Here is a 72,089-nt window from a genome sequence, read left to right as displayed (position 1 = left end):
TGGTTTGCTTTAGAATAATATTGAAGAAAGAGGTTTTCAACCTCAAAATTCTCAGTGGGGGATTTTAAACTCAAAACCATCTGAAGGAGTTTTAAACTTTAAAAAAAGGCGCTCTTCAGGAAGAGGGTTTAAACTCGAAACCACCCTTGGCTTGGCTACGCTCATATAATTTTTAGTATGTAATTTGCTTTTTTTATATTAAAGAGGTTTTTTTTTAGCTTCAAAACCCCTTCAGCTAAGCTCATAGAATTTGCTTTTTTTAATATTGAAAAGGTATTTTTTAGCTTCAAACCCCGCTGGATGGGGGTTTAAACACAAAACCTCTCTTGGCTATGCTCATAGAATCTGGTGACTGATGTATGGATAGTCTTATATTGAGAATGGGCTTTTGTCGTAAAATTTGGAGGTGGTTTTAAAAGCTATGCTCTTAGAATTTGATAAGTGTCGTTTACATAATCTGTTTGTATATAAGACGGGGATTTAACTGCAAAATCCCCTTGGCTGCGCTGGGGCAAGTGATGGTTTAGTATTAAAATCTCTCCTAAAATAAACTAAAACAAAGCCAAAAATCAGTCATGAAATTCCTACCCCCGGGGTTAGGGGGATTTTATTCCGAGCCGGGAGCAAACCTTCCCGGCTACGCCCATGTTATAAAATATTTCTTTTATTGTTGTTATTTTTAATTTAAAAAACTTATTCGCTTTAACCATTTTTTTTAAACTCTGAGTGTAAATTTTTTTTGTTTACATAACTTTTTTTAATACTTAATTAATGATTTTTTCAATATTCGCATTTCTAAATTCAATAGATCTGATAGATACATTAACTGTGCTGTCTTTAAATCTTGACAACTATTGATTTAAAAGCTATAAATCCTTAGCATAATTAATTCGCTACGATGGAACAAAGCCCCTCACACATAATGAATCGATTACCCAGCGCTTGATAACTAACAATTGAGTTTCAGACAGACAGCAGGGACGCGACCAAATTACAACTGGAGAATGTGCGGCTTTGGACAAAATCGAATGCGGCTTTCATTCAAGCCAGTCAGTGAAGCTGGTCAGTCTGTGAAGCTGGTCAGTCAATGAAGCTGGCCAGTCAGTGAAGCTGGTCAGTCTGTGCAGACCTACTGATGAAATATTCATGGATTTATTGTTTAAAAAAAATGATTGTGTAGAGCTCACAAAAATGTCTTTCATTATTTGACTTACATGATAAAGGTAAGCCTTTAGATATATGGACTATTTGTATATTGTCTGACTAACTAAGTGTGGTGACATTTAACAAATGGGAACCTCTTTGTAATGTGCTTTGATAGATGGACTACTTAAACTACTTAAAAGATTAACGCTTTCGCATAGACAAGTTTAGTATTTTTAAAATATTGATCGAATCTATATTCACGGAGGTCCAAGTATTATTAAGAACGTTGGTTTTTTTTTTGTTACGCATAACAATTTTATTTCCGATCACATTTACTTTACTATAGTGACACGTTATACATAGGCCTTAACATTTTTAAATGTCTTGAATGTATATGTATGTATGTATGTATGTATGTATGTATGTATGTATGTATGTATGTATGTATGTATGTATGTATGTATGTATGTATGTACGTACGTATGTATGTATGTATGTATGTACGTATGTATGTATGTATGTATGTATGTATGTATGTACGTATGTATGTATGTATGTATGTATGTATGTATGTATGTATGTATGTATGTATGTATGCAAGTATATATGTGTGTATGTATGTATGTACGTATGTATGTATGTATGTATGTATGTATGTATGCAAGTATATATGTGTGTATGTATGTATGTATGTATATTATGTATGTATGTATGTATGTATGTATGTATGTATGCAAGTATATATGTGTGTATGTATGTATGTATGTATGTATGTATGTATATATGTATGTATGTATGTATGTATGTATATATGTACGTATGTATGTATGTATATTATTTACGTATGTATGTATGTATTTATATATGTGTGTATATATGTGTGTATGTATGTATGTATGTATGTATGTATGTATGTATGTATGTATGTATGTATGTATGTATGTATGTATGTATGTATGTATGTATGTATGTATGTATGTATATTATGTATGAATGTATGTATGTATGTATGTATGTATGTATGTATGTATGTATTTATGTATGTATGTATGTATGTATATTATGTATGTATGTATGTATGTATGTATGTATGTATGTATGTATGTATGTATGTATGTATGTATGTATGTATGTATGTATGTATATTATTTAGGTATGTATGTATGTATTTATATATATGTGTGTATATATGTATGTAAGTATGTATGTATATTATGTATGTATGTACGTATGTATGTATAGTGTCTTTTCCCCTTTCGTGGGCCGCTAAAAACATTTCCGTAAAAAAAAAATCCTTTTGTTCATCTTTTGTTGTACTGCAGCACTGCAGTTCACGCGATAATATGAAAACCTACTTAGTAATTGTTGTTTTAAATGATGTCCAACTTATATGCATACTAAATAGATTTTTTTCTCTTAAAAAATGTAAACATTATTTTCGGGTAAATGTAGCAATACAAATGTAAAAAACAAATTAACAAAATATCTTAAACCATTTTCATAAATGTGTTTAAAATATGGTAAATAGTCACCTCCCCTACTAAAGAGCCTCCCGTGTTTGTCACTATTAACAGTGAATAGTTGTAAAAGTAGTGCTTTTTATGAAAAAAAAAAAACTGCTTGCATAAGTGATTTAAAAAATTAGATTGTTCACTTTCGGAAAAGTAAAAAAAAATTGCCGTTGCATCAGAACTTTGAATGATCTAAATTATTGTGATGTCGGATTTTCACTATCTTTTCTAGTTTACGAGATCTAAACGGGACGGACGGACAGACATTTTACACAAAACTAATAGCGTCTTTTCCCCTTTCGGGGGCCGCAAAAAACTACTCTTCATCTGACGGGAATAAAGTCACATTTACAGTTATATATATATATATATATATATAAATATATATATATATATATATCTTAATAATGTAGACTTTTTTCCTTATTTTCATATCAAACAAATAATTTATTAGCAATAATTAATTGATTAATTGGTTCATTTTGTAATTGATTTATTTATTTTTTTTATGTACAATAAATAATTGTGTAAATTCTCAACTTCGTCCGTGGATGGGTGTGGGAGAAATAACATGCTCAAATTTTTTTTCTCCGACAGTCAGACCAACATACTGAAAGAGTTGATATAAGATTTTTAATAAACTACTAGACCGAAACACACTTGCCTTATGTACTATATTTCTCCATATACATAGTTGGCCTACGAGTAGACATTGAATCGTATTTCTAATAATACCGGTGTTTCCTCCACAAGAAGAGCCCAATACAAGTTCAGTCAAAGCAGGTGGTAATAAAAGGAAAAACTAATAAATCAATATTTCCAGTGTTGAATAATTTACAACATGCGTTTACAAGTCATAGACAGTTAAGGTGAAAGTTGTACAAAATAAAGAATACTTTGCTGTGAAAAGCTCCACTAACTGAGGCAGTCACGTGTTAAAAATTGATCCGCAAGCAGAGGCGTAGTGAGTTCATGAAAAATGGGGGAGGGGGCGCCAATTATGTACCTTGTCCCATCGCACGTTTTTCTCACTACGCCTCTGTCCACAAGTCAATGCGATTAAATTAAAAAAGCATTTTCTACAACTAACAGTTAACCAAAGCAATTCCTTATAAATGTACGCTGCTTCTACTAATCGATGGTCCCGGGTTTAACCCCCGCCCACTCCCATCCCCCGTCGTCCTGCGGGAGGTTTGAACTAAGAAATAAATTATCTTTCATTCTAAAGGAACATCCGAAATATGTAAAATATTTTACAAACAGTGTACGTTGTTTTTCTTTAACCTACCTGCCATTAGTTGCATTGAGTAGGATTACTTAAATATAAAATGGTGTCGAATTGGACACAAAAATTGTTTTTGTTACAGAATTATTAAAGTCTTTTATATTTAAAAAAATCCAACATACTAACTACACAATGGATTTTGGTTGCAAGCAGTAACTTTAACAAATGGAAGAACAAGAATATCTACTCAAGTGCTTATCACTGCAATAATTCCAGAACTGTTGTTCCTTCAAAGTGTAATGCTTGAAAATAAATAATAATTCTAATACGATTTAACTCTTTATCCCCGAAGTTTTTTATTCACGTTCAGGCAGAATTGTTCAATTTTCAAATCTCTATGTTCTACCCTGTTATGATTATGTTTTTATAAAAAAAACACGTTATTTTTTTGTATAGAATTATAGGGAGATAAATGTCAATTAGGAGGCTGTACAATGTAACACACACCTACACGAATGACCTTTGACTACACAAAATGATTATACAAACCACGAGTATATTACTAATTTCTAACTTGTTAATGTGTTATGATCTTTCCTGACCACTCCACACGGAACTAACACTATTGTGTATGCACAAGGAATAAAACGTGTGTATGGTCCTCAACATCATCGCCTGTACACATTACACTATCTTATCTTATCTTATATCATACAGACGTTAATTCAAAAAAGAAGATGGTACGTCCTACGCTATATGCATTTAGTCATGCATATTAACCAATGACCTAAATTCTGCTAAGTCACTGGTTTTCCTGGCAACCCATATTCCATGCTCTAATAGCACTAGGGAAGTAGGAGCATTTGTACATACGGAACGAGGAGTGTGCCTTTATCTTTGTGTCTTTCTGAGTATTTTATTAATTTTTTTTTTGTATTTGAAGATTATGGTTCAGTGTTTTATGTATAATTGCTACTTTACTTTTGTGTCTTCTATCCTGAAGGCTTTCTAAATTTAGTATTTTACTAAAGGTGTTACTCTAGTCAAATGTGAATATTCTTTTGTTATGAATATTACTGCTCTATTTTGTGTCTGTTCCAGTTTCTTAATGAGAACGACCTGAATGAACTCTTTGCATATTTGACATTATATCTTGAGCTATATTTTTTCCAACTTGGGTGTTACCCCCACATGGGTGTCACCCGGTGCGGACCGCACACCCTAGCGACGCCACTGATATATTCCCATTGAAATCGCACGTAAACAAAAGAAATGAGACTTGACTAATACGACAGTGTAAACAATCAGCGGGGCGCAAAGTTGAGAAACACTGAACTGAGTAAAAAAAAACGAAAAAAAAAAAAAAAAGATTGTAACAAAACAGTTAGACAAAGCTTTGTTACTTAAACCTTTAAACCCAGGACTATCTGACACTGATCCAGATTTGTGACTCAGCTTAATACCCAACACTGTGTGTTTGTGACAAGTTAACCAGGTAGCCCTAAGCTGCTGTTTAGATTGTTGCACGAAAAAAAGTGTCTCAAGGTGGGTGTTGAATTGAGATACTGCACCGCGAGAATAGGCTACTATTCCCAATTTAAAGTCATGCCACCGGATCTCCCATTCAGGTCAATAAATATGGTATTGCTGTGTGTATTCTTCGTGTAGTCTCCCTTTTCTTATGTTCAGTGTGTACACAGATTTCTAAAGTTTGTTCTTTCTATGTGCTGTCAGTCATCAGTCATTCGTGGTAATAAAAATGGAGTCGTTTTTGAAACATCTGTATTTGTAATGGATTCATTAGTGATGAAATAACACAGTGTCAGCTTTTTGAAAGTTCTAAACTGGATTCTGTAAGTACGTAGAGCTAATTACTTTTAAACATGAGCACTCCACCTTCTTCAAATTTGAATGTGAGGAATAGATCTAGAACCTCTTCAAGCCAATGTGGCTGAATCATTGCGTTGTCGAGAGAATAAACACCAAAGGCGATGATTAAGAATAAGCCAGAGCACTATTTTTGCAATTAGCATACCATCTGTCAAAAGCATTTTCGGAGTACGGTACAACAGTATCACTTTGAAACAAAGCACAATACTAAAGACATGTGCTTTTGATGAGTATTACATTGGATTAAGTAATGAAATTTAAGACATAATTAACTAATACCCCGGCTACGCTACGGTTGAAATAGTTGGTGTATCTGTTTATTTTGCCAGGAACACTCTTAAAACCCATCAATTCCTTACGATTAAGCTCTTAATATGGCCTACTAGGTGACCGAGCCTCGCTTCGGTTCAACGATTTGCTAAGGAAAGGTATTTAGCCAAACTCCTTTTAGAAACATGTTTGTAATGACGATAATAATTGATCTGGTAAATGACCGCTACTGGTTCCGGCATCAATAGGGCTTAATACTGATAGTAGCTGTTAGTTAATAGTTGTAATCTGAAGCGTTGTCAATATTTATTGTTTTAGATTGATCCATTTGTGGCAATCGATTTTTTATTACCACCGGGAACAAGTACACCTATTTATAGCTTCAACCTTAGATGATGCCGAAGCATAGATTAATTTGTAGTCTGTACGCCTGTTATTGAGATTTATGTTTAGATCTACATTTATATAGATCTAAAAGCAATTAGGAAAACCAAATATAGAAGAAAATGCCTACCCAAAATAATAAATAGATTGTGTTAGACTGTTTTTAACAACCTGGTCAGATAGACGTAGTGGGCCTACACATGTAGTCCTGGTGTAGTGTGTATAGTTGAAGGTGTAGTGTGTATAGCTGATGGTGTAGTGTGTATAGCTGATGGTGTAGTGTGTATAGTTGATGGTGTAGAGTGTAGACCATCACTCGTTGGGCATACGCAAAAGTGTTGAGCGGTCGGGTAAAAAAAAATAACACTTAGCATGGTTAGTCAAGTATGTAGATCTATTGTATCAGTACACAAGGTACAGAGGTCAAGTGTTTTGTGACCTCTCCAGTAGGTTTGTTCCTTTGTTTTGCTAGATCTAATTGCGGCGTTTTAGATCAATTTTTTAATTGTGATTTTAAACTTGACTGTAAGGTTTTCCGTTTATTTTTAAAGTCAATAGAATGAAACAATGAAAGTAACTTTCTCTCGAAAGGGTTAATACAAGGCGGAAAAAATACACACACAGACACACACATGCATATCTTTGTTTTATTTTATTGTGCAAAAACGCATGTAGGCCCAAGAAACACCTCCCTTAATTATTACACTGATTTTATCGTGATTTCTGTAACTGTAACAAAAGGGCACAGGTGTGTCGCGTCCTGGCCTGATACACAGTGGCTAAGTAGGCATCTTAAGTTTTAAAAAATCGTAATAACGAGTAATTACTTGACACACCAAAATTATTCAGAATATCGTTATCAAATCAAGACACTTAACTGCAGGAGTAATATTCAAGTTAAAACGTTAGAAAAAAGTAATAGAGCTGTTATATTTATTTACAGAGTCAGTATGCTATCTTAGCATGTTGCGTTTATCCATTCTGGTTTAAAAATGGTGAATGTCTATCAATAAATTGAGTGTCAAGGACTCACTAAATAAAATAAGGAATAGCGGTGTCTACACTAAGCTGAGACTTTTACTTTTATCTACAAAATAATTAGTTACTGGCTTATTGGGCTATGAAATCTCGCCATTGTGGTTTTCTCAAAATAAGCAAATTCATTGACCCGTGTAGAGGTGTGGCTTGAAGTCCAGCGCCTTAATTAAGATTTACTACCAATTTAACAAACTCAGTTCCCCCGTAAAGTGTGACCTCTAGAGAGTGCCTACGTCCATCATATTTGACTTGTGGTCACCTGTCTATCAATAAACTCAATGTGATGGACTAAAGAAATATCTCTACCTCTGGAGATACACGTGGTTACCCGTGTAGAGGCGTGGCTTGAAGTCCAGCCCACTAATAAAGATGTACTACAACTTAAACAAACCCAGTTCCCTCGTAAGGTGTGAACTCCAGAGAGTGGCAATATGCTGACCTTAAACCTACGTCCATCATATTTTGACTTGTGTTCACCTGTCTATCAATAAACTCAATGTGATGGACTAAACAAATAAAAAGGGAATGGGAGTTGTTCATCTCTAGCTCTGGAGATCTATCCGCTCAGCTAGACAGACGCTGGTGAGCGCGAAGTGTCAGGTTCAATTTCTATGCTTTGGCTCGACATGGCTCGCTAGAGGGTTCTTTCATACTCCATTACAATTACTTAATACTTGCTTAGTTACTCAAATAGGAACTATTACTACTTGATACACTTTAGCTCCAACTATAGATGTCTATGGAAATATAAATAATACTTTAATATTCAATAAGCTCACGGTGACATCAACTTCAATAAATAGTAATACAAAACCATCAGTCCATCAACTTTAGGAAATATATAAATACATAAACACCAGACCAGGGAGCAACGTCCAACCTTCCTGGACAGTTAGCAAGACATCACTACCTTAACACACTCTCTCTTACATTCAACGAACCCTTCAGTTCCGAACACGTGCAAGACTGTTCACATTCACAATCTGGGAATACATATACAAGGGGATATAACTATCATACCAAAATATCAAACTAACATTCACTCTCGCCATACCTCCCCCTGACATCAAGGAATTTAACATCTTGACATGTTAACTTTTTAACTAACTCAGTCAAAGGTTAAGTCATGTGAAAAAAATGTGCTAATCATTGCTGCTCTGTATGTAAAGTGCATTTATGATATAAAGTTTCATTTCTATTTATATTAACACGCATTGTCTTTGTAATAAAAGTTGTTTAGTGCATATTCATATAGGCCCCTAGACCCTATTTTAAGCACATTATTATGTTTTAAAATTTAAATATAAAAGTGAATATATTCTATAACAGACATTAATGAAGCGAGGTCCACTATTCAATAGGTACAATGCTATAACAGACATTAATGAAGCGAGGTCCACTATTCAATAGGTACAATGTGTACTTTTTTACTATCCGGCCACCTATCCTAATATTCTTTCTGAAAATATTCAAACCTTCATATTTTCAACTGCCATAGCGGACTACTTCGGGCGACCGATTTTGAGTTTGTGTTTCCACATTAATTGTCTTTATAACCTTCTTTTTATTGATTCTAGTGTTTTGTTTTTTTTTAGGTAAAAGAAATAATTGTGCCAAATTTCAGATTAATCCAAGGTAGGGTGTGAGGCAAATAACGTGTACAAACTTTTTACCAGACAGACAGGCAGAAAGAGTTGATATAATCTTTGTAATTAGCCGTTGAAATATAATTAAATCCGATTTTCAATATCTTATTTAGTTTTGAGATCTAAATGGACTGACTGGGGGACAGAGAAACAGCACAAAACTATTTTTATGGAGAATCATAGTTTATGAACAAAATTAGTTGAGTCGCTCCACCCCTATTTTGTAATGTCAAATGCAATCTTTAGCAGAAATTATTAAACGAGCGAGGATTAATCGTTTTCAATCTACCGCCCCTCCCATTTCCAGATAGAGTTTATGTAATTACACATGAATCTATCATAATTATTTTAAGAAAGTTAGAACTCAAACGAAATTTTTCAGTATAAGAGTCATGATTGAGATGAGTTCTAAACCCAAATAATTCATTCATAGTCGCCTTTTCCCAACCTTTCCTCAATGTGATAGTTTTCTAGTTAAATAAATTTGGGACTATAACTCACAATTTATACTTTAATTTTATTGAATATTATTTATAGAATTTTTTTTTTTTGCAGCGTTGATCCTCTAAGCCAAAATCTAAATATGTGAGGTATCTTATCTTTTCAAGGAACAAATCGGTTTTATTTGCAATGTATTAAGGGCCTATAAATTCATATTAGAATATTTTTCAAGTACAACATTATTCGAAAGGTCCTTTTTTAATAGTATGAATAATGAGCTTTAGGTCAGGAGTTTCTGCAGTGAAGTATGCAAGAAAACATTTTTGGCGTCGGAACCCCACTGATGAATAATGAGCTGTAGTTGTCAGGAGAATGCGTTTCTGCATTGAAGAATGCAAGAAAACGCTTTTGGCGTCCGTTCTTTGCCCCGAACTCTATTGATAAATAATGAGCTGTAGATGTCAGGAGAATGAGTTTCTGTATTCAAGAATGCCAGAAAACGCTTCCTTTTATGAATAATGAGCTGTATATGTCAGGAGAAAACGTTTCTGCAGTGAAAAAAGCAAGAAAACGCTTTTGGCGTCGGGGCTTTGCCCCGAACCCCACTAGGGAACCTTATAGCGCTGCCGCAGTCGTTTTGTTTTTCGCCGAAGGTTGAGAAATGCTACTTTTTTTTCTCATATATATATATATATATATATATATATATATATATATATATATATATATATATATATATATATATGCTGTACGCACGTTTATGCATAGGGTTAGGGTTTACTGGGCGTTAGGGTTAGGGTTTGGAAAAAAAATCGCCCCCTCCCCACTTCAAGGTTCTGGATCAGCTAGTGCTTCCATCCGTCTAACTAAATAGAAAATTATTTGCCGATAAGAATGTGAAGTATTTTCATTTTATATGTCTCATTATTTTCTGTATGCATAATTACAATACAATTTCTTACATTGACCTTTGCTACATTACTGTTTATAAATTAAAGTGTTTATAATCAATGAAATCTATATTTATTTATAGGACAAACGAAAAGTAATTACCCCATGAAGCATGTATAGAAAAGATTAGAAATCCAGCAGATTGCAACGAAGAAAGGACGTCAAGATGGCTGACAAAGTGGGCTACTTTTGTAACTTTAAGACCGTGTAGATGTGTGGCCGTGCTGGTGTGGTCAGCCTTGATAAATATTCATTAGGGCTCAGTTCTTGCAGCGAGCAGAGGCAGATTCTCTCTTTCCGTAAAGGCCGTAAGAATGGTGCTAGGACAGAGAACCGGTGCCACAATGTACTTTGTGAGCTTAGTTATTGTATTGATTGTGGATTTAATGTGCTCATTGCCACAGTGTAAGAGATACTGTTACAAAAAATAATATTCAAAATTATCACAGGTGGTGTGCATTTTACAAACTAATTGTGTTGATGAATATTTACAAACAATGATCCAGGAACAATTGCGCTGTACGTCCCTTTGCATGAAAAGTACGTTTTTCATATTTTTCGTTCTGATGTCCGTGTTGTTCTTGGGATACAGTGGATTTTTGTATGAACAGAATGTCTCCCCGTTTAGCCTTTTAATGAAATGGGGACATAACGTCTCTATAGTTCATGAGAAATATTATAATGACACATTGTATAATGACACAAAGTATGCGATTCAAATCATGGCCAAGAGTGATTCGAGTAATGTAACTCAGTCTTTGGTCTGCCTAGGGCCATCTTCCTTGGACAAGACAAGGTTAAGGTCGGAGCTAAAGGACATGGGATTCGAACCTGCTGAAGATCATGAGTTTAAATCTCAATACATCATCACGCCCAAAGTGTGTCTGCCTCCAAGCTCTGTGCCGGACTACGTTACCAAGGGCAACACAAGGACTAAGGTGATATCCTGTTTCAACTGTCCTGCATGGTTCAATGACTCCAAACTGAACCACCATAATCGAGATTTCCGCTCTTGTGAGTACAGTAACTGTCATTTTGACGTCACCGGGAAGTTTCAATCTACGGCAGATGTCTTGGTCTTCTTTGTTGGATACTTAGGAAATACTCCAGTACCGAGTCGGCCTGTTGGACAAATTTGGGTCAAGGCATTCTGGGAGTCCCCTGTACATTACACATACCCAGGTAAATTTAAAAAAAAATCAACCACAGGACTTCCAGACAACTGGACATGATGTCCTTTTTGGGGTCGTGTCCTCCTAACTCTAACCCAAATACCTCAACCACAGGACTTCCAGACAACTGGGCATGATGTCCTTTTAGGGGTCGTGTCCTTCGTCCGACAGGCATAAAGAGTTAATTGTCCGACTATCATTGTGCTGCTTACTAGTAAAGTACCCGTTCATACAATGCGATCTATAGGTCAGATGTGGCCGACGGTTAACGCATAAAAACCATCAATCACATTCAATCATTTGAGAGCTCTTCTAGTTTAAACAATTGAATTCACTCACAAAAAGGCAGAAAGGGTGATAATTTATTTTTAGACAACCTCCTTTAAGAACATGTGTACGTATATTTCTCCTTGTTTATTAAAACAAATATATTCTCTGAGATTCACAGAATCTGTTGTTGTTTTTTCTGCTTTCACAGTAAAGGAAAAAATAGTTTTCGCTCTTTTGGTGGAAGAGAAAAAGAGAAAAAAACTCTCCAGTGATTGGCATTGTCATCCCAAAGTTGGTTTACAATCTTGAGAAAATGTCCAAGGATGTTAGGGCCAGTGATAAACTAATGCTAGAAGCCTGATGAATAAAAAGATAATTGTTTATTGATACATTTCATAAAATAAAATCTCTCTTGTGCCTTTCGCCCTAACCCCAAGCTGTTGCCTCCACACAAATATTCATAGTCCATGACAACATCTGAATTAATCAAAACATTAACCAAATAGTTTATCAATTCGTTGTTATTGATTAGTTTGGTTGTATATAGAAAAAGTTCAACCTTGCAGACTGTATTGAGATATAAATGTATGACAGTGATTTTGACGTTCTTACTCTTAGTAATGCCTTTAAAAAAAAGTATTTTCATAATATAGAAACAACAACCAAAAGAAGGAAAAATCGACAGCTGTTTATATCATAATGTAGACGGCTTTTTATTAAAATTGCATTTGTAGCTGAGTGTCGAAGAGGAATCGCTTCAAATTTTGACTAACTTAATATTAACTTATTGCGTCTGTCTTGATGGAATCTTGAGTTTTACTTTATAAAGAAAATTTACTAATCTAAGGGGAGATAAGCCTTGTGTTGAAAATGAGTACTTTCGCTAAATTTTTACACTAACAATAGAAAATAAAAAACTTCTACTTTTAGAAGTACTTGAATAGCTCAGTGGCTAAACACGTTGACCTTCCATTAAGGGCAGCACCTTCTCTAGATATACACCCCCTCCCTTAACAGTGATTGGACCAAAACGCATTTGACATGCACATGCTATAAGCTCGAAAGTTGCCCTAAACAAAAAACAATTTTAAAAATAATCCAGTCGTAAAAATGTATTATCTAAGTTTTAAAAAAAATATTTTACTTTTTTATTTTCTCTGCAGTTCCCTACGATCGCTGGAAGAATGTCTTCAACTGGACATTTACCTACAGAACGGACTCTGATATATTCGCGCCTTCTACATTATTAGCCTGGCGTCACCACAGCCTTTTGTTGACAGATGCTCAATATTGTGAGTCTTTCTTTATCATATTTTATGACAGGGAATAATCATTTTGAATAGATCTAGGTCGCACGTGTAACAGCTGTCGCAATCTAATTAGGAGCAAAATTATTTTTATGAGGTCTGCTATTAAGTAGTGGATATATTATCTCCCTTTTGTTGATATATTGTATTCTTTTGATACAATGTCTTCCTCCTGTTACATATCCTAATCACCAATTCCCATCAGTGTAAATTCTTCTACTTTTCTTAAAGTCTATCTGCAGCAGTGGCGTAGCTAGGGTGGGAGGGAGTGGGGTCCAAATTACAAAATTTCCAGGACCCCAACTGGAGGGAGGACCCCAAATGAGTGTCCGAAATTTGATTTACTTTAAATATTACGCCATCATCTCATGTCATGATGTCTAATGTCAAAATGCAGGGGCCTCCAACACTAAAGAGGTCAAACCCCTGGCCCCCAAACCCTAACTACGCCACTGATCTGTAGATACAATTTTCTTTATATCGCAAAATTTCTCTCTCTCACGCTCTCTCTCTCTCCCCTTTACGATCTGCATAATGTGTTTTCTTGCACTTTGGCCACATCTGTCGCATGATCATCTTACTCTCCAGCCCCCCTTTTAAAGCTTTTTTTTGACGTAATGTTTTAATTTCATCTATTGACCTTCTCCATAACCTTTTAAGCTACATATGAGTCTTGTCACCTTTCATCCATCACCCGCCTCAACCCCTTCCCCACGTATGCATATTTTCTTTCCCATGCACCTAATATGAAATATGTGTTGCGTTGGGCTAGATAGCAACGCGTTGAACATTTGATTTTTTTAAATTTTGTTTGCATCACTGAAGTAATCTAAAGAAAATTGTATCCCTTGTAGAGTGATGGATTCTGGAATATTTTTGTGACGAGCTCTTTCTCTAGCTCACCAAACCCGTTTATAAAGGGTTTGAAGTTTTCACAGTCCTGTTTAAATCGAGCCAATGAAAGGCTGAAAGACACGTGTAAAACTTTTTCTGTCGAAACGTAATTTTTTTTCGTCCGACACCATGACATTGCAGGATGAAATGGGTTAAAAAAAAAGTGCGCGACGTTACTTCTTTGAAGATGGGGCTCCGTTAGTGCCATGGCTCCGGATATCGTAAGGGAGTTTTTCAAGATGAACTAAATAATGTCAAGGACGCTTCACTGTTGCCAACTATTTAAAAAAAAAAGAATTCTTATCATAAAAAAAGAAGAGAATAACGCCCTGTGCATTTCATGTATCCATCTAGTCATGCATGTTAGTCACTGACTTAAGCTCTGCTTAGTCGTTGGTTTTCTTGTGTGAGTCAGGCAACCCATTCCACTTGCACGAATTTGTTCTAGCGTATGGAATAGAGAAATGTGCCTCTATCTTTGTGTCTTTCTGAGTATTTTTATTAGGTTTTGTTTTTCTATTTGTAAGTAATGGCTTAGTCTAAGGAGTATCCATAAGGTGCGTTGGTCTGACCACATAGAAATCTTAAAGCTGTTCAACGTGAATGCGACAGAAGACTTAACTTCGATGGGCGGGACATGTAGTCCGCATACCAGACAATCGCCTTCTCAAACGTCTTCTGTACGGGCAGTTGTGAGCAGGAAAGCGCTCCCAGGGAGATCAATACAAGCGCTACAAAGACACTCTCAAGAGCTTCTTCAAGGAGTGCGATTTCGACATTCTCTCTACTAGCTGTGCTAGCACTGTTACAGAGAGTGAGGCTTTTGTCTACTAGCTGTGCTAGCACTGTTACAGATTGAGGCTTTTGTCTACTAACTGTTACAGAGAGTGAGGCTTTTGTCTACTAGCTGTGCTAGCACTGTTACAGAGAGTGAAGCTTCTGTCTACTAGTTGTGCTAGCACTGTTACAGAGAGTGAGGCTTCTGTCTACTAGCTGTGCTAGCACTGTTACAGAGAGTGAGGCTTCTGTCTACTAGCTGTGCTAGCACTGTTACAGAGAGTGAGGCTTCTGATTTCTAGATCTTTTAGCTCTATTGCAATTGATCGTGCTTCTAGCTTTTAGCTCATCAAATACTGTTACAAGCAATGAAGGTTCGGTCTAATAGCTCTGCAACACAATATGAGGCTTTGTCTTTAAGCTCCAAAATTGTTACAAACAGTGCGGCTTCTGCTTTCATGTTCTTACATTACTAGTTTTGTTGGTGACAGTAAGGCTTCTGTTTGTAGGTCTATTAGAACTAGTTTTGTCACAGATCGTGAGGCTTCTGTTTTCTAGATCTTTTAGAACTAGTTTTGTCACAGATCGTGATGCTTCTGTTTTCTAGATCTTTTAGAACTAGTTGTGTCGCAGACAGCGAGGCCTCTATTTTCTGCATCAAATTGTTACAATCATTCGAGCTTCTGTCTTATGTTATTACAAACACCCAAAGCTTCTTTGTACTGCTAGCTCTGCCATAGTTATTAAATGATCCTTGCTTCTGACCTGACATAGACAAGTTCGCAGTTTCACTGTCAAGAGATCTACACTTTGTTTTCTTTTCACAAATTTCAAGCCTGCCAGTATCGAAGAACGAAGTGTACGTGTTTACAAAGACAATAGTAACGTGAGACTAGGCGAGCCCCTAGTGTACATAATCTCAGGAGCTTGCAAACATAATCCATCAACTTCACTCGATCCATGTTATCATAAAAATCAACGCATTTCTAATTAACATTATATGTCGCAAAAAGGTATTTAAGTCTATTGACACTACCCTCCAACTAGACATGTTGACAGACCAAGCAGTACAGGTAGGCCTGCTTATCTCCTTATTGTTAACTAGAACACCACAACAAATCTTGTAATGTTTCTTGTCACTCTGGTAATATCAGGGCCGGATTTAAGTATGTTAAGGCCCGGGCAGAATTTTTCGAATGTTCTAATTAAGATCCACTTATGAATGAAAATACTTTTTATAAAAGCATGCTCTAGTTTAGAAGACAGAAATCGAGTTCTTGTAAACGTAATCACAATCTCCTTTTAAAAAAATATTTAAAATGCATATTTGAGTTTCAAAAGGTTGTCGAGAGTAAGGCCCCTTGGTAGACACACTGTCGTAAATCCAAAGCTGTATTCACTTATTCCTAGCATGCAACAAACGGACACGTCTTAGTCACAACATTTTCACCAGACGTAAAAAATGCAAAACAAAAAAAGGTTAAAAAAAAACCAATGTGCAGTCGAGCGTGACACGCTATTTCACTAGTGTAACGTGTTTTGTTTTGATCATTTGTATGCCCCCTCTCCGAGATATGCCTCCCTTAGATACGCCTCCCTTCGATACGCCTCCCTTTGATACGCCTCCCTTCGATTTGCCTACCTTCGATACGCCTCCCTTCGCTATGCCTCTTGCCACGTTAATGACATTCACTTGCCTTTAATTGAAATGGTGATGTAAATTGTGCATTAATGCATGCCATTAACTATGATGGTCTCGTGTAGGCAGCACCTGTCTGTTTAAATTATTTTTTATAATGAATAAATGTATCACATGAACATTTTGTTGACTACCTTTCGTACACTATCTATGAACTATCTGAATAGAATGTCTATGTTCACCTCCTCAGTAGAGCTGGCGCGAAACAAAACCAAAATGGCGGCTTGGTTTGTAAGTAACTGTGACACTCCTAGTCAAAGGGAGCAGTACGTTCAAGTGCTGCAGGTAAGACTGGCCTTCACCTTCACCTATCCCTTGAACCCAGTGTTTCCCAAAGTTTAGACATATGCGTACCCCTTCAACAATGTTACTAAGTACCCATCGCCATCTGCATAAATTAATATAAAAAATAAAATTGTTTATTAAAATAATAATTATAGGTTATATTATAAATAACATTAATGTACATCAATGAGAAGGAGAATCATAGTTTATTAGTTGCAACGCGTACCCCATTCAAACTCAGCCCGTACCTTTGGGGGTACGCATACCCCACTTTGAGAAACACTGCTTAAGTCTATAGGACATTGATCTGTCAACAGCCTTTCTTCATTTCTCTGTCTTTTGGACTTGAATAGAATTTCAATGTAAGGCACGCCCGTTCTCTGACGTCTTCTCTTTGCGTTCCCAGTCTGCCTCTTCTTCTTTTACCTGGTACTGTCCCGTGCTGGAGATCTTTGCTTTATTTACATTTTCAATAAGGCAGATACAAAGTACCATTTTTTTATGATTATCTTCAAGTTTTATCAACAGTAATTAGGTGAGGTGGCTGAGTGGTAAAGCCGAAGGGTCTCTGGTTGGAATCTCGGTGAAGACTGGTATTTTAAACTTCAGGACGTCCCTGGTGGACCACTCAACCCTAATTAGTACCTGACATTAGTTGGAAAATGTTAAGGTGGTTAAGTATTGTGCTGGCCACATGACACCCTCGTTAACCATGGGCCAAAGGAAAAGATGGCCTTTAGATCATCTGCCCTTTAAATCGCAAGGTCTTAAAGGGCTACTTTGCTTTATTTTGTTCCCTCCAACACCAAACCCTAAAGGTTCTGCCTCCTTGATAATTGCAGATGTTTCCAAAAAAAATCCGTTTACATCTTTGTCAACAATTGAAATATAAAAGAGATAGCTTTCATTTCTATCTATGGGAAGCGTGGTCGTGAAGCTAAGTTCCTTGAACTTGGCTCGGCTTGGCTACCTATGAAGGGGGCTCGAGGTTTGACACCCGACTCGAGCAGAGTTGTGTTTACTGAGCGCCTATAGGCAGCAGATAACCAGATACCCCCCCCCCCCCAACTATTCCACAAATGAGATTGGACCATAGCGCTCTGAGCATGCTATAAAAGTAGCGCTGTTTAAAAGCTACAATTTTATTTATGTATTTTTTTTATAAAGTCATAAACTTCCATCGATATTCATCATCATTCTTAGTATTGATTTGCTTGCGTAATGTCTTGAAGATTTATCTATACTCTATACTATCTATATAAAGTAGAATGTAAGGCGTATGTATGTATGTGACTTATAGACATCAAAACCGCTTGACCAATCTTGATAAAACTTCGCAGGAATGTTCCTTGGGTACCAACTTAGACCGTAGTTTATGTATTGTTGCCCTGAAAAAAACTTATGACCCTAAAAAAAAAAATAAAGTTGACCGACTCTATTAAAGCTATAGTATTTTATGGATCTAGGCTTTGTTATCAATGTTGACATGAGAAAAGATCGAAAGGATTTAGATCTAGATCTAATTTTAAGAAATTCACTTTGCACAGATAGTTTTTTTACTTTGACACATGAAAATACAAAAGAAGGTCCATTGATTTCATTATATAATAAAATTAACCTTCAAATTTGTGTTTCAAAACCATTTTTTACATAAATTAGTTCCTTATATCTGTGACTACAGATTTCCTGACGAACATTCTTTCATTAGACAATACCGCAATGTTTCTTTCCATCCCTAGATCTAAAACTCTAATTCATCTCTAGGATGATAAAACTTCTCTTCGCACAGATACGTTTTATACTTTAACACATGAACATACTAAATATAGTCCATTCATTTCATATTTTGATCAAATTAACATTCAAATTTGGTTTTCTAAAGCATTTTTAATAGACTACATACGAAAGCTGCGAAGCCGAGTTGAGATAGGCCTAGATCTATATTCATTCATGAATCGCGTACTAAAAATTATTTCGTTTAATTGTTCACTTTATAATCCCATTCATTTAACAAAGCTATCGCTCTTTTCGTTTTTAATAGAAATGAATGTATCGGCTTCGGGTAAACCCATTTTCGCAAAACTAATTTTATTTTCGTAGCGAAAGAGAAATAACGTGAAAGGATCATTAGCTAAGTTTAACATACATCTAAATCCAATCCACTACATTAGTAAACACAAACTTAGACCCGCAGGCCACGGGTAATGCCAGGCTAGTATATATATAAAGATAAGTTGCTAATTTTTGACCAATTTAATTGTATCTTATCTTATCTTGGATCTTATGTTTAGGTCAAATTATTTTTTCTATGCTTTCAGAAGTACATTGAAGTGGATATCTATGGAAAGTGTGGCAATCTAAGTTGCCCTCGCTCAGCCGGAAGTGATTGTGAGTCTTTGCTTGGCAAGTCTTATAAGTTCTACCTCAGCTTCGAGAACTCCCTCTGCCTTGACTACGTCACGGAAAAAGTTTTCCAACGATTGGCCACCAGAAGTCACGTGATACCCGTCGTCCGAGGAGGATTTAATTATACCAAATATTTGCCTTCGGGCTGGTTTGTAAACGCAGCGGATTTTCCGAACGCAAGAGAATTGGCTGTTTATTTGAAAGGTCTAGGGAACGACCCCCAGAAATACGCCGCTATGCTTAAAGAAAAAGACAAACTGGTCACTTTGGGCTATAAGAACGACTACTGCGACTTTTGTGAAAAACTTCACACGGACCAACGGACTAAAATAATCTCAGACATAAAAGAGTGGTCCCACAAAGCCACGTGCTATAGCCCGATAGACGTCACGTGATGAATTTTTAAATGTTTCCCACTAACTATATGAAACTAGTGCACTGCTAATGTCCTAGTAACACTTGGTAAAATAAAAGTGGACGCCAGATATACGAGACTCTATGCCAGCTCTAATAATTAATACTAGAACCATGCTTCATCTTGCCCTTGGGAGACAACATTCATGTTATGACACAAACTCAGTGGCGGCCCCCAGTGGCGTGATTGGGACCGCACCATGAACTCTTTTAATTAAGGATATTAGGTAGGCTATCTGGAAGTCAAAATGGTCAAATTACTTTGCTTATGATAAAATTATTGCCGCCAGCCTTGATGTAGACTTGAGGAATGGATGAAAATGGATTTTAATTGTGTGTTATGTATCTTTATACGGTTTGATATGTGTACGCCGTCTCGCTCTAACGATAGAAAAGATATTTGGGTTTCCTTAAATAAAAAACGAATCAAAACATTGGGTTGTCGATAAGTGATTTACTCATGGATGTAGTACTATAGTCATTGTTAATTGTCTCTGCTCACCGCGCTTATGGTGCCACTGTTCAACACTTAGTGATAGTCAGATTGTTGAGATGAGTTCTGAAAGACGACATGCGCCCCAAGGTGCGTGTTAAAGACAGATCTATGTGTGTCCGATATTTCGATGTTGGTCTCTATTGGCCTTGTTCTTTATTTAATATTTCCACTCGAGTCATTGTTCAATGCTTTCGTTGAGTGTCTGCCTTAGATGGGCTACAACACACACACATAAGACTCATACAAGTGATTAGTATTTTAATGTTAGTATTGGTGTTCGCTAAACTATTGTTACAAAGCTTATATAAACTCTGTGTGTCTGATAAAAAGTTTGTACACGTTATTTCTCCTTCGGATCTATTTGAAATTCGGCACAATTATTTCTAGTACCTGACAAAACAAGAATCAATAAACAAAATTAACCAATTAGTTAATTAACTATTGGTAATAATTATTTTATTTGGTGTTGAACAAGGAAAAGAAATAGTACTTGACAGATGTGTTGGTATAAGTTGAATTAGTCCCCTTAAGGAGGTTTAAGCCCTGAGTTGGAACTCAAGTCGTACAACTTTTTAGTCATTAATAAAGTGATCACGGTCACATTCATAAAGTGATCACGGTAACATTAACACAGATACCCCCTTCTTTCCCAACTGTTCCAGGTAAGTGATAGGATCATAATGCATTGCAAAAACAACTGGTATAAATATTTATAATCGCACAGATTTATTGTTGTTGGTCTAGATCTTTTACAAACTAAATTACATGGCTGATCCCAACTAATTGATACTGTTACACTTAATATAATTTTTTTTTAAAATTATATATATTTTATGTTTTTCTTGTTTTCCATTGAATCAAGTTTGAAAATATAAGAATCTAAACGAATAATATTCAGCACTGTGTTTCTTCAGCATTGAGAGACAAATCTGATCGATAGTGTGAACAACACGACTGTGTACTAATACTTGACGGGCTTCCATTCCATTATTAAAGAGGAAAGAAGTATTTTCATGTTGCTTTTTTCTAGTAAGATGTTTTTGATTGATTAATCCACAAGCTTGAATTTATACATAGTCTACACTTCTCAAGGCTGAGCTGTAAAGCGCTTGGCTTCTGAACGGGGGTCCAGAGTTCGAATCCTGATGAAGACTGGGATTTTTTTAATTTCGGGATCTTCGAGCGCCTCTGAGTCCACTCACCTCTAATGGTTACCTGACATTAGATGGGGAAAAGTAAAGGCGATTGGTCGTTGTGCTGGCTACACGGCACCCTCGTTATCCGTTGGTCACAGAAACAAATGACCTTTACATCATCTGCCCTATAGACCATAAGGCCTGAAAGGGGAACTTTACAAATCTCAAACATTGAAATAAAGAGCTCAGAAAAGAGAAGAAGCTTGTAGGTCTACAATAAAATATCACCTAGACCAAGAGCAGTATTGAAATACCAGCTTATCAAACATGCTTATCAGGCGAGGTTATCAAACATGCTTATCAGGCGAGGTTATCAAACATGCTTATCAGGCGAGGTTATCAAATATGCTTATCAGGCGAGATTATCAAACATGCTTATCAGGCGAGGTTATCAAACATGCTTATCAGGCGAGATTATCAAACATGCTTATCAGGCGAGGTTATCAAACATGCTTATCAGGCGAGGTTATCAAACATGCTTATCAGGCGAGGTTATCAAACATGCTTATCAGGCGAGGTTATCAAACATGCTTATCAGGCGAGGTTATCAAACATGCTTATCAGGCGAGGTTATCAAACATGCTTATCAGGCGAGGTTATCAAACATGCTTATCAGGCGAGACTGTCAAATTTTCTCACAAGGCGTGACTGTCAAATGTTCTCACCAGGCGAGGCTGTCAAATGTTCTCACCAGGCGAGCATTTTTATGGAGGCCCACTAAGCTTTGTGAAACTTAATACAAACCCACTTATTGATAACACTACTTATATGTAAAAGCTTGCCATCTAATCTCTCCATCACTTTTTTTAAATATAGAGTTTACATATTATAGTTTTTAAAAAAATTCGGATTTTGATTTTGTAAAGGGTAAGGCCCTGGGTTGACAAACTGCCTTAACTCGGGATCTGCATTTGTATTTTACGAGCACACTACAAGCGGACACTTCTTAACCAGCACAGCGTAGCCAACTGTAAGATATAAAAATATTGTCGCTAAAAATCCACAAATAAAATAGAACAATACAGAAATAGTATTTGACCCGTCGAATTTGTGGAATGCATATACCTGTGCTGATCAGATCATTTTTATTTGTATATTTGATTCAACATTCACAAGTCTAACAAGTATGAGATGTTTAATATATTAACAACTAAACTAAGGCTTTTAAAATCTTAAAAACTCTGAAATTTTATAAAGGTTTTAGATCTAAAGCATGATCCCCCCTCCTCAAGATTGACAACAGTTGAATTAAGCAAAAATGGTTGAACCAATGACCAGGCAGTGGGGAGAAGAATTAATAATAAAACACAGGTAAATATAGAGAACGCGTCGTTTGGGAACATATTAATATATCTTCTTTAGTGTCAGTCTGCGTGACGTATGTAGGTCAGTGCAGACTTACAGCGGCATTAATCCTAAAGAGTCTTTATCTTAAGAAGTTCATTCTGTCTCAATGTTAACTCAAATACTGCAATTTTCCACTTTACAATAGAACTTTACTGCTATATGGACTTGGAAGTGAAATGCAGATAATCTGGTTTATGTTTGTAAACATTTCAACAAGCTGGGAACTTTATATTTCTGATGTGTACTTTTCAATTCCATTGATAGAATAGTGGACTTTCAGCCATTTTTAAACTACAGGTGAAGTCACCATTTTTGTATAGTACTCTCTCTCTATATATATTTATCTATCTCTTTATCTACTGATAACTAAATAAATAATCCTGACTGTAGAAGAATATAGAGTAGAACAATGAACACCTCACAGTCAACAAGACACCACGCCTGGCCGAGTAAATGCTACTTTTTATACAGGTAGAACAATGAACACCTCACAGTCAACAAGACACCACACCTGGCAGAGTAAATGCGTCTTTTTATACAGGTAGAACAATGAAACCTCACAGTCAACAAGACACCACACCTAGCCGAGTAAATGCTACTTTTTATACAGGTAGAACAATGAACACCTCACAGTCAACTAGACACCACACCTGGCCGAGTAAATGCTACTTTTTATACAGGTAGAACAATGAACACCTCACAGTCAACAAGACACCACACCTGGCCGAGTAAATGCTACTTTTTATACAGGTAGAACAATGAACACCTCACAGTCAACAAGACACCAAACCTAGCCCATTAAATGCTACTTTTTATACAGGTAGAACAATGAACACCTCACAGCAGGGGCGGACTGACTATAAGGGCAAACGGACAAATGCCCGGTGGGCCGGTACCAAATGGGCCGGTCTGGTCGCGACCAAAGAAAAAACATTTCAATGCAGACAACTTTAAAAAAAAAGTGACAGCAGCAAGACACAAAGGCCCGAACAAGTTTTCTTGTTGTTTTTTTTTTTAAATTCTTATTACAATTAATTTTGTTTGAAATTCAACAAGAATATAAAAAATAATACACTATACACTGTACATATTATCATTTGCAAAACACTAGACCGTACTTTCTGCTATGCACGAGCGGCATGGACTTCTTTGATGTCTTCCAGGTTGTGTTTGGCCTAATCATTTTGCTGGTCGGCATGGGCCTTTGATGGCAATCTCATTTTTTTGCTCCTTCCCTCCCCCGTCTTTTAATGGTTCCAATGAAATTTAACCAAAAAGAGGGATGAGAGAGGTTAAGTTAGAAAACATGGATATAACGCAGCAAAAAAAAAAGATAGGCGCGACAATTAGCTCTTTAACAATACGTAATAGAAATTTACTTAAACACATACACTGCCGCGAAATTGCAAACCACCCAACTTATTCGCAGCTCAATATGGATATAAAGCTCTACTTTCTGCGAATTGAAAAGAGAAAGTAAGTTTCTTTATTTTTTATTTTTAATAAAATAGATCTAAAAATACTACACTTAAGGCTTACAAAAAAAAATTAATCTAGATCTAAATCAATGTTTATACTATTATAATTAATGGCAAACTTATTCTCAGTATGAAGTCATTAATGATGAAAATTATTAGCCAAAAGAGGTTTTGTGGTTTCCCTTCCCTCTCCAATACTTCTTCTTCTTCTTAAACTGTCAGGTAGAGTTGAGCCTTTGGCTCTTGGAACTCTAGGCCAGCAAAAGTGAACAAGAGCTCCCTCTCACCGGCCTGTATGAAAACAGTGTACACTGTATTGTCTGGCGGGTGGGTCAGACTCGCGGCAAGAGGCCGCGTATAGATCTACTAAGACCCCACCCCCCATTTTTCTTTTCTATACCAGGCTAACCATACGGGACACGCCATCTATTATGTAACGGCCCCTTGAGGAACAGCGCCTGGATTGTGACATGATTGTGGGAGCTTTTTTACAACTTCACGCAGTGCAATGAGGATGCCCTCGCACCCCCTTAGGCACCCACACGGGAGTCTTGTTTTGCTACCCTTTAGCCTAATCGTTTCCTCCTACGAGCGTTTCCACCCGGGCGACTCTGTGAAGCAGGGTAGCATACCCGGGCCCTTTCAAATACAAAAACTAAAGCATTTTACCATTTTCTACCAGTCGCTGCGGACTCCATTGAATAGCAGATTTGGTTTTTGAATTTTTTTAGCGGAAGAGTAGCAAGCTAATTGCACTGTAGATACCTCAGAATATGCATTTTTAAAGCTTTACATAACAGAAATAATGCTTGGTTCCGGGGCTTTGCCCCGGACCCCACTGGTGAGATCTCTCAGCGCTCCCTCGGACTCCCTAACTTTCCTTTGGCGGTGTGTACTGTCTTTCCACTAATTATAGGAAGAGAGTATTCTAGGCTAGAAAAAACGTTCGAAAGAATGAAAGATCAGAATGCAACGAAGATTAATTACATATACACACACTAATATATATAAATATATAAATTGTGGAGTGGGGTAAAAATCCCCCCCACACCGAAAATATATGACATGCCATTTGTGGGCCGGTTTATATGGTAATGCCCGGGCCGATTTTGATACCCAGTCCTCCCCTGCCTCACAGTCAACAAGACACCACACCTAGCCGAGTAAATGCTACTTTTTATACAGGTAGAACAATGAACACGTCACAGTCAACAAGACACCACACCTGGCCGATTAAATGCTACTTTTTATACAGGTAGAACAATGAACACCTCACAGTCAACAAGACACCACACCTAGCCGAGTAAATGCTACTTTTTATACAGGTAGAACAATGAACACCTTACAGTCAACTAGACACCACACCTGGCCGAGTAAATGCTACTTTTTTTACAGGTAGAACATAGAACACCTCACAGTCAACAAGACACCACACCTGGCAGAGTAAATGCTACTTTTTTTACAGGTAGAACAATGAACACCACACCTGGCCGAGTAAATGCTACTTTTTATACAGGTAGAACAATGAACACCTCACAGTCAACAAGACACCACACCTAGCCGAGTAAATGCTACTTTTTATACAGGTAGAACAATGAACACCTCACAGTCAACAAGACACCACACCTAGCCGAGTATTTGCTACTTTTTATACAGGTAGAACAATGAACACCTCACAGTCAACAAGACACCACACCTAGCCGAGTAAATGCTACTTTTTATACAGGTAGAACAATGAACACCTCACAGTCAACAAGACACCACACCTAGCCGAGTAAATGCTACTTTTTATACAGGTAGAACAATGAACACCTCACAGTCAACAAGACACCACACCTAGCCGAGTAAATGCTACTTTTTATACAGGTAGAACAATGAACACCTCACAGTCAACAAGACACCACACCTAGCCGAGTATTTGCTACTTTTTATACAGGTAGAACAATGAACACCTCACAGTCAACAAGACACCACACCTGGCAGAGTAAATGCGTCTTTTTATACAGGTAGAACAATGAAACCTCACAGTCAACAAGACACCACACCTAGCCGAGTAAATGCTACTTTTTATACAGGTAGAACAATGAACACCTCACAGTCAACTAGACACCACACCTGGCCGAGTAAATGCTACTTTTTATACAGGTAGAACAATGAACACCTCACAGTCAACAAGACACCACACCTGGCCGAGTAAATGCTACTTTTTATACAGGTAGAACAATGAACACCTCACAGTCAACAAGACACCAAACCTAGCCCATTAAATGCTACTTTTTATACAGGTAGAACAATGAACACCTCACAGCAGGGGCGGACTGACTATAAGGGCAAACGGACAAATGCCCGGTGGGCCGGTACCAAATGGGCCGGTCTGGTCGCGACCAAAGAAAAAACATTTCAATGCAGACAACTTTAAAAAAAAAGTGACAGCAGCAAGACACAAAGGCCCGAACAAGTTTTCTTGTTGTTTTTTTTTTAAATTCTTATTACAATTAATTTTGTTTGAAATTCAACAAGAATATAAAAAATAATACACTATACACTGTACATATTATCATTTGCAAAACACTAGACCGTACTTTCTGCTATGCACGAGCGGCATGGACTTCTTTGATGTCTTCCAGGTTGTGTTTGGCCTAATCATTTTGCTGGTCGGCATGGGCCTTTGATGGCAATCTCATTTTTTTGCTCCTTCCCTCCCCCGTCTTTTAATGGTTCCAATGAAATTTAACCAAAAAGAGGGATGAGAGAGGTTAAGTTAGAAAACATGGATATAACGCAGCAAAAAAAAAAGATAGGCGCGACAATTAGCTCTTTAACAATACGTAATAGAAATTTACTTAAACACATACACTGCCGCGAAATTGCAAACCACCCAACTTATTCGCAGCTCAATATGGATATAAAGCTCTACTTTCTGCGAATTGAAAAGAGAAAGTAAGTTTCTTTATTTTTTATTTTTAATAAAATAGATCTAAAAATACTACACTTAAGGCTTACAAAAAAAAATTAATCTAGATCTAAATCAATGTTTATACTATTATAATTAATGGCAAACTTATTCTCAGTATGAAGTCATTAATGATGAAAATTATTAGCCAAAAGAGGTTTTGTGGTTTCCCTTCCCTCTCCAATACTTCTTCTTCTTCTTAAACTGTCAGGTAGAGTTGAGCCTTTGGCTCTTGGAACTCTAGGCCAGCAAAAGTGAACAAGAGCTCCCTCTCACCGGCCTGTATGAAAACAGTGTACACTGTATTGTCTGGCGGGTGGGTCAGACTCGCGGCAAGAGGCCGCGTATAGATCTACTAAGACCCCACCCCCCATTTTTCTTTTCTATACCAGGCTAACCATACGGGACACGCCATCTATTATGTAACGGCCCCTTGAGGAACAGCGCCTGGATTGTGACATGATTGTGGGAGCTTTTTTACAACTTCACGCAGTGCAATGAGGATGCCCTCGCACCCCCTTAGGCACCCACACGGGAGTCTTGTTTTGCTACCCTTTAGCCTAATCGTTTCCTCCTACGAGCGTTTCCACCCGGGCGACTCTGTGAAGCAGGGTAGCATACCCGGGCCCTTTCAAATACAAAAACTAAAGCATTTTACCATTTTCTACCAGTCGCTGCGGACTCCATTGAATAGCAGATTTGGTTTTTGAATTTTTTTAGCGGAAGAGTAGCAAGCTAATTGCACTGTAGATACCTCAGAATATGCATTTTTAAAGCTTTACATAACAGAAATAATGCTTGGTTCCGGGGCTTTGCCCCGGACCCCACTGGTGAGATCTCTCAGCGCTCCCTCGGACTCCCTAACTTTCCTTTGGCGGTGTGTACTGTCTTTCCACTAATTATAGGAAGAGAGTATTCTAGGCTAGAAAAAACGTTCGAAAGAATGAAAGATCAGAATGCAACGAAGATTAATTACATATACACACACTAATATATATAAATATATAAATTGTGGAGTGGGGTAAAAATCCCCCCCACACCGAAAATATATGACATGCCATTTGTGGGCCGGTTTATATGGTAATGCCCGGGCCGATTTTGATACCCAGTCCTCCCCTGCCTCACAGTCAACAAGACACCACACCTGGCCGAGTAAATGCTACTTTTTATACAGGTAGAACAATGAACACCTCACAGTCAACAAGACACCACACCTAGCCGAGTAAATGCTACTTTTTATACAGGTAGAACAATGAACACCTCACAGTCAACAAGACACCACACCTAGCCGAGTAAATGCTACTTTTTATACAGGTAGAACAATGAACACCTTACAGTCAACTAGACACCACACCTGGCCGAGTAAATGCTACTTTTTTTACAGGTAGAACATAGAACACCTCACAGTCAACAAGACACCACACCTGGCAGAGTAAATGCTACTTTTTTTACAGGTAGAACAATGAACACCACACCTGGCCGAGTAAATGCTACTTTTTATACAGGTAGAACAATGAACACCTCACAGTCAACAAGACACCACACCTAGCCGAGTAAATGCTACTTTTTATACAGGTAGAACAATGAACACCTCACAGTCAACAAGACACCACACCTAGCCGAGTATTTGCTACTTTTTATACAGGTAGAACAATGAACACCTCACAGTCAACAAGACACCACACCTAGCCGAGTAAATGCTACTTTTTATACAGGTAGAACAATGAACACCTCACAGTCAACAAGACACCACACCTAGCCGAGTAAATGCTACTTTTTATACAGGTAGAACAATGAACACCTCACAGTCAACAAGACACCACACCTAGCCGAGTAAATGCTACTTTTTATACAGGTAGAACAATGAACACCTCACAGTCAACAAGACACCACACCTAGCCGAGTAAATGCTACTTTTTATACAGGTAGAACAATGAACACCTCACAGTCAACAAGACACCACACCTGGCCGAGTAAATGCTACTTTTTATACAGGTAGAACAATGAACACCTCACAGTCAACAAGACACCAAACCTAGCCCATTAAATGCTACTTTTTATACAGGTAGAACAATGAACACCTCACAGTCAACAAGACACCACACCTAGCCGAGTATTTCCAGGGTTGCTTAAAAAAACAAAACTTTAAGGGATGATCCAGTATCGACGTCCACACAAAACTGATTTTTTTTAACCACTGTTTTCTACCACTTTCAAATGTACAGACATGCACGCCATGCCTTTATTCTTCGGGGACTTTATTCACTAGACATGTTATCTCGTGTTTAAGGCATATGTGCAGAGGCGTAGTAAGGAGGGCAAGGGAGACATCATGCCCCGGGCGTCACACGCAAGCAAAATACGTCAAAAGTCTCGAAACAAACACGACTTTCCGGAAATTTTAAATCTTTAACTAAATCAAGGACTGGAAAATATATTTGTAATTAATATTAATATCTTGTCTTATAGATTATACTTATGCTATTTTTAATAATTCTTCGAGAGACTTCCATATGTGGCGTTCTTTCTGGTGTAATCGCCGTGCTTGATACAAGGCGTTGTGTTGATGTTTTTTAACGCAAACCAGTAGGAGTCTATTTGAACAAGATTATGATCTTGTGAGAAGCCAATTACAAACGAACATTCCCAACTGCCCCGGATGTATCTCACAATACATTTTTGAAAACAATGTTTTAGGCCCGCGTTGTTCTTATTGTAAACAATGTGTGGACTGTAGACGTTCATCTTGTTGTTGAACGTGAGAAAAAGAAATGTCTGTTTTCAAACAAATACTTTGTTTAAATGTTACAACGACTGGCTATAGTAACTTCACTGAAACAGAACTCGTGCACTACTTACAAATACTTCTTTTAAATTATTACATTTTTGTTTTGTTATGTATCATGAAATCTGTAAACAAGTAGTCCTTCACACTGAAGTACTATGATAGTTGTCGAAAGGCAAATGTTTGATAAAAACGAGTCCCCCCCCCCTTTTCCAAAGACACACTCACAACTACAAACTTGTTTACCTTGAATTCTAGAGCTCGTTAAGGACTCCCATCTTGTTAGTTTCGTCTGAATCCTTTTTTTACAAAGCTTCTATCAACTCTGTCTGTCTGGAGTGTGTCCACGTTATTTCTTCCAAACCCAGACTCGGGTCAAGTTGAAACATCGCACAATAATTCATTGACATAGACAAGACATGAATCACTGGAACACAATTAGCCAATTAGACAATTCATTCATGGTAATTGCTTATTTTGTTTAATATCAACAAGGGAAACTAATACATTCACAGATATGGCTAAATTTGTTGGGTTTATTCTCTTAAATAATTGTTAACGCTATTTCTCCCTTCCGCACTCTCCGATCAAGTTGATACTGTAAGCAATCATTAATTGTACCTAACAAAACATGGATCATTCAACAAAATACTCAATTTGTCGTTTAATTATTGGTACCTGTAATTAAATATTTTAACATCGAATAAGGGAAGTAACTTGTACATTATTGGTATATATTGTTTTAAGGACGGAGTTCTCCCCCTTAAGATAAGCTTTTTTTTTTTTTGAAAAGGATCTTTTATATATATATATAATTCTCTTCATGGCTCAACCGTTCCCGACACCACCAAAAAGTCATGTAAATATCACTCGGACAAGTTGTACATGAAGAGAAAATGTATTAAAAAACGAGAAAAACATTTTAAAAAATTATTTTGTAGAAAAGTGACAATACCTCTTTCATACAACTAATAGAGCGATTATTTTTTCCTTGATAACTAATGAGTTTTAGGTTAAAAAATAAAACATTTTTGACTCCGCCCCATTCCACGTAATCCCTTAACCCCCGAGAAGGAATCTTGGTTAAGTGAATGTACAAATCTAAACAACTTTATATTATAGTATTTTAATAATACGCCATTAAATCTAGACCATACTAGGCTTAAAAGATGATGCGAAAAATGTTCCTAAATATTAATTTATTAGATTATTGAAAGAATCCGACAATACACGAAGACGTTTAGTCCATTCAAGAGAAATATTTTCTAGTTCTCTAGCCAAATTTACATTTAGTATAGTATACTTTTAAACATTAGAACGGTCAAACTAGAGTTTCCCAGTGTGTGTTCATTGAGTTAGTGCTACCAACGATATTCATTAACTGTCGAATTTCTAGGAAAATCGTTAGAGATGTTTTTAAGATCCGTGTCCAGCATAAGGTTTTTCCACGAAGGTACGAGTTGAATAGAGGTATTGTTAAACCTGGAGTGAAAGAAGGCTAAATAAAAAAAAAAGATTGTTTGTATAAACTGTCTACAAGACCACGTGATGACAAGTTGCGTGTTTGTATAAACTGTCTACAAGACCACGTGATGACAAGTTGCGTGTTTGTATAAACTGTCTACAAGACCACGTGATGACAAGTTGCGTGTTTGTATAAACTGTCTACAAGACCACGTGATGACAAGTTGCCTGTTTGTATAAACTGTCTACAAGACCACGTGATGACAAGTTGCCTGTTTGTATAAACTGTCTACAAGACCACGTGATGACAAGTTGCGTGTTTGTATAAACTGTCTACAAGACCACGTGATGACAAGTTGCGCGCTACAAGATGTTTTTGAAAGATACGCACCAAAAAGTTTTTCAAAGGAAGTGTACAATTGTAATATTAAAAATGTGGATGTTGGCTTTAAGGAAATGTGACGATTTTGTGAACAAAAAAACTTTCATGCAAAATTAAACACTGCCACTTGGGTCTATGCAAAAAAAAAAAAAAAAAAAAGGGCCAAGCTGTTTGAAGTACACGGTAAGAAATAATATGTAGAAGTTTAGTCATTTTTTGTCCACCAATGGTATTACATTGAAAATAGTTAAAAAAAACAAGCAAATAGGGATGTAGATCTAGCGCCAGAGGCATGGACAGCACATGTAAACATAAAATTAAAATAAAAAATACTATTTAACTTTAGTTAGGCCAATATTAGCATTCTTTGTTTGGGATCCCTCAACTCAAGAAAACATAAAGAAATCAGAACTAATACATAATAGAGCAGTGAGATTTATAACAAACGAATATTCAAATTTGATTAACATCATTAGTAATAATAATAATAATAATAATCGTTATTATGCATAAGGAACTTTGTCTTATAATTTGTGCATTACACCAAAAACAAAACAAAAAAAAAACAACCCATTATAACTATAGGAAACCAAAAAATACATTCACATCAGACTTCCACATAATTTACATGCGAAAAGCTTATATCAGATAATTTCTATTTAATGATTAGATTGCCAGGGGAACAAAAGATTTTTCTGTGTCTGTTTGTCTTTGCTATCGGTGTCTTGTATCTCATTTGTGAAGGTAAAATCACTAAACTTATAGACTCTTCAGGACAGAAGAATAAAAAGTAAAGTAGTTAAAACACTAAGCCATAACTTACTAATAGAAAAACAAAACCGAATGAAATTCTCAGACACAAAGATAGAGGCACATTTCTTACGCTAGGACAAATGTATACAAGTGCTCCTTCTTCCACAGTGCCATTAGAGAATGGAATGTGTTGCCTGAATCAGCCAGGAAAACCAACGATTTAGCAGAGTTTAAGTCATTGATTAACATGCATGACTAGATTGACACATGAAATGCGTAGGACGTAATTATATTCTTCTTTTTAAGTAACGTCTGTAATATATAAGATTAGAAGATAAGATCATTAGTGTAGAGTTCACGTCAATTTTGTTTAATGTTTATTCTTTAACTGAGGTTTCTTCGTGTACTTGAATGTGATGAGTACCTAAAGCCTAAAGTAAAATCAGTAATTAGTCATTATCATAATTTGGATACTAATACACATTATCTTTATATCACCTAATGAACTATGTCTCGTGGAGAAAAACGCCTTTCATTTCGACCAAAAAAGGGTCTCTGTATGGGATAGGGAACTGATTACAATGGGGTTTTTTTTTTGGCCATTATGTTTAAGACTTAATTAGACTTAGATCGTCCCATTAGACGGCTAGCTGTCTCCAAAAAAACAATTGTCACTAGCAACGAGTGGAGCCTCTTCCCAAGCGTTGCTTACTGCTCTAAGGTCATCAGTCATACAGGACGTCCTTGTTTGCGCTTTCATTGTATCGGCCACCATGTCGTTTTGTTTAAGACTTAAACAGAAACCAAATTTCAAAATTTATTTTCTGAAGAAGACGAAAACACTTTGCATGTGAAATATAATATTTTGACTGCATGTATAATTACTTTGCACTTATTATGTATCCCAGCTAACAGAAGTGTATCTGATCAATTATTATATCCCCAGTATTGAGAAGAATTCTATGGGAAAAGATTGAACGTCCAGCTTCAGGCAACGAAGAAATAGGCAGAGGAGAATGCAAATAAGTTTTCCTTAAGGCCCGTGATGATGACGTATGGCCTTGCTGGTATATGGCAGCGTCGATAAACAATACATATTCTTAGTGTTCAATTCTAGCAGCGTACAGACCAACATTCTCTCGTTTTGTAAAGAGCTGTATGAAACAAAGAAACATTCCAAGACAGAGCGTGAATCGCAAAATTCTCTTTGTGAATTAATCGAGTGCATTCACTTTGGAGTTGGGGCGCGGTGGCTGAGTGGTTTAGCGATTGGCTTTCTAGCCTGGAGTCCTGGGTTCCATTCTTGATGAAAACTGGGATTTTGAATTTCGGGAGTCTACTTAACTCTAATTGGTACCTGACTTGAGTTGGGGGGGAAACAATAGCGGTTGGAAGTTGTGCTGGCCACATGACACCCTGCTTGTTAACCATTGGCTAAAGAAGTATTTGACCTTAACATCATCTGCCCTATAGATCGAAAGGTCTGAAAGGGGAACTATACTTTTTTTTCTAAATTGACTGTGGACTAAATGTGCTTATTTCTACACAAAGTAGGATAGACTGCTGCAACAGTAACACATTTAAACAAAAGGCTAGAACACAATAACAACTTTTCTCAGCGGAAACAAAATGTGTTGATGTTGACAAACAATGATGAAAGAACCATGGCGTTGTTCGTCTTTTTGTTTCAAAAATTTGTTTTTCATATTGTTTGTTCTGATTTCAGTATTGCTTTTGGGATACAGTGGAGTTACGTATAAACTGACTATCTCGCCATTGAAGTTCTTATACAAAGACCTTTTACAAGAACATGGACAAAATAGAATTAATGGCACCATTCAAAACATGACCAAGAGTGATAATGTAACTCAGTCTTTGGTCTGCCTAGGGCCTTCTTCCTTAGACAAAACAAGGTTAAGGTCGGAGCTAAAGGACATGGAATTCGAACCTGCTGAAGATCATGAGTTTAAATCTCAATACATCATCACGCCCAAAGTGTGTCTGCCTCCAAGCTCTGTGCCGGGCTACGTTTCCAAGGGCAATACAAGGACTAAGGTGATATCCTGTTTCAACTGTCCTGCATGGTTCATACACTCCAAACTGAACCACCATAATCGAGATTTCCGATCTTGTGAGTACAGTAACTGTCATTTTGACGTCACCGGGAAGTTTCAATCTACGGCAGATGTCTTGGTCTTCTTTGTTGGATACTTAAGAAATACTCCAGTACCGAGACGGCCTGTTGGACAAATTTGGGTCAAGGCATTCTGGGAATCACCTAAATATTACAATTATCCAGGTAAAAGTTATTATAACAACAAAAAAACAAAACAAAAAAAACAACACATCATTGGAAATTTTTCTTTGCTATAAAGAAGTCAAAACATTTTGTTTTCAAAGCTTCTATCAACTCCAACTCTGTCTGGTCAAAAGTTTGTAAACGTTTACATCTCCCACACACATTCTCGGATCTAGTTGAAACTTTGCACAATTATTCATTGGCGTAGATAAAAGATGAATCAATATCATAGATTAACAAATAAGTCAATTAATTTCTGGTAATTATTTTGTTTGATAACAATATATATATATATATATATATATCCTCCTTCGATGCCAAAATTGAGTACATTTCTCATTTCCTTTGAACTGGAAGATAGCTGTAACGTCCGATACTTGCATAATGACAAGGGTAAGTTGGATCTACTACAGACAAGCCTGCTTCTTTTCTCGACACTCTCAACTAATGACAAGGGTAAGTTGGATCTACTACAGACAAGCCTGCTTCTTTTCTTGACACTCTCAACTAATGACAAGGGTAAGTTGGATCTACTACAGACAAGCCTGCTTCTTTTCTTGACTATCTCAACTAATGACAAGGGTAAGTTGGATCTACTACAGACAAGCCTGCTTCTTTTCTCGACACTCTCAACTAATGACAAGGGTAAGTTGGATCTACTACAGATAAGCCTGCTTCTTTTCTCGACACTCTCAACTAATGTCAAGGGTAAGTTGGATCTACTACAGATAAGCCTGCTTCTTTTCTCGACACTCTCAACTAATGACAAGGGTAAGTTGGATCTACTACAGATAAGCCTGCTTCTTTTCTCGACACTCTCAACTAATGTCAAGGGTAAGTTGGATCTACTACAGATAAGCCTGCTTCTTTTCTCGACACTCTCAACTAATGACAAGGGTAAGTTGGATCTACTACAGATAAGCCTGCTTCTTTTCTCGACACTCTCAACTAATGTCAAGAAGCTATTTGACTGTTAGAGCTGGATGGACTCAGAGGCGCCCTAAAGAACCAGAAATTAAACCAAGGTCGAGAGACAGTGTGTAAGAAAGGGGAGTGCAGTCAGGACAGCAAGGCAGTAAGCAGGGTGCGGTACGGTGTGAGTCCTCGAGACTGTAGCTGTACGAGTCCAGGAGTAGACAGAGTCTAGATCTGGTATCGTTTAGAAGACAGTTCTGTTAAGTACAACAATGCATTTATAGTTGCGTAGCCAATAGTGTGGAGGCGAGGTGGCTGAGTGGTTAAGCGCTTGGCTTCTGAACTGAGTGTTCCGGGTTCAAATCCTGGTAAAGGCTGAGATTTTGAATTTCGGAATTTTAGGGCACTACTGAGTCCATCCAGCTCTATGGGCACCTGAAAGTAAAGGTGGTTGGTCGTTGTGCTGGCCACATGATACCCTCCTTAACCGTTGCCACAGAAACAGATGGCCTTTACATCACCTTCCTCATAGATCACAAGGTCTAAAAGGGGAACTTTACAGCCAATAGTATACAACTGGCTGTTGCCCGGCTGTTGGTGTATTTATTTGATTCAACTACCACATTATTGTTTGGAACTCTTGTAAAGTTCTTAGATGTGTTGTGTTGACCAGTCTATACAGACGGCCTGGTAGAGAAAATCGTAACAATGTATAAACGATTGTCCAGGGATTTATTTCGCTTTATCGTTCAGAACTAAAGGTCTATAAAAACAGAAGAATCAAATATTTATGGCATTAGATTTCAATTTGTAAAAGTGACAACAATACTTATAAAATCTACATCAATAAAATATGACCTATGCATTCGTTTACGCAATAATTTCTTTAATTATTCATTATCATTGTTATTGATCGTTATAAGAGATTGTTCTTATGATCTCTTATGAAGTCTCCACATCTTCAGCGAGTCTCTGTCTCTCTCTCTCTTTCTCTCGTATCTCCCCTAAGTAATTAGAGCTTCTATGGTTTTTGAAGCATGGGCTCGATGGTTCAGCAACTATTGCTCTAAGACAAATTAGTGTTTAATTTTATTTCAAAATGATATTTTCAATGAGCAATATGTCGCCATTCTGAAACGAATTGACGATCCTACAATAAAGTTGGCAGTAATATTTTCTCATTACCTTCACGACCTCAGTTGTGTACATTCATGACCTCAGTTGTGTACATCCATGACCTCAATTGTGTACATTCATGACCTCAGTTGTGTACATTCATGACCTCATTTGTGTACATTCACGACCTCAGTTGTGTACATTCATGACCTCATTTGTGTACATTCACGACCTCAGTTGTGTACATTCATGACCTCATTTGTGTACATTCACGACCTCAGTTGTGTACATTCATGACCTCAGTAGTGTACATCCATGACCTCAATTGTGTACATTCACGACCTCAGTTGTGTACATTCATGACCTCAGTTGTGTACATCCATGACCTCAATTGTGTACATTCACGACCTCATTTGTGTACATTCACGACCTCAGTTGTGTACATTCATGACCTCAATTGTGTACATTCATGACCTCATTTGTGTACATTCATGACCTCATTTGTGTACATTCACGACCGCAGTTGTGTACATTCATGACCTCAGTTGTGTACATCCATGACCTCAATTGTGTACATTCATGACCTCATCTGTGTACATTCATGACCTCTATTGTGTACATTCATGATCTCAGTTGTGTACATTCATGACCTCTATTGTGTACATTCATGATCTCAGTTGTGTACATTCATGACCTCAATTGTGTACATTCATGACCTCATCTGTGTACTTTCATGACCTCTATTGTGTACATTCATGATCTCAGTTGTGTACATTCACGACCTCATCTGTGTACATTCATGACCTCAGTTGTGTACATCCATGACCTCAATTGTGTACATTCATGATCTCAATTGTGTACATTCATGACCTCAATTGTGTACATTCATGACCTCAATTATGTACATTCATGATCTAAATTATGTACATTTACGACACCAATTGTGTACATTCACAACCCCATTTCCACATTGTTTTTATATATCTTCCATGCAGTTCCCTACGATCGATGGAAGAATGTCTTCAACTGGACATTTACCTACAGAACGGACTCTGATATATTCGCGCCTTCTACATTATTAGCCTGGCGTCACCACAGCCTTTTATTGACGGATGCTCAATATTGTGAGTCTTTCTTTATCATACTTTATGACGGGGAATAATCCATTACTTTGTCTATGATTTTTTTTGTTTTATGTGTAACAAATGGCGAATATATGCAAGCTAGTTAGCAGCCAATAATATAGCACAGGAACAATATACCTGTGTACTCTCATATTTAGGCCTACTGGTATTCACTCTTTCATCACCCTCCTTGAAATGTTGTTCACTCTTTAGTCACTGTTCTTCGCTCTTTTAATATATTTGTAGTCACCCCTTCACTCTTTATTCACCATGCAATATTCATTCACCCCTTCAATCTTAATTCACCACCTAACCTTCATTCACCCCTTCACTCTTTATTCACCGTTTAATATTTATTCACTCCTTCACTTCTATTAAGTCTTTATTACCGTAGGCGTACAATAAATCTGTAAGTCATAGACTGGTGATCTGATAACCAGGGTCAACACGAGTAATTTGCAACAAAAATGGACTGCTTTATAAAAAAAAATTGTTAAAGAATTTCATTCTAGCGATAATTTATTTTAGGCTAATAGCCAAAGTCCCTGAATGACTATGGTTGATACTATTGTCCTTGTTGCTCTTAAACGTATTCATTGTACTAGGTATGTAACAATACTTAGGAAAACAAAATGGACTTGCTACAGTCTAAATCCTGCTAACGATGAATGATAGGCACAAAACTCCAGTGCGAATCCGTCTGCCCCCTGGCTGACAAAAGTGGTCATCATAGTAAGAAACGAACTACATACATATAGGCCTACAAGTTAACGTCAAAGTGCCCAAATCCAGCATTGCATACAATGTGCCTAAAAACGTCAGGTAAAGTAAGAAAGCAATTTTTGATTTCATACTTTGCCTAGACATTCTATAGAATCACTAGAACTGCTTAAGGCAATGTTTGAAATGTTCATTTAAATTAGTTTATTAATAATATCCATTTCACAGAATACTATTTTTATTCGCCAGTAATCTTAAATCATTTAGTCCCGATGGAATTTTTAAAATGACAACTGTCTAAGTGTCATGCTTTGTATAACTGCATTGTAAGAAAGTGGATACACAAGATGTTTCCTAGTGTGTTATATGAAAGGCAAAAGAAAATAGGTCAACTGTGTAATCAAGGCAAATCCAACTACTATCTCTCGTAAAATTTAAATTTAATTATTAGTATAGAAACAGTAATATCAAACAAAAATCCATTCTCTTCTGCTAGATCTATGTGGTAACAACTGTCTAACATAAACGCCAGTAGGCCTACAGGAAAAAGACCCCCCCCCCCCCACACCAACTAACACCCTGTCTCTCACATGCATAGAAGAAAAAACAACAACATTCAGTTCACAGCACGTGCAGACTTTTCCTATTCATAAACTCATTCCTAACCTGGGAGTACATCGACAGATGGGTTTAACTCTATCCTACCTAGGCATGGGAACTAAATTTAAAAAAAACATACTAAAACTAAGTTTTAACTAAAATACAGAAGTTAGAGGTTTTTTTTCACCAATTTCAAAAGATAGTTAAACTAAACTAACTAAAATTAATTAAATTTAACAATTTAACTATACATAACTTTTTTTTTTTTGGGTGGGAAAAGGAAGGGGGGGGGGTGATCTAGATCTAGTTAATCATTCGACATCTTTCTCCATAATAAAGTCAGTGAAAGAAAATGTTTCTTAGAACACGCACAATATAATTGACAGAAAAAAAAAGTCTGAATAAATATGTGTTTTTATTTTGCCTTGAATTAAAACCTCTGGAAAAGAAGGGTACTTTTATTTATTTTTTTAAAATGATATTATTTTATAATGGAAAATCTTATAGTACCGGTAAAGTTTAATAACTCATAAAAGAAGTGGATATAGCATTTCACATTTAGATCTTCGCTAAAGAAATAAAAACGAAGTTTCTTGGGTTCTAATGAAGTCTTTGTTAAGATGTATGACTAGATTGACACATGAAATGCAAAGGACGTAATTATCTGACTACTCAACATACACTATTGCATAACGTGCAAGGAAAAAAAACACAGGGTGGTCTTGTCATCGTGGACTGTACAATACAACAGGATGGTCTTGTCATCATGGACTATACACTACAACAGGATGGTGTTGTCATCATGGACTATACACTACAACAGGGTGGTCTTGTCATCATGGACTATACGCTACAACAGGGTGGTCTTGTCATCATGGACTATACACTACAACAGGATGGTCTTGTCATCATGGACTATACACTACAACAGGATGGTCTTGTCATCATGGACTATACACTACAACAGAGTGGTCTTGTCATCATGGACTATACACTACAACAGGATGGTCTTGTCATCATGGACTATACACTACAACAGGGTGGTCTTGTCATCTTGGACTATACACTACAACAGGATGGTCTTGTCATCATGGACTATACACTACAACAGGGTGGTCTTGTCATCATGGACTATACACTACAACAGGATGGTCTTGTCATCATGGACTATACACTACAACAGGGTGGTCTTGTCATCATGGACTATACACTACAACAGGATGGTCTTGTCATCATGGACTATACACTACAACAGGGTGGTCTTGTCATCATGGACTATACACTACAACAGGGTGGTCTTGTCATCATGGACTGTACACTACAGTACACTATGTCTACATGCTATGCCTATCTGACCAGGTTGTTAAAATCAGTCGGACACAGCCTATTTACTTAAGGGCAGGGATGGTGAGTAACTATTTTAGTGTAATGGTAGATCTATGTACATTCTTGACTAACTAGACCAATGTGTTATTTTCTCGTCTGACCACTCAACATACAACAAACATTATTGCATAACACGCAAGAAAAAAAACGCAAATTGTCTTGTCACCATCGACTATACACTACATGTATACATCTGTCTGACCAGGCTGTTAAAATCAGTCGGACAGACAGTCTATTTACATGTCTACATCTGTCTGACCAGGCTGTTAAAATCAGTCGGACAGTCTATTTACATGTCTACATCTGTCTGACCAGGCTGTTAAAATCAGTCGGACAGACAGTCTATTTACATGTCTACATCTGTCTGACCGGGCTGTTAAACTTAAGCTTTATGGAACACCCCTCGTCAGCAATCTCCCTACGTTTTTTTTTCTCAACAAAAATAATTTCTAAGTAGAAAGGCAATAAAAATGACTACAAATAGAACATGTTCTAGACCAGATTTTCTTTTGCTCTAACGTGAGATTTGTTTTATTGCCCTTTCTTTATAAAAATGAAGACAAATGATTGAAACTTCATTACATTAATTTTATTTTATTTTTCTTTAAGAAAAAACTAACAAATTTATTAAAAATAAGCGCAGCTTTTAAGAAAAATCGAACTTTGATCCTTTTTAGCTGTTGCATGTAAACAGCTTTACTGCTCAATGTTTCGGCTTCTTTTAATGTAATTTTAGTCTTGTAAGATGAAACTAAACAATTGTATATTTGCTAATACTATTTTAAAATATGGTTCGTTGATTTAAAGAAGTGTTTGATTATTAAAAATCGAAATTGCACTTAGCAAAGGTAATTTTTTTTCACTTAAGAAATACGTTTATTTATTTATAAATAAGACATTTTGTACTTTGCCTGAAGCACAGCTAGTCATTCTATAGAATGCCTAGTCATTCTATAAAATGCCTAGTCAAAGTAGAAAAGGAAATTATCATTTCGTACTTTGCCTAATCGTCAGGCATTCTTTGGAGTGGCTGTATTTCGCACTTTGCCGTAACTTATAAATCCTGTGGCATTGAACGTCTTAAAGTACAAACTTTTCCTTTGGCAATTTTGTGTATGACTAAACAGGCCAATCCTTGATACACAGCTGTGGTCACAGACTGGGCATCTGTAATCACCAGGCGCTGTTGCACTTTCGACCTTTCTTTGTACTTTTGGTGTATATGCCATCTGCAATCCAGGGCAGTACCTTTATGCCCATTCCCCATGTGTATCTATTCAGTGCCTCTTTTTCCCAACTGTTAGTGTCCATTGTTTAGAGCTTCATGCCGCGTGTGCATATATTTATTTAATTCTATCATTACCTTTACTTTCTTGCAGTATTTATTGAATGTTTGAGAAAAAATGTTTTCAACTCCTCAGTAGAATTGGCGCAAAACAAAACCAAAATGGCCGCCTGGTTTGTGAGCAACTGTAAGAGTGCCAGTCAAAGGGAAAAGTACGTCAAAGTGATGCAAGTAAGACTTTGGTTACTTTCAAATAAAATTAGCAGAAGTTTTCAACAGACTATTCGCTTAAGACTATCTTTTATAAAATTAGCCAACAGTTTTATCATGGTCAAGTAGGCTAACCTTTTCAGGCCTTGCCATCTGACAGGGCAAATGACGCTAAGACCACTACTAGTAATGACCACAGAAGTATTTGGTAAAATAGTCTACAACTTGAAGGTTCATATACGTGAAAATTAGGGATGTTCTCTGGTGTCGAAATCACCAACATGGCTAAGCAAATTGAAATTTATACTGAGCAAAGTGCAGTGGCGGCGATTGGCAGAACGAGCCGCAGAAGAAAACTGATCGAGTAGAGAGGCCCCACTGGAGTTATTCCGTATCGATAATTGTTACTGGTAAATCAACAAGAGCTGAAATTTCAGAACATAAATATACCAACCATTCAAAATTACAGAGAACACCAGAGGAGAACCCCAGAGGAGAGCACCAGTGCAGTGGCGGCGATTGGCAGAACGAGCCGCAGAAGAAAACTGATCGAGTAGAGAGGCCCCACTGGAGTTATTCCGTATCGATTATTGTTACTGGTAAAATCAACAAGAGCTGAAATTTCAGAACATAAATATACCAACCATTCAAAATTACAGAGAACACCAGAGGAGAACCCCAGAGGAGAACACCAGAGGAGAACCCCAGAGGAGAACCCCCATTTACGCGCAAGTCCCCTGAAAACCTAAGGTGAATCTTACAGTCTCACTTGAAACATATCAAACGAATGAAGTTGCACATTTTTTGGCAATTCTAAACGAGATTTTTTTATATTTTCCTCACTTAATGCTTATGAACGAAATAATAATAACCTCATCGATCTAATTGCCTCATTAACTGATTAATTAAATCATAATTAAATATATATATATGTATATTCTAAACGACTGATACGGGTTTTTACCACTCGAAGACTTAAATTAAAGGAGTCATTTGCGAACATTACTGGACCGGAAATAGCACAACAAACAGAAGTAAAGATGCGTGATGGAAATATTTGTGTTCGGGAAACTAAAAATTCAGAGTACGTTCACCACACATTTTGTAATTACCAGTTTTGCAAATATGTCTATATTTAGAACACACTATATCACCAAAGAAGGCTACAATTTATGAAATATATATATATATATATATATATATATATATATATATATATATATATATATATATATATATATATATGGCTCCTTTTGTCTGCATTTTTCACGTCTGAAACGCATTCTCCTGACATCTACAGCTCATTATTTATCTGTGGGGTTCGGGGCGAAGCCCCGACGCCAAAAGCGTTTTCTTGTATTTTTCATGGCTGAAACGCATTCTCCTAACATCTACAGCTCATTACTCATTAGTGGGTTTCGGGGCGAAGCCCCTACGCCAAAAGCGTTTTCTTGCATTTTTCACTGCAGAAACGCTTTCTCCTGACATCTACAGCTTATTATTCATCATTGAGGTTCGGGGCGAAGCCTCGACGCTAAAAGCGTTTTCTGGCATTCTTCACGCAGTAACGCATTCTCCTGACCTACAGCTCATTACTCTTTCTATTATAAAGGACCTTTTGAAAAATGAGGAAAAATATTCTAATATGAATTTATAGTCCCTTAATACATTGCAAATACAACCGATTTGCTCTTTGAAAAGATAAGATACCCCACATATTTAGATTAAAGCTTTGAGGATCGCCGCCGAAAAAAAAAAATTCGATAAATAATATTTAATAAATTTCATGTATGAATTGTGAGTTATAGTCCTTAATTTATTTAACTAGAAAAATATGAGATAAAGTAAAGGTTGGAAAAAGTCGACTAGGAAAAGATTATCTGGCTTTTGAACTCAACCGTGACTGTTATATTGAAAAATTTCGTTTGAATTATAACTTTTCCAAAGCAGTCTTTCGTAAAATAGTTATGATAAATTCATGTAAAATTACACAAACTCTGTCTGGAAAGGGGAAGGGCGATAAAATGAAAACGATTAATTCTCGCTCCTTTTTATAATTTCTGCTATTGATTGCATTTTGCATTAAAGAATAGGGGATGGGCGACTCGATATAAGAATTTACTTTATAGCATATATAAATTATATTAGTGACATTTTTTTTTTTATTTTGTAATTTCTTACTATAATACAAAAAGAAAAAGTATTGGTTTGTCGGATGGGGGGGGGGGGGGGGGGGAAAGGTGATTGCATGTATCGCACTTCCACCTGTTTATATTATATAGATATTCGACTAATTTTGTTCACATGTTCACATACTATGATTTCTCCATAAAAGTAGAGGTATTCGCTCCTCCCCTTCCAATCGGCCAACAGGTGAACGACATAATATAAAGACCGGTTAAAATACCAATAACAAGTTTTAATCATATAGATATTTAATTGATTCTGTTAGCAAGCTGTGATTTCTAGAAGTATATAGAACTGCCCCCCCCCCACTCGAAAGTTTATGGTGGAGGGGGCGGATTGATGCCTTCGCTCCCTTCCGACCCTTCCAAATCGGCAAAATACTAGAAAGGGGGGGGGGGGCGAAATAATCTAAAAATAGGTTGAAATATAAATAATTATTATATATTATTAACATAAGTAATAAATTCGTATACAAATTGTGTGAATTCTATACTAAAATTCGTCCGCCCCCCCTTGGGGGGGGGGGGGTCGGCCGAGTGGGGGGGCCTATAGCCCCCCCCCCCTGGATCCGCCAGTGCTCCGGTCTTTGGCTATGTCTTCCCACATACTTTCGCTACCCCGTAACTGTTGTCTCCCGTGTTGTTTTAGCCGCTTTGCAGCAGCACCAGAGTTTCCTCTCCGGGGCGCATTCCTGGGCCTTGGATAAAGGGGTCATGGGTGGCCCATGCGTCATGATCCCTCTCTCGACCTTGCTGATGTGATCCAAAGGAACGCATCGCATTACATTCGGCACCAACTCAGTTGCAGAAGCTGCCGGAGGGAATTTCATAGCTGATACTCCCAACGCCTAATGGGCTTCACTCCTGATTTCTCCTCGAGGTTGTCTCTTGAAGCCTCAGTACCGCAAGGCAGCGGGGGTTTGAAGTCAGAGTACTCCTCTCCTAGATGAACTGCCTTACTAGGCTGACGAGCTCCATCTGCCCGAAGCTCCCGGTTTTGTGGCGCCAGGTATCCGCCTTCACCCCTTCACCTGTTAGTAAGAGCAGTTATATATATATTCAAAAGCAAAAACCTGTCCAATCTACTGAACCTAGACTATACACGATCTGATGACAACTTTTACTAATGAGATAAAATTTGTTAACTATTTTCGCGCGTCGCTCGAGCTTATGAAAAGCAACTCAATAAAGAGCTTTTGTGTATGCTTTATTCACACAAACTCGTTGACGGACCTTACGGATCTGTTGTCATTCAAGCTCTTAAATATGAAATATTGTTCTGTTGATTGATTTATACTGTCTCTTAAATCTTTATAAATTTTTTTGGCCTCTAAAAAAGTAAAAAATCAGAAACTGAAAAATATGACACTGAGAAGTAGTATTACCAATGACTTGTTTTAGACACTAGATCCACTGCCTAAAATAGAGACCCCTTATCAATAGACAGCAAGTCTATCTCCATAGAGTTTGTATCAGATGAAGAACCAGTTAATGTCTTCTCAAATGCTTTTTTGTGTCGGATATAACATTATGGCAACGTCTTTCAATGTGACCTCCTTCACATTGTTTAGTTTGACTATTTAATTAAATCTCTAAAAATTTTCCTTTTTCTTTTCATAATCTGCCCCACAGATTGCAAGGTCTGAAAGAGAAACTTTTAATTTTTTTTTTAAATATCAGCACCTCCAGCCTTCCCAACTGCTTACATGTTCTGTATCCAGCCACCTCCAGCCTTCCCAACTGCTTACATGTTCTGTATCCAGCCACCTCCAGCCTTCCCAACTGCTTAAATGTTCTGTATCCAGCCACCTCCAGCCTTCCCAACTGCTTACATGTTCTGTATCCAGCCACCTCTACCCTCCAACTGCTTAAATGTTCTGTATCCAGCCACCTCCAGCCTCCAACTGCTTAAATGTTCTGTATCCAGCCACCTCTAGCCTCCAACTGCTTACATGTTCTGTATCCAGCCACCTCCAGCCTCCAACTGCTTAAATGTTCCGTATCCAGCCACCTCTAGCCTCCAACTGCTTAAATGTTCTGTATCCAGCCACCTCTAGCCTCCAACTGCTTAAATGTTCTGTATCCAGCCACCTCTAGCCTCCAACTGCTTAAATGTTCTGTATCCAGCCACCTCTAGCCTCCAACTGCTTAAATGTTCTGTATCCAGCCACCCAAAGGCTCCAACTGCTTACATGTTCTGTATCCAGCCTCCAACTGCTTAAATGTTCTGTATCCAGCCACCTCTAGCCTCCAACTGCTTAAATGTTCTGTATCCAGCCTCCAACTGCTTAAATGTTCTGTATCCAGCCACCTCTAGCCTCCAACTGCTTAAATGTTCTGTATCCAGCCACCTCTAGCCTCCAACTGCTTAAATGTTCTGTATCCAGCCACCCAAAGGCTCCAACTGCTTACATGTTCTGTATCCAGTCACCTCTAGCCTCCAACTGCTTAAATGTTCTGTATCCAGCCACCCAAAGGCTTCAACTGCTTAAATGTTCTGTATCCAGCCACCCAAAGGCTCCAACTGCTTACATGTTCTGTATCCAGCCACCCAAAGGCTCCAACTGCTTATATGTTCTGTATCCAGCTACCCACAGGCTCCAACTGCTTACATGTTCTGTATCCAGCCACCCAAAGGCTCCAACTGCTTACATGTTCTGTATCCAGCCACCTCCAGCTTAAATATTCTTGGTCCATCCTTGATAATGCAAATGTTTTAATGAGTTTACAAGTTTTTCAACAAAGAAAACATTAAAGCTTAAAAATAAGTTGCCTCCCATGTCTCAAAATTATATATATTTGTAACTTATGTTGTCATCAGCTCCGTCGATTTCCATCTTTAAACTTGGCATTGATACCGGTAAAAGAATTGTTCTTTGAGATGAAACTTTGCTGTAGTCATGTTTCATCATCATTTTTGGGAGATACAGAAAAGAAAAATAAGAAAGACAACAATTTGCAGATATACTTTTATATCTATAGGTCAGTGCATTTGTTTGTATGCTTTCAGAAGTACATTGAAGTGGATATCTATGGAAAGTGTGGCAATCTAAGTTGCCCTCGCTCAGCCAGAAGTGAGTGTGAGTCTTTGCTTGGCAAGTCTTATAAGTTCTACCTCAGCTTCGAGAACTCCCTCTGCCTTGACTACGTCACGGAAAAAGTTTTCCAACGATTGGCCACCAGAAGTCACGTGATACCCGTCGTCCGAGGAGGATTTAATTATACTAAATATTTGCCCCCCGGATGGTTTGTAAACGCAGCGGATTTTCCGAACGCAAGAGAATTGGCAGTTTATTTGAAAGGTCTAGGGAACGACCCCCAGAAATACGCCGCTATGCTTAAAGAAAAAGACAAACTGGTCACTTTGGGCTATAAGAACGACTACTGCGACTTTTGTGAAAAACTGCACACGGACCAAAGGACTAAAATAATCTCAGACATAAAAGAGTGGTCCCACAAAGCCACGTGCTATAGCCCTTGAGACGTCACGTGATGAATTTTTAAACGTTTTCCTTTATTGTAAGCATGTGTGTACTAATACATTGACTCAAGAAACATTTCAAGCACTAAATAAATACTCGTGCAATACAAATATCCAGGAAGCACTTTTAGAACCACGCCAGGCCCTTCGGCAACTCTTAGTCTATGTTAGAACGATGTCACGCCAGGACCTTCGGCAACTCTTAGTCTATGTTAGAACGATGTCACGCCAGGCCCTTCGGCAACTCTTAGTCTATGTTAGAACGATGTCACGCCAGGACCTTCGGCAACTCTTAGTCTATGTTAGAACGATGTCACGCCAGGACCTTCGGCAACTCTTAGTCTATGTTAGAACGATGTCACGCCAGGCCCTTCGGCAACTCTTAGTCTATGTTAGAACGATGTCACGCCAGGACCTTCGGCAACTCTTAGTCTATGTTAGAACGATGTCACGCCAGGCCCTTCGGCAACTCTTAGTCTATGTTAGAACGATGTCACGCCAGGACCTTCGGCAACTCTTAGTCTATGTTAGAACGATGTCACGCCAGGACCTTCGGCAACTCTTAGTCTATGTTAGAACGATGTCACGCCAGGACCTTCGGCAACTCTTAGTCTATGTTAGAACGATGTCACGCCAGGACCTTCGGCAACTCTTAGTCTATGTTAGAACGATGTCACGCCAGGACCTTCGGCAACTCTTAGTCTATGTTAGAACGATGTCACGCCAGGACCTTCGGCAACTCTTAGTCTATGTTTCACCTTAAAAGGGGGAGGGTAAATTCTCCCTGCAATACTAAAAAAGAATGTCAATAAGATGTAAAATATGTGCTGGTATCTTCTTAAAATGTATTTCTCCAGGACTAAGAAAACATTTACTACCACTCTACCAGTAGGCCTACCCTGTTCGTAAAACCACAGTCTTTAATCTTAACCTTTACTGCCTGTATTTAGTCATGCGAATAATAAAGACTGTAATCATTTGCATCGCCCATTTCTAATGTCACTACTTACCATATGAAAAAAAAGTACATTGCAATTAAATTTAAAAATTACTAAAGCAAATGTTTTTGCTTCTCCCAGAAACGCACTGATGTTCACTTTAGACTTAAGCTATTTGAGATTTGGCGCCCTTACAAATCCAGACATTTTATATCAGTGCCAAATATTTCTTGGAGACCTAAGTTGCTAAGAGGTGAATCCGTGAACAAAAGTTAATGCATGGCGTGGCGGTTGAATTTGAAAAGTTCTATTTGAGTTTTGATAACACCTGACGCGATTTGCGTCACTGCCGATTGGCCAGAAGTCACGTGATTTTCATCGTCCAAGAAAGGTTTCATCCCCCCCCCCCCGAGTGTGTCGTAAACTCGGAATAATTCACGACAGTAAAAAGGTTGTCTTTGACAGGTCCAGAATGTACAGGTCCAGAATGTACAGGTCCAGAATGTACAGGGCCAGATTTACGCCAGTGCAAGACTGAGCAGGACCTCACCTACAATTTTAAATAAAATATGCACATTAAATACGCGTATGATAAAAATTAAGGAAATGAAGATAAATGTAGAAGAAGCCTGCTCTATTTCATTCTTGACCAATATGACACGCTTTAATGTTTACTATTATTTAGTGTATTTACTTTGAAGCCTGAAAAGAGAATGGGCCTTAACAAAATCCTGCTCAGATTCCGAACTTGGTGAAACTCGGCACTGCTGGAGAGTGACTCCTTCGACTTGTGAGGAGACAACTTTTCACAGAAATAAAGACAAAAAATAATTTCAGACATAAAAGACTGGCACATGCCACAAGATATCATGTGACAGGTTTCCCACAATCCTAAGCATCCCTTGGTAACTTGTTGACAGAGATACTTATACAAACCAGACATTTCCATAATGGAGCTGCACTTGCAATAATACGCAATTCCTTATTGTCCCTACCACTAGAAAGCCTTTTTACTGACATAAAAATGTGCACATTTTTCATTTCATAAAACAAACATAAGGACTGTTTTCATAGGTGTCACAACTTTTTATTTGCCATTGTTTCTGGAATGTTTTGAGTCTTACAACAGTTCCACTGGAAGGAAATCAGTTTCATCATGCAGTCAATAATAATTGAAAATTGAAGACCTGTTCTGTCAATTTTGGAAACTATTAATCTGTAATGTCCTAGGGTTATAATCTCCTGCTACTAACAAGGCAGATCATTAGGATGAAATTGTAGTTTGAAGACGATTGCACATAGTCTGTGACCTTGAATATTTTTTTTCATTCATGTTTTTAAACTTAGTTAATATAAGTAAATAGAAAAAAAAAAACATTTGAAATTCTGCCTTAGATAAATAGTTCTAAACTATGAATAAAGTGGATATATATTTGATCCTAATTCCTTTGTTGTCCCTGCTAATCTTGCTTTAACCATTACAGACTGAAGACTCATTTTGACAGAACAGGGATGGGGCTATTTCAGACATTTTTTTAGGCAAGATTACAAAATAAAAATAGTTTTCTTTCATTCAAAGTAATAAAAAAATTAACAATTTTTGATTGCAAAGCATTTAAAACATTAGAAAAAAAAATTTACTTCCCACATCCTAATATTTCATTTTGTAGAACAAAGTTCAGCAATCAAGTTTTTCTCTGCATCACAAGACATTACATTTATATAAAAAAACAACAAGTCAATGATAAGAACATTATAAGGTGAAAGACTTGCCAGTCAAAAATAAAGAAATTTAGCAATACTGACCAACTGGTAAAAATAATAAAATTGAGAAATTAAGAATTGTATTTAATTTTTTTTTTTCTTAAATGCAGACTTTGACCCAAAAGAAAAACCAACCAAAAAAAAAAATATTTAGTGAACATTGAAAAGTTTAAATCCACACATGGTCTCATAGGACAGAAAATATAACATACAAATGAATTTATCAGGAGAACATTTTTTTAAAGCTTTGTAGAACAAAAACTGATCAAGTGAAACCTGCATCATTACCAACTTTAAGCTAAAAGAAGTATTAAAAAGAAATGAGACTTGAAACCATTACATTTCCTGTATCTTACTAAAATGTTCTTTTTTTTTAAAAAAAAATACATATTTCTGTAATTTTACATTTCTCAAATTAACAAAAAAAAAAATCATTTCTGGCATTCAAGTACGCCATGATAGTGTGGATAATACACCTGATTGTAAAATAGCAATTTATATTGTCTGTGTAAATAAATATCTAAGATCCTTTTCTTGCAAGGTAAATATCTTAAAATATACAAAATACAAGTGCAAGAGCCAAATTCCTGATCTAAGACTAGGTGAAGCAATGAAATATTTCCATTACAGAAGCAAGACATGCATTGATAAATGCTAACATAATAATTTTAGTTAAGAATCCACAATGAAATTAAGTATTTTATATTTTTGACCCTAAATTTTTGTCCTGTATTTAAAAGTTTAAAAAAAATGGAACAAACATTTTTAGTTGTTTACCATGCAATGTTCTTAAAAAAGCATTTAAAAATGTCTAATTATCTCAGAAAAAAAATGTCCAAGGTTTAAATTAAAATCTCCTGTTAAAAAAAAAAGAAGAAAAATGCAAAAACTTAAAATGTTAAATAAAATAATCAGATCATAAAATTTCCTGGACAATAAAATAGCTGTATATACATGTGTATATACATGTTACTGAACTCATAGCAAACAAAACAATCTTAAAAAGTATTTACAAAGATTTTACACAACTTCTCTGAAAAAAATAAAATTTTCCCTATAAAAGTGATTATTTTTCAGTCACATTTTATTTTTTCTTCAACACTGTTTCAAGTATTGTTGTTTTTGAGTATACACATTATATATATATATATATATATATATATATATATATATATATATATATATATATATATATATATATATATATATATATATATATAATTTTAATGATTAAAAAAAATAAATTATTTTACCCTTGCTAGGTATAATGAAATTCTTCAATGTTCTCATTTTTTTACACACTTAAAAAAGTAATGCTTAAAGATCATCAAACAGTTTTCCCAACATATGAGACTCAAGGTATGACAACATAATTTTAACCATGTCACAGCATTCCTCAAGTTATTTATTTATAATAATCAATGCTCAATAAAACTATTGAAAACAACCTGTAAAAAAAAAGTTCTATACACCAGATAAGAAACAATATATAGCCTTGCATTAAATTGGATTATATGTTCTATTTCATTGTCACAAGGAAATCAAAATATAATTACTAAAATAAAACTAATGCAATGTGAGTTAACTGAAGATAAATATCTTGTCACCCAGATTATTTTTTTTGTGACATTTGGATTTTGTGAAACATTTATTCTGGCATAGAGTAGAGTATGGGTAACATTTTTAAGAATGTGAATATCACAAATGAGGAAACAAGGGAAAGAAATGCACTGGACTAGTCTGGAGTTACCTTCTGTTTTGAGAAATTACAGACACTATCTTCTCATTTAACATAGAACAGTCTCCAAAATAAAATAAATAACTGCCAAAGTGTAATAAGACTGAAAGATGGAAAAAAGGAAAAATAAGCATTACATGACTAGCAGAAGACAGATTTTTTTTATAAAAGTAGAAATCTAGTGCTTCATGAGAAATATGAAGAAAGCAAACAAAACAATATGCCAAGAAAAAAACAGACACATCATTTTAGTAAAGCAAAAACAATTAAAGAATCAACCATTGTATTCATTTATTGAAATGAAAGACTAGAGACCATAGACCAAAATAGATTTATCGGACATAATGATAAGCTGACAGATCTAGTAGATGTGATACATTTTTAAAGTGATTTTCATGCTTTTGGCTATATCAAACATAAATTTTAAAAAAGAAAATAGAATTTAACATAGTTTTTGGCTAAGTTAAGGTAATATGTCTTTAACATGCTTCTTCCATATTTTCCATAGTTTTTTCAAGGGGTCTGCAACTGGCTCCACAGGTTTAGAGTAACCTGTGTATGCTCCGTGTTTTTCTTTAATGATGGTGAGCTTATCAATGATGGCCCCACTCTGTCAATGCAAGATATTAGAGTTATGGTATTAAACAGTGGATGTGCATTTAACTTTTTCACAGGCATGATTTATTTTTTCATTAGGAAAACTGAGTTTGTGCAAATGATTGCAGTGGTTCTCAAAATGTGAGGAATGCATTATCTCTCTTTTATCACAAGGATGATGAGCAAAATGAAATGCTAGTTATTGTTCTTATTAATGATGAAATAGTATTTCATATATAAATAAATATATATATATATGTATATATTTATTTATTGATGCTGCCTAACAAACCTGAATAAAGTATTGCAGGCATTATGAAACAGTGTAAATGTAAATATTATGAGAATCACTGCATTATTAAACATATTACATTGTGTTACAGAAAAAAAAGAAAATAATGTTTCAATTGAACTCAATGAAAGCTAATGTAGATATTGGGGCCCGGTGGCTGTATGTGCTTAGCACTTGGCTTCCGAACCTGTGGTCCTGGGTTTGAACCTTGGTTAAGACTGTGATTTTGAATTTCAGGATTTTTAGAGCGCCCCTGAGTCCACCCTGCTCTAATGGGTACCTGACTTTAGTTGAGGAAAGTATAGGAGTTTGGTCGTTGTGCTGGCCACATGACACTCTGCTCGTTAACCTTTGGCCAAAGATCGCAAAGTCTGAAAGGGTAACTTTACTTGACCAGCATGGATGGACACTGATCACCTCGTGTCATTTTAAAATTTATCTCAAGGGACAAGATTTGAAGACCGTGATTTTTTAAAATCATTACTTTTTTTAGCACAAGACCCAGGTGGATGATATGGGTACTGATAATTCTGACTTAAATGTTTGTTTTTTTAAATCTGGATGTTAAAGTCTGAAGTTAATCTAGTCCATGGTTCAGAGATCTGTGGTTCAAGTGCTTGTCATAGCTTATCATGACATTGTTTCTTCATTCTTCTTCTTCTCTCAAAATTATATGTTACACGTCACGTAATTTTGTTTTTACAGAAGTAGGAGAATGACAACAGCTTTAGGAGAAGGAATTAGAGAAGACTTATATTATATTTGCAAAAAAACAAACTTTCTTCATAAAAGTGCTTTCTAAGTGAAAATCATAGTGGGGTTAAGTGATTTCTTATTTTTAAATTATTTTTTCATTATTTATTATAGAAAGGTCAAATTTTATTTTATTAAATGATGATGCGACTTAGACAAGTGTTTTATAGTCATTAATAAAATTGAGCTATACATAACAGCCACATGGAGGCCAAAAAGAAACAGCAAAAACTAAGTTGCCCATGTCTAACATGGCATCAGACCTTCTTAGAAGACCTGCAATCCTTCTAGATGGGAAGAGGATGTGAAAGTCACCTGTGACTGATCTCTTAGGTGAGAGGTTGCTGCTCTATACATCTGACATGTGGGAGGGCCTAAGTAAGTAATGCATCATTATGTACATATGAAAAATCAAAACAGGGCTGTTATTACCTTATCATCGGAGACCTGCTCCATGTACAAATGTGTGCTGTTAATGACCTTCATTCGGGTGTAGCCGTAGTCATCACTGCGGAAAGCCGACCAGCTCTCAATGTTCTTGTCAAAATTGTCGTGGTCCTCCTTACAGCCCTGTGTAAGAAAATGCAACACCAAATGTAATCACATCACTGTAACCCTTGTAATGCTAAGTCAAAGACAAAAAACAAACAGTAACTAATTCTAAGTCAAGTCCACTTTTACACCTTTCAAACCAAGCTCATCTATTTCTATAGCCACAGGTTAACAAGAGTGTTTTGTAGTCAGAACGACAACCAGTGATTTTACTTTCTTTCGCAACTTAAGTAAGCTCAAAATTCCAATCTTCACCAAGATTTGAACACATAATTCCTTTCTTTGGAAGCAAATGAACTTTACCACAAGGCCACCATCTCCCCCCCACCCCAAACCCAATAACTCATTTGAAGTCCATTAAACTTTTGCTTTCAGATAAATTGTAAAAATAAAGATGAGTCGACCTACTGTTAAAGTTTACCAAGGATATTACGTGTGTGTAAACCAACCAGCAATCCCATTGTATATTATCTAAGAAACTTAAAGAGAAATATATAGAGGCCTGGTAAAAGTTGAAGTAAACAGCATTATAGTTCAGCAACATCTAAATTAGTCCTTCTTTAGAGCTTCAATAGGAAAACAAAACAACTTTCGAATTTAAAACCGTTCAAGTTTTTCACTTGCTCAAGCTTCAATAAACTGTAATTTACAGATCTAAGTCTAACAAAAACTTATTTGAAAGTAAAAACTCACAGCAGAACCAGTGATGATGTGAACTGGGGCACCAGGGTTAGTGTAGGGAGCATCATAACTGCCATTCAACACCTGGAAATAAAATTAGAATTACACATGTTCATTATGTGCCTCACTAAGATGTAGTTCTCACTAAGATGTAGTTCTCACTAAGATGTAGTTCTGAGTTCGTAAAGTAGTGCATGTCTGTGTACATTTTAAACTTAAAGAGTGAGCTTTAAGACTAAAGTTTTACCATTTCAAAAAAAATTGTCTAATTTGATTTTTTAAGCCCAGGCTAAAAAGAAATGTAGACCTCAACAGACTTTATATTTAATAGAAGGAAAAAAAAAAATTGAAAATCAAGTTTAATAAACTCTTTGTCTCCTTAACAGACAATAGAAGCATTGATTTTAAAAAAGTTCTTTATGTCCTTGAAAATGATTATCTCCATCATTTAAAATCTTTTAAATTTATTTTAACATGTTTTCCCTAGAACTAAACTTAAGAGGAGTTTTTTTTTCATTATGCTTTTTAATATGGAATGGTAGCATTTGGAACAGTTATTCTTATTTTCCTTTTATTTCTGTTTACAAAAGGCATCAGGATATGGTTGTACTAAAAGTCAAATAATACACTGATAAGAGAAGTAAAATAATTTCTTTTGCATTGTCTGTATAATAAATTTCTGCAATGACTTATTTATTTGCTTAAAATATCAGGTGACCGAGCCTCGCTCGGATGAATAATTTGTTAAGGAAGGATATATACCCGAAGTCATTTTGGAAATATTGTTGTAATTAAGAAAATGAACGATCGGATAAAGACTACTAATCTGAAGAGTTGATTTAGTGTTCTGTTAGTTCTAAATGTAATTGTATATGGCGATTAAATGTAAAGTCTCTTAAGTCCTACTACAGTCTAGACAAACCATAGCTCACGTCCGTCTTATAGTTTTACAATCCATAATTTGCATAAAACTATTGTAGGCCTACTATTATTGGCTTGGAAAAAAGTCTTTGCAGTGTAACTTCTCAGATGATTATTTCAGACATTTAATTATGGAATTAGTATATTCATTATGGCTTTAGTACGAAACATCAAGTGACGCAAATCTCTACGTTATAGGGTAAAACAGGCACTTTGTGACAAAGTAAAATGGCACATTTTTTTTAATAGACTTAAATCATTGCATTAGTATCCTTAAGAAACGTTTCCGTGGGGCACCCCTGTTACGCCGAACAATATGTTCGTCCCCCATACGGGATACGTGTCCTGCCCAGCCTGACTGTCGGACTATAAGAAGTTCATACCGGCTTTTGCCATCCATCCATCCTAGTGGTGCTACACCCCGTGGAGGGATATGGCCTGCTTTTACACATTCAGATCTCTCCTGGGCATTCCGTCTCCACGCCCTAACCCCAAGCTTTTTACCGAGGTTTAGAGTTAAATTAAAAGAGGGTGCAGCTTGCGCAAAATCGTTGACCGATGGCTAGATATCATGTTTAGTGTGAGCAAGTAAAGCGTAGAGAAGCTGTGTTATGACCATTTCCTTTGTTTTTGGTATGGAACAGTAGACACCGAAGCATGAACACATATAATAATTCACCAGCAAAAAAATAATAATAATAAGGTTTGTCTTCTAGTCCGAAGATTAATGAGGATTGCAGTATTTCCCGGTGCTACGCAGCCCCAGCTGTGACTTACATATTTTGCCACCTCCAGGGCAAGCATAACCATTGTCCGCCGGTGGTCGATTAAGACAGAGTAGTATCCTGTATGGGTGACGAATCTCAGACGAACGCATGCCAAAGGCAGTCTTTTTTTTTTTTTTTTGTGAGTTAAAAAAGTGGTCGACGTAACACCGAAACCCTTAAAAGACCTGCTTAGGCGCCAACTTGCCTTAGCTTACATAGAAGAGAGCACCTGGCCTCAGAACGAGACAGCTGGAGGTCACCAGCAAAATAAACAACAAAGTAAAAGGTATCTACACCGCTCTAAGCAATTAAAGTGTAAACAATTTATTAAGCACTTCAATCACAATAACTAAACTTACATTTGTACATTTAATTTCATTACTTCTCTTTTATATTTCTATAATAAATCAATCTACAGTAAGATGGTGCGCAAATGTTTATTTAGGTCTAATGGTTCTTAAAAACTTGTTCTTGTTTGCAAAGAAATATTTTAGTGTACTGCGATAAGCCTAGTGACGTAAGCAGCGTTTTTCCCGTTTACGTCATGGAAAATTTTCATTCATAAAACATTCTAGCCAAAATTAATTTTTCGATAATGAGGCATTTTCAAACCGATATAACGGTCGACCTCGAGTTTTCCCGATGTGGCCAATGAGTTGAGAATTTTTTTCTCACTATTATGCACATACCATGAACTTTTAAAGAAAATCGTTAGAGCCGTTTTCGAAATAAAATTTATATATATATATATATATAAATATATATACATACATACATACATACATACAAGAATTGCTCGCTTAAGAGTATAGGATTCTTGTTATTCATTTCCTGTTTTCGATATGATTTAACATTTATCAATGTGTATGTTAACAAACAAAAAATAAAAAAAACATTTTGTTGTTCTAAGGTTCATAATGAAAAATATGACAAGTAAAAAAAAAAGAAAAAAATGTGACAAAATAAAGAAAAATTACAAAATAAAGAAAAATGTGACAAGTAAAATAAACAAAGTGACAAGTAAAATAAACAAAGTCTCATATATTAATGGTCAGGTCAACATTTACGCAGACTAGATTCAAGTAAATAATAGTTCTCAGCTCTAGCGAATTGATGTTTTTGGTTGACATTTTGTACATTTTGTACAGATGTAAAGTACTTACCACTCTATTGTAAACTGGCCAAAGTCTTTCGTACGAATGCTCATGAGCCCAGAGAGCGACGTCAACACCATACTTGTAGAACAGAGGCTCCCAACCAAGGAAGTGCAGATATGGAATTCCTACTCGGATCTAAACAGAAAAAACAAAAAAATTAATTAAACAAGCAGCTTTGATTTTACATTAAAGCATTCTTGCTAGGACTACAATTAAAAAAAAATAAAATGCACCATTTTTTTTAACAAGCACTTGTAAAAATGAAAACTTATTTAAGGAAGTCTCCTGTACAAACATTGAATATTAAAACTACTATTTTTTGGAAAGTTTATAAAAAAAAAAAGGTCTGTCTGCTTGCCTTTATTATTTTATTAAAATACGTTGAGCCAAAGCTTTGGCACTACAAAAAAAAAAAAAAAATGGCCTGTCAAGTGTCAATCAAATCACTAAGGAATACAAACAGGTCTGAGTTATTCATGCAGATAATGAATCAATGAAATCTACGAACATATTCCCAATGTGGCTCAATTAAGAATTGTGTCCTGTTCTGATTGGGCAATATTCCCAAGGATGACTTTAGATCTGAGGTAAACTATTTTTAAAAATTACAAAAAAATAATTTCTATTGACTATAAATACATAATACTACTAAGTGATGATTTACTGATCTTGAAAATATATAAAAGTAGTCAAATAGGAGCAGTACACGTGTCTTGTTTTCATTTTCACTTCAAAATCTGAGAACCACTACACTGGAAAAATATATCTCAAGTGGATTAGCTGTAAAGTGAAATGTTAAACATCCTAGTAAGAAACAGTTATCAATGTTCAACATCCTGGTCTGAAACAGTTATCAATGTTCAACATCCTGGTCTGAAAGGAAAAAAGCAGAAGTACTTAAATGAGGCAAAGAACAGGACAGTAATAAAAACTATTTTTGTAAGGTTTATTGAGCAATAAATCCAGTAAAGTGAACAAAGGAAAGTGAACTTGCCAGACTTTCATGGCGTGTGCAGTCATCCCTATCATCGTTAGAGCAATACATAGGTCTGTGACCAAATGTGATAACCCAGGGCTGCTTGGCTCGGTTTTCTGGTTTGTTGGCTTCCTAGAAATGTGCACAGAAATATGAACAATCATGAACGCCAAAGTGTAATGTGCAATAACAATACAGAGTGGCCAACAAACAAACAAAATGGAATACTATAAAATACTATATATTTATTACACTTCAAACCAATTTAATCTTTAATGATTAACCATTTCACAACTAGAGTCGGTGGGAGTCGCCTCTACTGGTAGACAACTAGAGTCGCCATGAATAGGTGGCAATCGCCAATTTTGGGTCATTTTGTTTACGCACGCACTGCTAGTTTATAAATAAATATACATTTAGAAACTCTGACCCAAGAGAGCAATGTTAGAATGGATTTTTATGATATTTTGAAAATTACATTTTTTTTTGCTAGCCTACATATTTAGGCTAATGTGTAGTCTTTAATTAAATGAGATTTTAATGGGAATATTAATGTTTCAGCTGTAGAATAAGGAAATAATGATTGGAGTAAGTAATTTAAAGCCAAGTGAGACCAATAGTAGTGAAAAAGAAGAAAAAAATTGATGCTAGATCCAGTATAGATTATGTTAGATCTAGTCAAAGGGAGTGGGAAGGCAACTAAATCTGACATATTTTGTTTTTGAGCTTTGTAGGCCTATTTATGGCTTCAAACATGATGCTAATCCCTGTCTATTTTCTCTATTATAAAAAGAAGAATTTTGTTATGTTTAATTAGTTTTTTTCCGTAAATTTAATTAAAAATTGATTTTTTTTTTAAAGAACTGATACAGAGTTATATCTCTTCTCTTAGGAATGCTTAGTGCCGAAATGGTGAAGATCACCATTTTTTTTTTCATTTCCAAAAGTGTCCAGTTTTCATTATCATTTTGTGTAAAACTAAAAATAACTCTGTTGCAGTATTTTTTCTTTGAAGTGAATTTGTGAAAAACATAACTTATGAGCAAACTTACTGCTAATTCTTTCTCTAGCCACTTGTAGTGTTCCACAATAGGTACTAGGCCGTATTGAGGAAAAAATATTAACTCTGTGGCAACTGATATGAAGCGAATAGGACCCATGGTAAAACTGTTGACAAAGAAAAAAACTTTTTTAAACCTACATTTACTTTTTACAAATGCATTACACTTAAATTAATCACTATTTATACTGCAATGCTCAAAATTTTGTACAAAACAAGAACAAATATTCACTAAATAATGTAAAACATAATTAAATCAATGTATTCTTGTTTAAATTTCAGAGGAGTGAGAAATGAGGGTACTCATTAATATGACAAAAAAGTATTCAGCAAGGCTATTTTATTTACCTATAATACATTTGCTTATTTTCATCGCCTGGCATCCAGAATCGAGCTCTGTAGTTGGAGAAGTTGCTGAAGTACAAAATAAAAACAAAATTTAACTTAATAAATGTAATAGCAGTTTTCTACTTTTTTTTTTTTTTTTTTTTTTTTTTTACATTTTACATTGATGCAACAAAAGAGAAAACCAATTTTACATTCTCAAAGAAAGTCTACATTGTTCCCTCCCAGATAGTTCCAATGTAAGAAATGGGGAAAATAGTAAGTACAAGCTGGTAGCCTATTTAAACTTCAGTGTAAAACTTGACTGTCACAGCATATCAACCTAATCTCATTTATACATAGAAAATCTATCATCTATCCATTAATGCACTTTAAAAAAGTATGCATAAATTACAAAAAGCTTTCAATAAAATACCTTCTGAAATATTACACATACAATAGTAAAGCAAATAATATGCAAAATTTCAAAATGTAGTTTAGACATTTTTTGTCTCTCACCTACTACATTATTTGACAAAGGTAACTTTGGATCTGAACAGATTCAAGATTTATTTTAATACTTTATTTGTTTTTATTTATTAACATTAAGGAGCTTAATGACCAATCTCTGAGGAAGAGAGCTTGCCGCAAAATGCACTGAATGTGCAGGAGGACATATGTTTTTTTTTATAAAAGCTGACTGTGCAATAACTTAAAAAAATATAAGCATAATAGACTTGTCTTCAATAGGAATTATTTAGACATGTTATTAAATTTTATCAAAATATCATTTGTTTTTAACCAGAAGTAGTTCATGAACTCAAAATATTTTTTATGGGTAAAATTAAATGCACATATTAACAATGTTAGTAACAAAGTTGAGTAGTGTATTGCATTTGTTTTAAAACAATTTTGTAATAGCATGTTACAGAGCATCAGATTTAAACAATGACAGCATATTTAAATGAGAATGTAAAAAAAAAAATGCAGACATTGGTGTCAGAAGTGAGGAAGTAAAAGGTGGTCAAATAACCAACAACTTACTATGCTTGTTCATGGTTTCCAGGGCATGTCATGTAGGGCAGCTTTGAGGCAAAAGGCTCAATCTGTCTCATGAATTCATCCCCAACTCTGGCATTGTCCTGGGAATCAAACAAACATAATTTTAAAAGCAACTTTTTTTTTAAATTTTGTTTAACTGGGCTATGTAATATAATGTTTGTCTATGTGCAATATGTTTGCCTAAATTACTGTGCAAGACAATAAGTCTGCTGATGAACAGAGCAACTTACAAGTTAAACATCAAATGAATAAGTCCACAAACAACTGAAGAATAATTTACTGTGAAAGCCCTGCGACAACCTTTTTCACAACTGAGTTATCCATCAAATGACATCACAAAAAGTGTTGCATTCAAAGTCAATCTCCTATGGTGTATCACTAACTATTACAGGTCTACTGCAGCTAGTAATAATTGAAAGTTACTAGCCCAGCAGAGTTTTTACTAGCCTCATCATGTACATTTCCACATAATCTAATAGGTAATATATAGTCAATCACCGAATGGACAAGTAAATTGAAATCTACTCTAGTAAATTTTTTAAGTTACCAGTCAAAATATATGCCTTGTTGTTTTCTATACAAAAAGAATATAAAATGTACATACCACATCCATGTCATATGCAAAATCACCTGAAAGAGAATTAAATCTTTATTTAATAAAATAAAATACTTTTTTTAATTTTAGAGATGTGAAGAAAGTTAGGAAGAGCATAAAAAGAAATTTAAGAAAAGAAATGTGCAACTTCTGACAAAGGTCTTGGTGCCCCTCCCCACCATGCCATTTTGAATGTTGAGAAGGTAAATCAAAAAGTTCTGTTCAACCAATCTTTAGAAAACTTGACATATATAAGTCTTAGATCTAAAGCTTAAAACAAAAATTGATTTTAGATAATTAATTACCCACCCAGCACAGTGAAAATGGCCTAAATGGCTACCCTTTTTAGGGGGCTCAACAAAAAAAAATAAAAAAAATTATAGTCCTAGAGTTTTATTTATTTTAGAACAATTGTAGGCAATTTATATATTCATTTATTATTTTTTTTTCTTTTAATGCTATATTACTCTATAAAATTAATTTCCTTTTCACTAGGTAGAGCTATTCAAGGGTTTTCTTTTAGTCCATCTCCCTTACAGAATAACTTTCATTTCTAAGGGCTGTTTTGAGAGACATTTTCTAGATTTGGGGGGGGGGGGGGGGGTTAATTGTTAGAATACCAGAACTGGTGACCATTACCAGATTGTTCTGACTAAAGGACCATTATTAAAATGTTTAAATGCAGGCTATTATTAAAAATGTTATAACTTGTAGGCCACTATGAGAAGGATCTAAATGATAGGCACTTATCAGAAGGCTAGAAGTGGTGGGCATTATATAATGATATAACTGTTTCTGTTTCTAACTTAAAAGGCTATCATTAGAATATCTATAGGGTTCAACAGGAACACAAGTGGAATTCAAATGGTGTAAGGACAACCTACCCACATGGAGGACTGCATCATACATCCCTTGAAGAGCATCAACCTGCATACTTGGCAGAGACTGGGCATTCTCATTTCCCATGTCACCAAATATGACAAGGCTAGGGCTCCAGTCCTCTCCAGCTGGCCAGGTGGTGAATGAGAACAAGTCTGACCATCCAAATGTTTTGCTGCCTACAACATATGCTGAGAAAAACATATACTTTCTATTATGCAATGTCTCAAATAATATTACCATTATTATATCTAAACCTTCTGAGCAAACAAATGTAAAAAGTCCATTGCAGATTGTTTAAATCTCTGTCACTGGATTGAAATTTAGTTTTAGAATAATAATTGCTTATCACAAATAACTGGAAAATGAAATTAGTTTTAAAAAATTTGTAGTTTACAACTTACTATATTCTGTTTTTGGTGCCAGTCCTGTGAGGATGACCTTGTTGATGAACTGAGATCTCTTTTCTGATCCTCCATCAGTGAACTTTACCCTTGTGCCAGTGGCCTCTTGCGTCAGCTTGCCATTGGTTCCATACAACACTGTTGTGTCTCCAGTATCATTGACTGTACTCCACACTATAATCATCTTGTCTGCAGTATCTGTTTAGAATTGTTTTGTTCAAAGAAAAATTAATTTACCCTAACTGCCTTGGAATTTAGATATGTACAGAGGGATTCTATGTATTACCTACAAAGACCATATGACAAATGAGGACAACCAAAATATGATCACAATGGCAATTTGTTCCCAAGAAGACATTCTAACCTTTGTCTAATTCTTCTTCCTTATTCTCATTTTTACGGAGAGTTCAGATGACTAGACCAATATATGAGATGAACTGCGCAGTGATTTCCAAATCAGGGAGCTCTTCATATAGTTTTCTTTCGATTGGGGTGTTTTGGGGGTCAGTGTCATATACAGGCCTCTTGGTAAAGAGAGCAGTTTTGGAGGACATGGTCAGCATTCTCTTGTGACACTCGACAAGGGCAGATTTCACTGGTTCCAATTTTGAGATTCCGGTACATTTGTTGTCTCATTCTGTTGTGTCCGGTCCTGAGTCAAAAGATTAGACGTTGGTCTTGTCGGGATAGCTTATAATAGGCATCATCTTTCTTGTGATTAACCTTTGTCAAAAACTAAGACTGTATGACCATACTATGAGATTTACATGATTCTGTCAAACCTTTCTATGGAGAATAGAACCATGAAAAGGAGATGCAGACAAAAGAAGAAATTGGAAGACAATGTCAATGAATGGATAGGCCTGTCAATGAAAGAGACTCCTATTGTGGTAAAAGACACAGAGGAATGGCGTGAGATACCAACAGATTATGTGTGGTGCCCCAATGGCCCAAAAGACTAAGGGGCAGGTGGAGGTGAAATTGCAAATGGACAAAAAATTGATCTGAAAACAGCTATAGTATAAGCTGGTCAAAACAATAACATTTGAATGAATAGAAAAAAAATTAGACTGTAACTCATTGTAACTTTAACTCAATCAATTCGTAGAATAAAATGTCAAAGGATGGAATATCATGGAAGGAGACTTTTCACTAAAGTTGTTTTTGTTATGAGATGTGGCCAATCAGGCAGAGTGTCTGGCCACTAGAGCAAAAGTCTTGGACTAGATGCTTGGTAAATACAGAGACTTCTTCATTTACATTAATGTATGATACGTGTTGCTTGGCTGTGTGGTATATGGTTTGGACTGTCATCACCATTATCCCAAGTATGAACCCCTCCCACTTTCATCCCCTCCTGTTATGCAGGTGTTTTGGTTCGAATCCAGGTGAAGACTGGGATTTTCAACTTTGGAATCTTTGGGTGCCTCTGAGTCCACTCAGCTCTAATGGGTACCTGACATTAGTTGGGGAAAAGTAAAGGCGGTTGGTTGTTGTGCTGGCTACATGACACCCTCGTTAACTGTAGGCCACAAAAACAGATGAACTTTACATCATTTGCCCTATAGACCACAAGGTCTGAAAGGGGAACTAGTTAGGCCAGGTTCACATCCTACTTTACATTCACTTTCACCTATCCTTTGATCTTGGGACCGTTGGGGCACTACACAAGATCTGTTAACCTTCTTTCTCCATTCTTATCTCTCATTTGTCTTTGATATAATTTCATTCGGATGTTCTTTCTGAAAATATTGAAGCCTGCCTGGGTGGACCACTTCGGGGGCCGATTTTAAGTTTGTGTTTCCACACAAACTGTCTTTTGTAACCTTGTTTAATGTTAAGTTATACAAGAAATGGATTAACATTACAGCTATTATTCATATAGAATATAGATTGTTTTTATCAATGTGTGCAAGTAATGAAAACTTGTCATTAAGTAGATAAAAATATGTCACTTTGGACAGATAAGACAATTTCAAATGACTTTAACACATGTCTATTTAAATCATGTCAGAGATAAGGGAGATAAGAGCTTACATAAAAATGTTTTTTTTTTTAAAGATAATAAAATTGGGATGGACTGAGGTCATTATAAACAGCTAACCATATTATGAGACATTTAAACAAAATATGCATTCAAATAAACAAAATAAAAGCTTAAAAAGGATCATTGTAATTTGCACAGAAAAAGAAAGAAATATGAAAGAAAAACATTTTTTGAATTCAGCATGCTATTCAGAATACTCTACAACTTATTATATTATATTATATACTAGCCAGATATGACCCGCGGCCTGCATATTACTGGATGTTACTGAACTAGTGGATTGGATTTAGATCTATATCAAACAAGGCAAATGTTCCATTAACATTTAAAAAATATTTTTGCCTACAAAATGAAAGTAAAGTGTGAAAATGGGTTTACCCGTTAATATAAAATGCTGTGAAAACAGGTTTACACAATTTGTTAAAATGTTTTGATCTTTAATAGAGATAAATTAGGTATTTAATATTTATATTTAGGGCCTACCGGTAGTGGGTAGGAATTAAACATACACTACCGTCTCCGCCATGATCTAAGGAACATTTATGACAAGTTTTATCAAGATTGATCAGACGGTTTCGATTTCTATGCAGGACATGATACATATTCCTTAGATTCTACTTTATATATTAGATAATCTCTTGATTGCATTTTAATAAAGTACAGATTCTTTATCAAAATAATTTTTATATGACAGTTACTAGACACTAGGTTCTGATAGGATATATATATATATATATATATATATGTGGACCTCAACAAGGCTTTGACACAGTCAGTCAAGATGGCTAATGGAGGATTTACAAGCCCACCTACATTCCTATCCATTCTCAAGCAGCTTCATGTGGGACAAAAAGGTCACATTAGACATAATGAATTTGCATACGCTGCTGCCTCTTTTAGTTATATATAGTATCAAATGAGCTATCAAGGGAAGTTAATAACCATCTGGCCAGGGACAGTAATGCTTTGGGACAGCTCCAGGCGAGAGTTTGTAGAATATATATATATGTATATTGGACATTTTCACTATAAAGTAAACAATGAACCCAAAAGGAATAAAAACAACACAAAAAAAAAGGAAAGAAAACAACAACAACAATATTGTGGAACCACATTATGATTATTTTAGCTACACACTGTGAGGATAGACAGGATGCTGTCACTTGCGTAGCATTGTTCAGCGGGGACCCAACCGTCAAATGTTTACCTAAATCGCTTTGCTTGCCTACAAAACCTTCTTAACGTCTAGTAGTAGATATCTAGATCTATATGGATCTGAGACATGGCTATTAGTATTATACAAATACAGAAAGCAACTAGATTTTTTTTTAGATTCTAAGACTTTTAGTATAGATCTATATAGAATATGCATCCTCCGTTTGGGACCCCTCAGCTCAAGAAAACATTAAGAAACTGGAACAGACACAAAATAGAGCAGTGAGATTCATAACAAACGAATATTCACATTTGACTAGAGTAACACCTTTAGTAAAATCACTAAATTTAGAAAGCCTTCAGGACAGAAGACTCAAAAGTAAAGTAGCAATTATACATAAAACACTGAACCATAATCTTCAAATACAAAAACAAAATTTAATAAAATACTCTGAAAGACACAAAGATAAAGGTACATTCTTCGTCCCATATGCTAGGACAGGGGTGGGCAAATTATGGCCAGCGGGCCACATGCGGCCCGCCTGAGTGTTTTATGCGGCCCGCCGACACCCACAGTATATACAGATAAAAATGCAAATATTAAAAATAATTCTATATAAATTATTGAAATTGTCTCATTATATAGGGTTTCAAGTGAACGAAGATTATGCTTATACATTAATACTCTCAATTTAAGACACAATCTCTGAGTGTTGGGTAGGCTTGGAACAAGATGGCAAGTGTAACAATTGATGAAGCTCGATCTCTGACTGTGAAAAATAAAGTATCCCAACCATAAACTCTTAACAGGAAAGTTTGCACATATCTGCATAAAATTTCACATTACATATTGTACAAAAACACTATAAACAGGGAACTATTGTTCTTCCTCTTCTTCCTTCTCATTTTACATGTTGGAGGGTTCATTTTAGTAATCCCAAATCTGAGATGAACCGCGCAGTGGCTTCCAGATCAGGCAATTCTCCGAATGGTCTTTGGAGGGCTTTGGGGCCAGAGTCTTGTTCGGGTCTCTTGATTTAGCATGCACAATTGAAGAACATGGTCAGCATTCACTGGTGATTCTCAACAAAGGCAAGTTTCGCTCGTCCCGTCATTTAACTTCCAGAACATATATTGTCTGATTCAGTGAAAAGACGTTTTTTTTTTTAATTGTTGAAACTAAACAAGTATGATCAAGGGTAGCAAGTAGTAAGATAGTTTCACAGTTCCGGAACATTATGCACGAGTGTAAAAAGTAAAATACTGCATGTTAAGTACAACTGTATGATTGTGGGGATATTGTAATATAAAAAGACAAAGAAATCGTAAAATTGGTTTCAAACATTGCTAACTCTTGTTGTGGAGTGTGAAAAAAAAATCAAAGAAACGTGAATCTAATACAGTGTAAATATGAATTAAAAGACATTCTACACAGTTAGCTAGCATATCTTTCTAAGTTATATAGGCATATATATGCGGCCCGCCATTCCCAAATGTTTATTAATGCGGCCCTAGATAAAAAAGCGTTGCCCACCCCTGTGCTAGGACAAATTTGTACAAATACTCCTTCTTCCCTAGTGCTATTAGAGCATGGAATGGGTTGCCTGAGCTAGCCAGGAGGACCAGTGACTTGGCAGAATTTAAGTCATTGGTTAATATGCATGACTAAATGCATGACGCGTAGACGTAATCATCTTCTTTTTGAAGTAATGTCTGTATTATATAAGATAAGATATTATATAGATCTATATAGATAGATAATATAGATTTATATTCTATATATCTAGATCTAGATAGATCTACTTTAATAATAATACTTTAGATGGGGGGGCGACAGTATGCCAAACTGAAAGGTGGTTAACGTAACAGAGGTGCCCCACGGAGCTTATGAATATTTAGATCTAGAGTAGTTTATTTAATTCAGACATTACATGAATTCGGACATTCGCTGTTTTTGTGGTCATTAAGTAATTATTTTAATATTTATTTTAAAACTAGCGCGCTGTATAATGTGCTTGTCCATTTTCCAATGATTCTGACCCAATTTCCTTCCATTTAGCTGTCTTTTTATGCAAGAAAAACGAATTTCAAATTTGTAAGTCAGGTTGTTGTTTTTCCCTATGTTACCAGGATGACTTTACCTCTTTCTAGGGTTAAGACTATATTTTTTGAATGGCTAAGTCTATACTAATGAGCCAAGCAATATTTATTCTGTTTTAGGAGCTGATTTATTTGATTCATAAGCCAAGATGTTTGATTCCATACAAAAAAAATTAATTAATAGGGTGTCCAAATTAAATTACGATTTACTTACAAAAATTTATTTAAGACAGCCAGTTTTGAACATCAATGTTAATGATCTTATACTATATTTGTTCGATTTTTTAATTTTTTTTATAGAGAATAAATGGGCAAATGTTTGGAGTGAGCTTGGTACATTGAATGAAGTTAAATGCTTAGATCTAGACCTACTAGATAGATTATAGATCTAGAGAAGTTAGGCAAGAATGGCTATTAGATCCTAACCTGTACTATACCACAAAAGATCATCTGAATTAGAAATTTATTAAATTAATAAACAAAAAACACAAACATTCAACACACATCTAATCATGCAAACATAAAATAAGTCTAAAAGTCGGTGTAGAAGTCAGTATCCCAGTGACGGTAAGGACAGTATAGAGGGACTTCTTTTGGTCCGACATTTGCGCTGGGTAGGGCACGTATCCCGTATGGGAGACGAATGTATGCCAAAGGCAGTCTTTTTTGGTGAGCTAAAAGGTGGTCGACATAACAGAGGCGCCCCACAGAAACGCTTCAAAGACCAGCTTAAAGGCGTCAACTTTCCTTGGCTGACATAGAAGAGAGCACCTGGTTGCATGCGGCCTCCGAGCGAGACAGCTGGAGGTCACTCACGAAGGCCATGAGACCAAAAGATAAATCTGCTGCCGAGGACAAACGCAGACGGCGAAAATAAAATCTTAATCGACCACCTGTGGACAATGGTTATGCTTGCCCTGGATGTGGCAAAAAAGGAAGGTCACAGCTTGGACTGCGCAGCCACAGGAAATACTGCATTCCTCACTAATCTTCAGACTCGAAGACTAGCTTTATTATTATTATCTCAGTGACCTAATTTAGGTAGAATAAGTGTGTTCATATTTTTATTGTTTGTGTTCATATTTATTAGAAATATATGCATATATATAATTTGAAAACATCTTTATGATTTCATGTCAGGGGCTATGCCTGGGGATCTTAAAATTTAGTTAATGTTAATATATAGAATAAAAATCTGAGTTTATTGATGCCTAAATATAGAGACTGTCCGAAATAAATTATTTATATATGGTGTCCGGAATCAAATAATGTGGGTCAAATTTGTCTGACTACTTAGGTCACTACTTTGACTTAAATGAAAACACACTGCCTCTTTGACCTTAAATATAATAATAACAAATATAGGTTAGGAGTACAAATATAAGTAGTCATCCTTATTCTCCTTTAAAAACTAAAGAAGATTTTGATATCGAATGAACATGGATTGTAAAATAATGCGCTGTCAAAGTCAAACTTTCAAATTTGGGTCTATAGCCGTATAGGTGTCCGAATAGTATAAACTACTCTAGATCTAGAGTCTAAATTATTTAAATTCTAATCTAGACTAGATCTATAATCTAAAACATAAAATTTACTCTAATTTCTCTACCTCCAACAGCAATGTGAACTTGTTCAGGTTCATACCAGACAGTCGATGTAGAAATTCGCCACAAGCATACAAATGTTAAAATCAGTAAACGCATTTTGCAGCGTTTAAATTAAAAAAAAATAAACTAGACTAGTAATTAGACCTATATAGTATTAGTAATATGATTAGTCTACTAATCAGGCTTAGGAAAGTTAACCTCCTTTCTGTACAGTCATTTGATGTAACTAAGACGTCTAAGATGTTTATCAAATTCCATTTCTGTTTATTTATAATTTTTAAATTTAGGTCAGATCTGCCAACTACAAATCCTGAATATACGTTAGTAAAGTTCTGGACCCCGCGATGGTTACGGCTGTCTGCGTACGAAATTTAAAAATGTCGCAACTCTTTTATAAGAAAAAGTTTTAAATTAAAACTGTGAGCTGAACACGGTACCGAAAGATGCACTAGGTTTTAAATCCAATATTTTGTTGTTTTTTTTTCTTTCATGATCTTTCATAAATCCAATATTTTGTTGTTTTTTTCTTTCATGGATCGACGCACCATTACCGAAGTATAATCCCTTTCTTCCAAGATCTTTACCTTATCAACGTTACTTTTAAAAAAAGAAGATGATAACGTCCTACGCATGTCTCTAGGTCAATCTAGTCATGCAATATAATCAATGACTTAAACTCTGCCTAGTCATTTTTTCTGGCTGATTCAGGCAACTCCATTACATGTTCTAATATAACTAGAAGGGAAGAAGGAGGATATTTGTACAAGTTTATCCTAGCATATGGAACATGACGCTTTTAATATCTGTGTATTTCTAAGTATTTTATTAGTTATGGTTTTCTATTTGAAGATAATGGTTTAGTGTTTTATCTATTTACAGTTTAACTTTGTATTTTTTTCTATTAGGAAGTCATATAATAAGTAAAAAATTTGGCATATTTTTATACACGTTTAAATCATCTTTTTAAGATATGATTATAATTGACAAACATTTCGAAAAAATCCATAATAATAAAGAGATATCAAGGAAATAAAAAAAAAGCTTAATAACATAGTAGCACGATTATAGGTCCTATTAGAGTTTATTTTTCTTTCTTTTCGATAAATAGGCCTACTAAAAATGTTAACGAAAAATTGTTTAAATTGACAACACTAAACGACATTATGCTTATCTTAACTTTCTACTATCACATAGGTTGCTGCGACCCCCACCCCTTTTTCCTTAAAGTTTTTTTTTTTTTTAAATTTCAGCAGTGTTTCCCAAACTGTGTTCCGCGAAACGCTAGGGTTCGTAAGGCTTGAATAGGTGTTCCATGAATAATTGGAAAAATTAAGTTACCTCATATGCCTATTATACATGAGATACTCCTGAATATACCAAAAAGAAAATTAATTTTATTAGCTCTTCTCGGTAACGAAAAAAAACAAAAACACTATATATATATATATAAACCCCCCAATTGGCTTGGCTACGCTCAAATAATTTTAGTGTGTAATTTGCTTTTTTTTATATTGAAGAGGTATTTTTTTTTAGCATCAAACCCCTCCGAAGGGGTGTTTAAACTCAAAACCCCTTTTGGAAACGCTCATAGCATTTTGAGTGCGTAATTTGCTTTTTTTTTTTACATTGAAGATGTATTTTTAGCTTCAAACCCCGCTTGCGAGGGGGGGGGGGGTAGGTTTTTTTTAAACTCAACCCCCCCCCCCGGTAGGGGTTTTAAACTCAATACCTCCTAGTAAGGGGTTTTAAACTCAAAAACCCTTGGCTGTGCTGGGGCAAGTGATGGTTTAGTATTAAAATCTCACCTAAAATAAACAA

General features: G+C 36.0%; 2 protein-coding genes and 1 pseudogene across 9 annotated transcripts; 2 read left to right on the top strand and 1 right to left on the bottom strand.

The window, feature by feature from the left end:
* The first annotated feature begins 1,093 nt into the window (after window positions 1–1,093).
* Window positions 1,094–21,230, top strand: LOC106059112 (alpha-(1,3)-fucosyltransferase C-like). Of its 8 annotated transcripts, none has more exons than XM_013216659.2 (5): window positions 1,094–1,223; window positions 10,585–11,684; window positions 13,108–13,236; window positions 16,812–16,906; window positions 19,225–21,230. In XM_013216659.2, the coding sequence occupies exons 2-5, from the start codon at window positions 11,000–11,002 to the stop codon at window positions 19,705–19,707; spliced, it is 1,392 nt and encodes a 463-aa protein (XP_013072113.2). In that variant the 5' UTR covers window positions 1,094–1,223; window positions 10,585–10,999; the 3' UTR covers window positions 19,708–21,230. The 8 variants fall into 8 exon arrangements, with proteins under 8 accessions (XP_013072113.2, XP_055880068.1, XP_013072112.2 ...); XM_056024093.1 differs by lacking the exon at window positions 1,094–1,223 and adding an exon at window positions 5,259–5,427; XM_013216658.2 differs by lacking the exon at window positions 1,094–1,223 and adding an exon at window positions 5,259–5,510.
* Window positions 21,231–31,762: 10,532 nt separating this feature from the next.
* LOC106059114 (alpha-(1,3)-fucosyltransferase C-like) lies at window positions 31,763–52,065 on the top strand (annotated as a pseudogene).
* On the bottom strand, window positions 49,906–70,551 carry LOC106059113 (acid phosphatase type 7-like). Its single transcript, XM_013216660.2, has 12 exons — window positions 70,274–70,551; window positions 63,363–63,560; window positions 62,964–63,149; window positions 62,089–62,114; window positions 61,467–61,564; window positions 60,447–60,512; window positions 60,091–60,205; window positions 59,057–59,170; window positions 58,069–58,197; window positions 55,230–55,301; window positions 54,417–54,554; window positions 49,906–52,952 (listed from the first exon to the last, which is right to left on the bottom strand). The coding sequence occupies exons 1-12, from the start codon at window positions 70,365–70,367 to the stop codon at window positions 52,806–52,808; spliced, it is 1,383 nt and encodes a 460-aa protein (XP_013072114.1). The 5' UTR covers window positions 70,368–70,551; the 3' UTR covers window positions 49,906–52,805.
* Window positions 70,552–72,089: the final 1,538 nt, after the last annotated feature.

The sequence above is a fragment of the Biomphalaria glabrata genome, chromosome 3, assembly GCF_947242115.1.
Source record: "Biomphalaria glabrata chromosome 3, xgBioGlab47.1, whole genome shotgun sequence".
Classification (NCBI taxonomy): Eukaryota; Metazoa; Mollusca; class Gastropoda; family Planorbidae; genus Biomphalaria; species Biomphalaria glabrata.
This window is presented reverse-complemented; position numbering and strand designations above follow the sequence as displayed.

Coding starts and splice junctions, on each gene's coding strand:
- LOC106059112 (XM_013216659.2), top strand. CDS start 11,000: ATGATCCAGGAACAATTGCGCTGTACGTCCCTTTGCATGAAAAGTACG. Junction 11,685..13,107: donor TGTACATTACACATACCCAG/GTAAATTTAAAA, acceptor TTTTCTCTGCAG/TTCCCTACGATCGCTGGAAG. Junction 16,907..19,224: donor AGTACGTTCAAGTGCTGCAG/GTAAGACTGGCC, acceptor CTATGCTTTCAG/AAGTACATTGAAGTGGATAT.
- LOC106059113 (XM_013216660.2), bottom strand. CDS start 70,367: ATGCGTTTACTGATTTTAACATTTGTATGCTTGTGGCGAATTTCTACA. Junction 63,561..70,273: donor AGTTCACATTGCTGTTGGAG/GTAGAGAAATTA, acceptor AATTCTAAACAG/ATACTGCAGACAAGATGATT. Junction 63,150..63,362: donor GGCACCAAAAACAGAATATA/GTAAGTTGTAAA, acceptor TGTTTTTCTCAG/CATATGTTGTAGGCAGCAAA.